At 46.9% G+C, this 69706-nt stretch overlaps 4 protein-coding genes and 1 non-coding gene across 5 annotated transcripts; 3 read left to right on the forward strand and 2 right to left on the reverse strand.

Annotated features, from left to right (window-relative positions):
- Positions 1–23137: 23137 nt before the first annotated feature.
- Positions 23138–28914, forward strand: PAX4 (paired box 4). The gene is made up of 10 exons (XM_032275763.1): positions 23138–23246; positions 23630–23760; positions 24066–24281; positions 24934–25009; positions 25624–25749; positions 25958–26040; positions 26405–26474; positions 27430–27485; positions 27755–27896; positions 28223–28914. The coding sequence occupies exons 1-10, from the start codon at positions 23234–23236 to the stop codon at positions 28351–28353; spliced, it is 1044 nt and encodes a 347-aa protein (XP_032131654.1). The 5' UTR covers positions 23138–23233; the 3' UTR covers positions 28354–28914.
- Positions 28915–35391: 6477 nt separating this feature from the next.
- Positions 35392–44476, reverse strand: FSCN3 (fascin actin-bundling protein 3). The gene is made up of 7 exons (XM_032276080.1): positions 44153–44476; positions 42400–43096; positions 41959–42077; positions 39161–39320; positions 38231–38401; positions 37688–37893; positions 35392–35925 (listed from the first exon to the last, which is right to left on the reverse strand). The coding sequence occupies exons 1-6, from the start codon at positions 44294–44296 to the stop codon at positions 37688–37690; spliced, it is 1497 nt and encodes a 498-aa protein (XP_032131971.1). The 5' UTR covers positions 44297–44476; the 3' UTR covers positions 35392–35925.
- Positions 44477–46068: 1592 nt separating this feature from the next.
- Positions 46069–49416, reverse strand: ARF5 (ADP ribosylation factor 5). The gene is made up of 6 exons (XM_032276078.1): positions 49205–49416; positions 48610–48690; positions 48168–48277; positions 47598–47669; positions 46677–46802; positions 46069–46552 (listed from the first exon to the last, which is right to left on the reverse strand). Exons 1-6 carry the CDS (start codon positions 49269–49271, stop codon positions 46466–46468), a joined length of 543 nt encoding a protein of 180 aa, XP_032131969.1. The 5' UTR covers positions 49272–49416; the 3' UTR covers positions 46069–46465.
- Positions 49417–52127: 2711 nt separating this feature from the next.
- Positions 52128–58948, forward strand: GCC1 (GRIP and coiled-coil domain containing 1). The gene is made up of 3 exons (XM_032276077.1): positions 52128–53599; positions 54452–55777; positions 58687–58948. Exons 1-2 carry the CDS (start codon positions 52568–52570, stop codon positions 55745–55747), a joined length of 2328 nt encoding a protein of 775 aa, XP_032131968.1. The 5' UTR covers positions 52128–52567; the 3' UTR covers positions 55748–55777; positions 58687–58948.
- A 7828-nt stretch (positions 58949–66776) lies between these two features.
- Positions 66777–66903, forward strand: LOC116550474. The gene has a single exon (XR_004268438.1).
- The last annotated feature ends 2803 nt before the right edge of the window (positions 66904–69706 follow it).

Consider the following 69706-nt stretch of genomic DNA (forward strand, 5'->3'; position numbering starts at 1 on the left):
TAAGAAACAGCAATCACTTTAAAGCAAAAACTCTGCTTAAAAATAAAAGGGTTAGCCAGTCGTGGTGGCTCACACCTGTAATCCCAGCATTTTGGGAGGCTGAGGCAGGCGGATCACAAGGTCAGGGGTTCGAGACCAGCCTAACCAACATGATGAAACCCTGCCTCTACTTAAAAATACAAAAATTAGCCAGGCTTGGTGGTGCATGCTTGTAGTCCCAGCTACTTGGGAGACTGAGGCGGGAGAATTGCTTGAACCCGGGAGGCGGAGGTTGCAGTGAGCCGAGAACTTGCCATTGCACTCCAGCCTGGGCAACAGAGTGAGACTCCATCTCAAAAAACATAAAAATAAAAATAAAATAATAAAATAATAAAAGGGTCAAGGCCAGGCACAGTGGCTCATGTCTGTAATCTCAGCACTTTGGGAGGCTGAAGTAGGAAATCCTGAGTTCAGGAGTTCCAGACCAGCCTGGCCAACATGGTAAAACCCCCTCTCTACTAAAAATACAGAAACTAGCTGGGCGTGGTGGCACATGCCTGTAATGCCAGCTACTTAGGAGACTGAGGCAGAATTGCTTAAACCTGGGAGGCAGAAGTTGCAATGAGCCATGCCACTGGACTCCAGCCTGGTCAACAGAGTGAGACTCCATTTCAAAAAAAATAAACAAAGGAGCCAAAATGTTTAATTTTCTCTTTCTAAGTACGTCAGTACTTACAAAACATGTAACAAAGGGAAAACAAAAATCTTCTGAAATATACTGAGAAGGTCAAGTGGAGAAGGTAATATTTAGGCATTCACCAGCACACACCATCTTAGTGAGGGAAGCTATATAGAGAGACCCTAAAATTGGGTTTCCTACACTTGACATGACCCTGAGCCTTCATATAAACATTCCTCATATCACTGTGAATTGGTTCAGAGTAGTTAGAAAATAAACTGGAATACGCATGAGAGTCTTCAAAAGACTTGTTCAAGTCTTTTGACCTGGCAGTTCCACTTTGGGAACTCTCAGAGGAAAAAAATTACCAGGGAAGATCAGAGGAGTTCAAAGCAAATGTTATGACATAGGGGTTGAGAGTATGGACAATGGAATGTGTTTGTCAGGGTAAGAATTGTTTGTGAAAGTTCTTTGTGAAACTTGCAAGTTACTTAACCTCTCCAAATCTCAGTTTCCTCATCTGTTTAATGGGAATAAAAATAATGTCTGGCTCAATGGGCTGTTGGGATAGTGGATGAAATAATGAATGAAAGGTTCTACTTAGAGTGCCTGGGATCTAGGGAGTTCTTAATGAGGTTAGTGATAAGATGATGATCTTGAGAATTTGAAACTACTCAAAGCCCCAAAGATATGAAAATAGCTAAGAAAACTTAAGATATATAAACACAATGAAATACTAGGTAGCGACTTAAAGGACATGTATGCAAGCTATATTTATGTAAATCAAGTGCAATATAAAAAGCCAGGACACAAAATAGTTTTGCATACTGATTGCAACACAGTGATAAGACATGTGTACATTAGAAATAACCTAACAATTTTTAGAGACAGAAACAGAGTTTAATGTTCTGTTGGTTTGCTGGGTAATTTTTCTAGGGTTCATAGTGAATTCTTATTCTTTCTTTCTTTTTGTTTCACTGCTCTTGTTGCCCAGGCTGGAGTGCAATGGTGTGATCTTGGCTCACTGCAACCTCCGCCTCCTGGGTTCAAGCGATTCTCCTGCCTCAGCCTCCCGAGTAGCTGGAATTACAGGCATGCACCACCATACCCATCTAATTTTGTATTTTTAGTAGGGTTGGGGTTTTTCCATGTTGGTCAGGCTGGTCTCAAACCCCTGACCTCAGATGATCTGCCTGCCTCTGCCTCCCAAAGTGCTGGAATTATAGGTGTGAGCTACCATGCCTGGCCAATAGTGAATTATTTTTCGAATAAACTTAGGTCTCAGTGTCAGGAAATTAATTTATTAAACTTTTTACTACGAAATAGAAAGTGCTCAAAATAAAAATGTACAGCTTAACGAATTATCAAAAGTGAATACCAGCTGGGAGCAGTGGCTCACATCTGTAAATCACAGCACTTTGGGAACTGAGGCAGGAGGATTACTTGAGCCTAGGAGTTTGAGACCAGCCTGATTAACATGGTGAGAGCCTATCTCTACAAAAAAAATTTCTTTAAATAGCAGGGCTTGGTGGCACATACCTGTAGTCCCAATTACTCAGGGGGCTGAGACACGTGGATTACTTGAGCCTAGCAGCTTGAGACTACAGTGAGCTATGATCATGCCACTGCACTCCAGCCTGGGAGACAGAGTGAAACCCTGTCTCAAAAACAAAATAAAACAACAACAACAAAAACCACATCAATGTAATTACCATGCAAGTTAAGAAAATGAATGGCCAGCATCCCCAGAAACTACCCTTCTAACTGCTGCCCTTTCTAAGCATGCATCTCAAAATACTGTAATTTTGCTTGTTTTAAAAATTTTATAATTGGCCTGTAAAATGGGAATAAGGCTAAAAAAATTATAACTGGAATTAACATGTATTACTTCATGTAGCTTCTTTTGCTCAGTGTTATGTTTGTGGGATATATCCACATCATTTCATGTAGCAGTTGTTTGTTCATCTTCATTGTTGTATAGTATTCCATCATAATTAATATATCATAATATATTTATCTTTTCTACTGTTAATGGACATTTGGCTTGTGGAAGATTGTATTTAATATTTTCCAAAGATGGCCACAGTAATATATCTCAAAACATGTTCTTCTTACAAAGTGACCTTGACATTCCTCCCATTAAGAGATGGGATCTGGCCAGACAGTGTGTCATGCCTGCAATCCCAGTACTTTGGGAGGCTAAGGCAGGAGAACCACTAGAGGCAAGGAGTTCAAGACCAGCCTGGGCAACATGGAGAGACCTCTTTTCTACAAAAAAATTAAAAAACTTAGCCAACTATGGAGGTGCATGTCTGTATTCCCAGCTACTTGGGTGATTGAGGTAGAAGATCTCTTGGGCCTGAGAGGTTGAAGTTGTAGTGAGCTGTGATCATACCACTGTATTCCAGCCTGGGTGACAGAGTGAGACTCCATCTCTTTTTAAAAAATATATTAAAAACTAGTAGGGTGTGGTGGCTCACACCTGTAATCCCAGCACTCTGGGAGGCCGAGGTGGCTGGATCACGAGGTCAGGCATTCAAGACCAGCCTGGCCAACATAGTGAAACCCCATCTCTACTAAAAATACAAAAAATTAGCTGGGTGTCATGGCACATGCCTGTAATCCCAGCTACTTGGGAGGCTGAGGCAAGAGAATCATTTGAACCTGAGAGGTAGAGGTTGCAGTGAGCCGAGATCAGGCCACTGCACTCCAGCCCAGGTGACAGTATGAGACTCCATCTCAAAAAAACAACAACAAAAAAAGAAGAAATTAAAAACAAAACAAAACAAAAAATTTCACTCAGTGAAATCTGAGTCCCCTCCCTCTTGAATCTGGATATGCCTTTGCTCTGCTTCTGCCAACAGAGTACAGCAAAAATGACTTCTAGATAGGTCATTAAAATGCCATGTACTTTTCTCTTGTTTTTTTGGGATGCTTGTGCCTGGAGCCCACCATCTTGCTTTGAGAAAGCCCAACCTAGAGCGTGGAGAGGCTACATGCAGATGTTTTGGCCAACAGGTCTAACAGAGTTCTTGGCCAACAGCTGGCATGAACAGCCAGATGTATCAATGAACAAGCCTTGAACTGATTCTAGCCCCTCACTATTGAGTCATAACCTTGGAGTCTTCCCAGCAGAAGCCATGGACATTGTGGAGCTGAGACAAGCAATCCCTCGTAGGTCCTTTCTGAACTGTTGACCCACAGAATCCATAAGCATAATAAAATGGTGATTGTTTTATGCCACTAAGTTTGAAGTGGTTTAATGTACAGCTATAGTAACTGGTACAAGGGTGTACCCAGTGTGTAGCTATTACAAATAAACATTGATGACATGCATTTTTGGGGAATATATAGGGGTCATATGTTATGAATATTTAACTTTGGTAGATAATGTCAAACTTTTTCCAAAATGATTATACTAATTTTGATTCCTACCAGCTGTATATGAGAATTCTAGTTCTGCATCCTCACCAACATTTGATAGTGTCAGTCTTTTTAAATTTCAGCAATCCTTGTGGATGTGTAGCAGTATCTCATTGTGGTCTTAATTTGCATTTCCCTTATTTCTCTCTCTTTCCTTTCTTTCCCTCTTTCTTTCTTTCTTTTCTTTCTTTCTCTTTCTTTCTTTCTTTCTTTCTTTTCTTTCTTTCTTTTCTTTCTTTCTTTTTCTTTCTTTCTTTCTCCTTCCTTCCTTCCTTCCTTCCTTCCTTCCTTCCTTCCTTCCTTCCCTTCCCTTCCCTTCCCTTCCCTTTCCTTCCTTCCTTCCTTCCTTCCTTCCTTCCTTCCTTCCTTCCTTCCTTCCTTCTTTCTTTCTTTTTCTGAGACAGAGTCTTGCTCTCTCACCCACATTGGGATACAATGGCATAATCCTGGCTCACTGCAACCTCCGCCTCCCAGGTTCAAGCAGTTTTCATGCCTCAGCCTCCTGAGTAGCTGGGATTACAGGCGTGTGCCATCACATCCAGCTAATTTCTGTATTTTTAGTGGAGACGGGGTTTCACCATGTTGGCCAGGCTGGTCTTGAACTCCTGACCTCAAGTAATCCACCCACCTCGGCCTCCCAAAATTAATCTCAGCTGGGATTACAGGCATGAGCCACCACATCTGGCCTGCATTACCCTGATTTCTAATCAGGGTTGAGCATTTGATAATATATGTAGCTGGTATATGGTCAAAAAGATATTCTCTTACATTATCTTCTAAGAGCTTTATTATTTTGCCTTTCACATGCATAGCAGTAATTCCAGGAGGTATTGTAATATCATTTTGTTTGTCTTCCCTTAATTCCCTTAATTCATCTTCTGGGACTAGCCATTTGTGTCCTATTCTAATCCAAAATGAGGTAGGAGAAAAAGTAAGCATCTGACCCTGGAATATTCTCCTGCTCCTAGAGCTTGGAAGTTCTTAATCACAAATCAAATGATAAAATCAAAATCCTGAGGCCCTAGAAGATTCAAACTCTATATTCTTCAAGCTGCCTAATTTAACTAAGTTATTTGGGACCCAACTTCTGCAGAAGAGGTCTGTACATCTTCTGTTGTCTACTCACTACAATCTCCCCAGCCCAGACCTCTCCTCCAGACCAAGCTCCACTTGAAGCTGTGGCTCTCCACCTCTTTCACCATGACAGCTAAAAAAGCATCATCTTTCCTCTCCCATCTGGCCCTTGTAGCCAGGACAAGGTGATTAAGAAGAATGTCCCTTCTGAACTCTGGATCCCTAGATTCAGGAGCAAACACAAGCATGTTCATTCATTTTAACTGTAATTTTAAACATTTCCATCTTGGTATTTGAATTCCCATGGAAGGATTAGAATGGATTATCTTCCTGGGGGTTGCTACTCATGGACTTTCAAGGGAGTTAGATTTTTAGCTTGCTGTTTCCTAAAATGTGAGACCAATTTCATCTTCCTAGCCAGGAAAGATAATGGGAAAATCTGTTCAATTGCCCTAATGTTTACAAGTACACAGATGCCACTAGTCAACCACTCCCCTTCTTTCTCTCTTCCTCCCATGCATCTTATTTCTTGCTTATGCCTTCTCCATGTTGTTAAATGGCTTTGTCTCTTTCCCCAAACTAAAAGTAAGCAAATTATAACTAAACAGCCCCAACAAAAACATATTCCACCTTCACAGATAATTTTTCTTAAAGATTTTCAGCCTGTATCTTATACCAGTATAAAAGCTTTCTGGGACCAGGAAATGCAAGAGAGAGAAAAGGAGTCAGAACGTAGTGGGAGCATAATAAATGTCACAGAAAAGGTTGTAATTGGTTAGAAAGTAGGTGGTATTGATGAACTTTTCCCCAACAAGGTGGCCCTGAACTGCTTGGGTGCTCACAGAAGTCCTCACCTCCCTCCCACCCCAAGTCGTCAAAGAGGGGGCTTTTCTCAGGGCCAATTCCACAGAGGGGAAGAAGGAGGGAGTGCTGGTTGTATAATGCTAGAGAAAAGCCCAGAAGCTCAGTTTTCATCACTCATTCGGGGATTAGTATTGCTGCTACACGGCAGGCGTTGCTCCCACCAGCCCTGTCTACTGGCCAACACAATCCACAGTGCACCCTGGAAGGACAGCAAATTGCTTCTCTTCAGTGACAGCATGATTGATAGTAATACTGTTCTAGCCTCCAGATAAAATTAACCTGGTGAGAAGGATGAATAGGAGTGAATTCCATGTGACCATAAAACAGCAGCCTAGAAAAATAGCAAAAGACTTTTTGCTACTTGAGTTTTTTGCTTAGCCTTGTTTTGCTGTGCATTATTTCAGCATACCTATATAAACCCTATGCTTGTGATTTTTGATAGCTAAGATTTCTCTTGTTGCCTTCTATTGTGCTCAAGTAAATTATAAAAACTACCATTTATTCAATCTCTACAATGGGGCAGGCACATTACTAGATATTTTATATATATTATCATATTATCTCATGAAATTACTATAATAATCCCATAGAAGACACGTTTCCATTGCAACGACAATAAAACTGAGGCTCAGGAGGACAGGATTCCAACCCACTTGATTTGCCTCCTGAATTCAAGCTCATAGTCCTTCTACCAGTTAAACTGTTACATAAGTCATTATTTTTGGAAGTCTCTTAGAGACCATCCCACCCCACATAGAGGCCAGGGGCATTGACAAAGACCTCTTCGTTTCATAACATTCACCACATACGCCCATTTTTTCTTATCCCACAAGGCTTCTTGCCCACCCATCTTTGTTTTCTCCGTCAGGCTGGATGAGTCATTCCTTCAAGTCACTCTGGCAATTCTCTACGTTCCTCCTACGGAAACTTTTATTCAGCACCTTGGGTAATGTTTTCCCTTTTATCTAACTTGTTTGTCCTTTATCTTCCAAGAAAATTTCTGCTCCTACAAGTTAAAGATTAGAAGGAGTCCAGTCTACTCTAACCTCCTTCTTGGGTTAAGACAGAGCTGACAATATCTGAGAACTTTCAGAAGTCCTATTAGGACTTCTATAGGGAATCCTATAGGGACTATTATTCTAATAGGGAGCGCTATTTAAGAGGAGGATTTGCTTCCATAGTCCTTGATCGTCTCAACCCTATCCTCATTATTAGAGCCTGTCTATATTTAGAGGAAGAAACATTTAGAGGTTTCTTCCCTCTCAGTCAAATGCTAGAGGCCAAATGATACCCTTGGGCTGCCCAGCAGAGGCCTTGCTGGCATGCATGCCCAGTCTTCTGGCCTCTTCTTCCACCCCATACACCTTGATCCTATGGTTAGGTGTCTTCAGGAGGCAGCAAGTAACTTGAAGACGGTGTTTGTCAGATAGACTCTGAATAGCTCCTGGTCTTTTCCTCACCCTGAGGCCTAGAACTTTCAGGGAAAGAGAGGATGAATCTAAACTGAAATCTAAAAGCACCAGGAAGACCATGACAACCAGTAGAAAGTGGTGTTGACCCCATGTCTGCCCCATGGAGTGGTCCCCAAATAAGTGCTTGTGGTGAGGGTGAAAGGATAAATGGCATGTTGGTGAGAACCAGGAGAATTATTGCCTTGCTGGTCCCTCACTCTACAGTCCTTGCCCAGGAAGCAGAGTAGGACCTCATCTTTGGGGCCAGGCAGGAAAGCACAGAACAGACAATGCTTGGTTCTTGGGAACATGGCTTAGAAGGGGTCTGGCAGTCTCCCTCTGGACCTCGGTGCTAATTAAAACAATGGAATCATTTCTACTACGGGTTAAATTGTGTCTTCCCAAAATTCACATTTGAAGTCCTCACCCCTCAGTACTTCATAATGTGACTGTGTTTGGAGCTAGGGTCATTGCAGGTATAATTTGCTAGGACAAGGGCATACTGGCATAGGATGGGACCTAATCTGATATGACTGGTGATATGGTTTGGCTGTGTCCCCACCCAAATCTCATTTTGAATTGCAGCTCCCATAATTCCCACGTGCTTGTGTTAGGGACCCAGTGGGAGATAATTGAATCATGGGAGGGGGGCGGTTTTCCCCATACTATTATCCTTGCAGTGAATAAGTCTCACGAGATCTGATGGTTTCATAAGGGGAAACCGTTTTCACTTGGGTCTCATTCTCTCTTGTCTGCCAGCTTGTAAGACGTGCCTTCTGTCTTCTGCCATGATTGTGAAGCTTCCCCAGCCGTGTGGAACTGTGAGTCTGTTAAGCCTCCTTTTCTTTATAAATTACCCAGTCTCAGGTATGTCTTTATCAGCAGCATGAAAGGGACTAATACAATTGGTGTCCTTAGGAACAGAATGAGAATGCAGAGATGTAGTGAGGAGATACACACCACACACACACACACATGCACACATGCACACACACGCACACACACATGCGCACGCACACACACACACACGCAGAGGGAAAACACCACATGAGGATCTGAGTTATGCTGACACAAGCCAAGGAACCACCAGAAGCTAGCAGAAAGGTAGAAAGGCCTGGAGCAGATCCTTCCCTCGTGCTTTCAGAGGAAGCATGGCCCTGCCAACATCTGGATCTCAGGCTTCTAGCCCCCAGAACTGTGAGGCAATATAAATGTATGTAGTTTAAGTCACAGTTTGTAGCACTTTGTTAGGCAGTTATATAGCAAATGAATATAATTCCCTTTGATGAAAAGAGAAAGACGAACTAGTGTTAGTTTATTCATAGAAAGCTGAGGTTTCACAGCAAAAAGAAGTAGCAGAGTTTGGCCTAATCTCTGTTTTTCCAGGCAATGTCCTCCCCTCCACACACTTGACAATGGTGTCTTCCCACTGTCTCTGGATAGGCAGGACTGAAGCAGCCACAAGTCCTAAAGAGGGAGTTGCCCTGCCTTCTTTTTCTCCTTTCCCCTCCCACACGCTCCTTCCTCCTACCTCAAACTTTCTCCCTTTGTCTCCTACTCCATGAATTTTTAAGATTACAGCTTTAATGTGTTCTAAAAAACGAGACTGGATTGGGAGAGAAAGAACTGGGAGGCAGGACTTACCCTGGCACCTAATTCCTCTGTTTTGCCGCTCTTTATTGCCTCGCTAACCGGATCAGAGCTCAGGGAGTCTCACCCTTCAGTTCAGAGAAATTCAAGCATCTGAGGTGCTGGGTACCCTAGTTACCTCCACTTTCTTTCTGTGTCCAGACCAAAAATCACAGAGTATCTTGACTACTCTGTGATCCAACCAGCTATAGGTTTTCCCCAGCAGGCTTGAACCCAGCCTGGGGCCTTGAACTAACAAAGGGGCCAGGCACTAACAAAGGTATTGAGGTTGTTACTCAAAACACTGAAAGAAACTGGCCCCAGCCCTGAGCCAAATTCCTCAAATAGATTCCATGCCCTGTTGCCCTCGCTGTGGACGTACCCAGGTAGACCTTCCCTTTTCTCTCACTGTCCACCGCAAGCATTGCTGTAGGTCACTCTGTATCAAAGTTCCCCTAATAGATGTGTTGGACTCATCACCCTGGCGTTTAGTGCTTCTTTCTTTGGAATCCCAACCAGCCCCATCTCAGGGTGGCTTGGGCACTCGCTTGTGGGAATTCCCCTGCTGGGGTGTTTGGGGCAACTCCAGCCCAGGTTTGGCGAGAAGAAACATGGGGAGAGAGGCAAGCTGCCATTTCTTGTTTGAATTGCTTGGTATCTTTGTGGGCTGATGAATTTCTCTTGCCATGTCTTCTGTCTTATGTGGGGCTCTGCCAGATCTCAAGATATATAAACTCTGGCTGGATGTGGTGGCTCATGCCTGTAATCCCAGAACTTCAGGAGGCTGAGGTGGGAGAATCGCTTGAGCTCAGGAGTTTGAGGCCAACCTATGCAACATAGTTGAGACCCCATCTGTACCAAAAATCAAAATATTAGCCTGGTGTGGTGGTGTGAGCCTGTAGTCCCAGCTAAGTAGGCTAAGGATCGTTTGAGTCCAGGAGGTTGCGGCTGCAGTGAGCCAAGATCAGGCCATTGCACTCGAGACTGTGTGACAGAGCAAGACCCTGCCTCAAAGTAAAAAAAAAAAGAAAAAAAAAGGAGCCTGTTCTTCATAGACTGACACCTTTGCACACTTGCTTTACTTGATCCTTCATCTTCATAGACTGACATCTTCATTATTGCCTAAGGCTCTACCAAAAGCTCCAAAAGCAGCTTTCGTTTTTTACTGAGGCAAGGGTGATAAGGAGGAGGGAAGAGAAAGCATGCATATGAAATCTATTCTCAAGAACATCGTGTGAAGTGAAATATGCCTCACACAAAAGGACACATATTGTATGGTTTCATGCATATGGGGTACCTAGAATAGGCAAATTTACAGAGACAGAGAGTAGGATAGAGTTTAGGAAGGGCTGAGGGGAGGAAGGGTTGGGAGTTATTCAATGGGTACAGAGTGTCTGGAGATGGATGTTGGTGATGGTTGTACAACATCGTGAATGCACTTAATGGCAATGAATTGTACATGTAAAAATGATTAAAATGGCAAGTTTTATGTTATGTATATTTTACCACAACTAAAAAGAAAAGAGAAGAAAAGAAAATTCCAGAAATAAAATTATTATTGTTATTATTATTTTGAGACAGGTTGTCATTCTGTCATCCAGGCTGGAGTGCTGTGATGCCATTCCAGCTCACTGTAGCCTTGACCTCCCAGGCTGTGGTGATTCTCTTACCTCAGCCTCCCAAGGAGCTGGTACTAAGGTGTGCACCAACACTCTCAGCTAATTTTTGTGTTTGTTTTGTTTCTTTTCTTTTTTTTTTTTTTTGTCTAATTTTTTGTATTTTGTGTAGAGATGGGGTCTCCCTAGGTTGCCCAGGCTGGTCTCAAACTCCTGGGCTCAAGTGAAAATTAGCATTCTTTATTACTGATCCAACATAATTGTTATTCCTTCTGAGTTACTAAGATTAGCACCTTTGGGCAGGGCGCAGTGGCTCACGCCTGTAATCCCAACGCTTTGGGAGGCTGAGGCGGGTAGATCACTTGAGGTTAGGAGTTCAACCTAACTGGCCAGCCTGGCCAACATGGTGAAACCCCATCTCTACTACAACTACAAAACAATTAGCCAGGTCTGGTGGTGCATGCTTGTAGTCCCAGCTACTTGGGAGACTGAGGCAGGAGAATTGCTTGAACCCGGGAGGTGGAGGTTGCAGTGAGCTGAGATCGCACCATTGCACTTCAGCCTGGGCGACAGAGCGAGACTCCATCCCCACCCCCCCACCCAAAAAAAAGATGAGCACCTTTGGACAATTATGTTAGCTAATTTGATTGATCTTTTAATCAGTTGTTTTAAAATAAATTCCTCATTTTTTTCAAGAAAAAAAGAAGCATTCCATTCCCAGACCCAGCTTCCTCCCACACCCAGAGAATCGGACTCTGTTGGGTTACAGAGCCTGTTTTTTTTTTCAGTTCCATCCCTAAAGAAAGTCAGGTACCAGTGCAGGGCAGGGCAGGGCAGTCCGGAGATCCAGTGCTGGAGGGGAACTGGGACTTCAGAACACTGGCTGCAGCCATCTCTTTCCCAAGTCTCCACATCCTCCTGCCCTTTTGGTGCTGTCTCCTCTTCCAGTCACACTGCCGAGGCTTTCAGGGAGATGTGGCAATGAAGGGAGCCTGGGTTGTGGACAATTACTCTCAGCTGTCCTTACAAATGCAGAGCACTGGGCAGGCTGCAGGGGGAGCCCCGGTGCTGACCTGGCAGGGATCTGCCAGGACCCCAGGTGACTTACCCAGGTGTCTGAGATCAAGCAGCTCTATGGAGCTTTCTTTCCAAACACTGGTTAAGACAATTATAATTATGCATTCAGTTATAAAAATGGAATGCTGAAGAGAAACCAGCATAGAGGGTAAAGAAAAAGTTGCCATGAAAGGTCTAAATCCTGGAGAGTGGGAGAAGCCAGTAAAATCAGAGAGTAAAAAGAAGTTTCCTCTAAACATTAATATTGAGCTGTCTTCCGGAAAAAGAGAGAGAGAGAGAGAAATGTGGAGCAGGCCAGGGAGGGCTAACATCATCGATTTCGGGTAGCGGAGACTTCAGAGAGTAAGAGCTGTTTTGGTCCAGAACCAAGAAGTGGACCTGAGGACCAGGTCCACCTGAGTGAAGGGGAATTGGGAGAGTGAGGATTAGCAGTGGAGGAGATGCCAGCTGGACTGATAATGAAACCTGAGACAATGGTTCGTTTCAAGTCTGGTTATTGTATTTAATGATGCCAAGGCGAAGACAGTGATGAGAATTTATCATCACCTCTCTTTACACAGCTTGTTCTCTGGGTAGTGCAATGCTTTTGTTGGGCTGAGTAGGTGTTGCTTTGGGGGCCTTTGTGGGCACAGTAAAGGTGAAAGCCTCTGAATTCCTGGGACAGAGGTAGGACCTTTATCATCAGGGAGTGAATTTTCTTTCCTATTTACTCTGGGTCTTACTAAGCAGTGGAAAGTTACCCAAGCTGGAGTACTGAGTTTTCCATAGGTTGTCGGGCTTGACACAGCCTGATTTTCAGTGATGGCTGGAGAAAATATAGTGCCCCCCACCCCCAACTCTAACCTAGGCCAGGCCAAGGCTCCACAACCTTCAGACAGCACACAGGCAAAGACCTGGACTATTGGTGACTTATGCTCCTTATCCCCTTCCCTTTAAAAAATGCAAAAGTTTGGGTATTTTTCTTTTCTCTTTATTTTTTTAGAGACGGGATCTTGCTCTGTCATTCAGGCTAGAGTTCAGTGGTGCATTGCTCACTGTAACGTCGACTTCCCAGGCTCAAGCAATCCTCCCTCCTCAGCCTCCTTGGGAGGGGAGCTGGTACTACATGTATGTGCCACAAGTCCTAGCTAACTTTTGTAGAGATGGGGTCTCACTATGTTGCCCAGGCTGGTCTTGAACTCCTGGGCTCAATGATCCTCCTGCCTCGGCCTCCTAAAATGCTGGGATTACAGGCATGAGCCACTGTGCACAGCCATTTTTTAAAAAGCTTTGCTGCAAGTACACTGGCAAGGAGACAGGAGGCTAATGCTTAAATCTTTCTTTCTGATGGGTCAAGCTTCTATGGCATTTCTAACTAGTCCCAGGTGATGCTAATGCAGCCAGTCTGCCAGGCTGGTGTTACAATTATGAAGGGTTTTGTTAGTGGTGTTTTCTTTCTCTTCTTTTATTTTCTCTCTCTCTCCCCCCCGCCCCGCCTCTCTCTCTCTTCTTTCTTTCTTGGCAGAGATGGGGATCTCCACCAAGAAAACTGTGTTGCCCAGGCTGGTCTCTAACTCCTGCCCTCAAACAATCCTTCCGCCATAGACTCTTAAAATGCTGGGATTATGGGCATGAGCCACCACGCCTGGTCAATTTTTGGTATTTCTCAAAAGCAACAAAAAGATAGCCACTCAGCTATCTCCTAGGCAAAATAAATCTAGGTCAGAGAAGGAGTTTCTTATAATAGGCTAAAGATCAAGAAGGCCAACTGAAGAAGCAGAGAGGCAGAGGAGCACAGAGTTAGAGCAGGGAGGATGGCCTGGGAGTCTCCTAGACTGTAACTACTGAACTCAGTCAATAGATAATAACATCAACTGTTGGTGCACAATAATAGTATTAATAGTAATAATATCAAACACATATAGAATGTTCTACATATGTTAATTTACATAATATTCACAATTATATGATGTGGCTACCATTGTCATTTTCATTTTATAGATGCAGAAAAATGAAGCACAGAAAGTTTTAAAATGTAAGCTTAGGAAAAGGATGTAGGCTCCAAGAAGGCAGAGATTTCTGTCCTTTTTCTTCACTACTGTTATCCCAGTGTCTGGCACATGTTCAATAATTATTTGTTGAATTAACAGTTAACTGATCCAAGATCATGCAGATGGCATAGCAGGGCTAGCATAGGCACTGAGGTTTGATGGCTCTAGAATTCCCACTGTTAATTATTGAGCCATACTGTCCTAGATGCCGGTACAGGAGATGAACTTCGTGCGTCTCTCAGCCTGAGTTACATCTGCTTGGTAAATCCTCATCCTCAAAGTTGGCTAACTGAGGAAACACTTCCTCACTTATTTTATGAGGCCAGTATTACCCTAGTACCAAGAAATAAAGACATTGCAAGAAAGGAAAACACAGACTAATATTGCTCATGAACCTAGATGCAAAAATTCTCAACAAAATATTAGCACATCAAATCCAACACTGTATAAAAAGAATTATACATCATGACCAAGTGGGATTTATTTCAGGTTTGCAAAGCTGGTTCAACATTAAAAACCATTCAATGTAAGCCACCACATCAACAAGCTATAAGAAGAAAAAAAATCATGTAATCATATCAGCTGACGTAGAAAAAGCATTTAGTAAAATCCAATACCCACTTATGATAAAAATGCTCAACAAACTAGGAATAGAGGAGAACTTCCTCAATTTGATAAAGAAACCTACAAAAATCCCACAGCGTAGGTTCATCAGTTGTAACAAATGTGCCACTTTGGTTGGGAATGCTGATAACAGGGAGAGTTATACACGTGTGGGACAAAGGGTATGTGGGAAATCTCTGCACCTTGCACTCAATTTTGCTGTGAACCTAAAACTGCTCTAAAAACATGAAGTCTATTAAAAATACATATTGCCTTGGATAGGGAGACTAGATATTATGAATATGACAATTCTCTCTAAATTTTTATACAGCCCATTTTCTTTTCTTTTTTCTATTTTTTTTTTTGAGACAGAGTCTTATTCTGTCACCCAGGCTGGTGGCTCAAGTCTGTAATCCCAGCACTTTGGGAGGCTAAGGCAGGCAGATCACGAGGTCGGGAGATCGAGACCATCCTGGCTAACACAGTGAAACCCTGTCTCTATTAAAAATACAAAAAATTAGCTGGATGTGGTGGCAGGCACCTGTCATCCCAGCTACTCTGGAGGCTGAGGCAGGAGAATCGCTTGAATCCGGGAGATGGAGGTTGCAGTGGGCGGAGATCACTCCGCTGCACTCCAGCCTGGGTGACAGAGAGACTCCGCCTCAAAAAAAAAAAAAAAAAAAACAAGAACACCAAAAAACAAAAACACATATTGCTAAATGAAAGAAGCCAGTCTGGAAGTGCTATACACTCTCTAATTCCATTATATGACATTCTGGAAAAGAGAAACAAAATCGGCAATGGTAAAAAGATCAATGGCTACCAGGTGAAACACCAGGTTTTCTTAACAATGGTGAAACTATTCCGTATGATACTATAGTTGTGGATACATAACATTATGCATTTGTCAAAAACTATAGAACTTTACAGCAGAGTGAACCTTAATGTGTGCAAATTTTTAAAAGTCATGTCGAAGGTCAGAGGATCCTAAAATAGAATGTAGAATGTGAGAAAATAATCTAACTGTTTTACAAATATACAAAACCACCTAACCGAAGGGAGAGGGGGTAAAGCTACTGATTTAAGTAACTTTAAAATGAACAGAGTTTGTAAAATTAAAGGTAAAATAAATCGTGCAAAAGCATTGGATTACAGTGGATGAAGTTGTTTCATTTTTCTATATGGTCTGTGTTCGCAATTCAGATGCCACAATAATGTATACTGGGATTGGACAATGAAGTAAATAGATGGTGGATTGTGGGAGCCAGGTTTCTCACTGCTGCAGTGGGAGCTTACAGATAAGCAGGGTGGAAACCAGAATGACCCATGTAATAATGGATTAGAGTTGGAGACAGCAGTATGAACTCTAGTTTAATTTAGATACAAGTGGTTGCATATAGAAGTATTAAAGACATGTGTATATACATGGGTCAGTATACACATATACCCATTTATTTGCTCTGTCAGCCAAGAGAACAGTCACAACAAGCTACTGTTATTTATAATTGCCAGAACTTGGAAGCAACCAAGGTGTTCTTCAGTAGGTGAATGGATAAACTGTGATACATCCATACAATAAAACAAGAATACCCCAGTAGCCACAAGCATAACTGTGGTTGAAATCTTGGTTTCTCATTACCATTCTTCAATAAAAGGAACCAGGGCTCCTTGGAGAAATGGTTGATGCTAGGACTGGGGCAGGGAATATACAAGATAACCTGGAGCATCTTGCAGTTGCAGATAGTAAAGACATAAAAAAATCCCCCAAAACCCCAAAATTCAAGAAACAAACAACTCCAACCCTACAGTAATGAGGGTATGCCAAAGGACACAGGAGTCAATTGAAAGGGTTCCCAATGATCATAGCTGGAATAATTAGATCAACAAAATAAAGTAGTAGGTTGTATTATAACACCCAAAATAAAATACATTTCCTTATAATAAGTCTATACCAATATAAATAAATAAATGGGAGAAAAAAATTTCTCCCCAGCAGAAGAAATCCAAATGATTTATGCAGATACTCCACTCTGAAATAAGTGGAGTATAACTCCTCACTCCTTAAGTGTGAGTTGTGCACAATGACTTCCTTCAGCAAAGTACCATTAGAAAAAGAGAGCATAGAGCTGGTGCGGTGGCTCATGCCTGTAATCCCAGCACTTTGGGAGGCCCAGGCAGGTGGATCACGAGGTCAGGAGTTCAAGACCAGTCTGGCCAAGATGGTGAAACCTCGTCTCTACTAAAAATACAAAAATTAGCTGGGCGTGGTGGTGGGTGCCTGTAATCCCAGCTACTCGGGAGGCTGAGGCAGGGAATTGCTTGAACCCAGGAGGCAGAGGTTGCAGTGAGCTGAGATTGCACCACTGCACTCCAGCCTGGGCAACAGAGTGAGACTCTGTCTCCAAAAATGAAAAGAAAAAAAAAGAAAAGGGGAGCATAGTAATGTTAGTGGACAGATCTGAAAAACATCACCCTAGCCAGGTGCTCAAGGTCACCATTAACAGGAATAGATACATCATGTTGACAGTAGGTACCTTTCATATGATGTGATGAAAATGGTACTTTACCTCTTTAGTCTTCTTTTCCCAAGTCCATAACCCCAGCCAAATCATGAGAAAAGCATTAGATCCCCATCAAGGGACATTCCACAAAATACCTGACTCCTTAAAACTGCCCACTTCATCAAAAACAAGCAAAGTCCGAGAAACTGTCACAGCCAAGAGGAGTCCCAGACATGAGGGTTAATGGAAAGTGGGCTCCTGAATGGAATCCTGGAATAGAGAAAGAATATTCGGGTAAAACGGAGAAAATCTGAAGACAGTGTGGGCTTTAAATAACAACAACATATTTAACATTAGTTTATTATTTATAACAAATGTACCGTACCAATGTAAGACGTTAATAAAAAAGGGAATTCCGTGTGGGGCATATGGGAACTGTCTGTACTATCTTTGAAGTGTCTCTGTAAATCTAAACTGTCCTAAAAAATAAGCTTCATTGAAATAATGTTTACTTAAAAACAAACATCCCAGAATCAAACCATAGAGGTCTTAAAAACAAAAAAAGAAAGAAAAGAGAAAGAAAATGAAAGAAAAACCAACAACTGCCTCCCCAGATCTTCCACCCCATGCGAAGTGGGGCACAGCAGGGTGAGGGAAGCTTCTGGGAGTGCAGAGCTGGCAGATCCCAGAGAACAGACGACCTTCAGGTTTCCAGTTTCCAGTTACCAGTGTGCGTGTGGACACCGCAGCCCTGAAGCAGCACCTTCCCCACACTGGCAGGGTTGGTGCGCAGACAGACCCGAGGAGGCACTCTCCAAGGGCGGCCGAAGGCGCACGGTGGCCCAGGTCCCGGTAGCTCTGGGCTGGGCTCCGCGCAGTCTGCTCTCACATCCCCACAGGCTTCCTCCTGGCCTCCTTAGGTCCTTAGCTCTAGCCCCTGAACAACGCGGCTCCGTTGGGAGTTAGTCTGGGAAAGTGCAGACTCAACATCCCGCCACATCTACTCTAGTCCTGAGAGAAATATGAAGCAAAATTGAGCTCAGAGGTTAGAGGCTTATGGTGAAAAAGAGGGGAAAATGGAGGGCTCTTCTGTGCCCCCAGTTCAAAGTCACCGTAGGGAGGGTGTGCGCCTTCCTCCCTTCCTGGGGCGTTCAGAGGGAGGGTGCCGGGTGCCAGCCTCCCAGAAGCTGAGCTGGAGATTGCAGGGATTTGCAGAGAGAGAGTTCTGGTGTTAGAACAGGGGCTGGGCTGGGAGAGTAGGGTAACTGCCTAAAGCTTTGGGGGTGTGGCGCGACTTTAGCGTGAGGGTCTCAAGTTCAGAATTTTCAGGGAACTCGAAGAGCTCCCGTGTTTTTGTAGCAAGCAAATCACTTTGACTTTAAAGGGGGAGGCACAGGCCGCCGGAGCGGTTTTGGACAGTGGCGCGTGCGCTCTGGAAAGCTGAGGGCTGGCAGGAGATGGGGCTTTCCTGAGAAAGAGAAGAAGGGGCCCAGGATCCCATAGCCTACAAAAATGCACCAGAGGAATGGAAACAGCCTAGAGCTGGTGTCAACTCCCACAGCAGGTGCCAAGAGCCCGAGTCGAGGTGTCAGACCAGCGCCAGCGTGTCTCTGCGCTGGCCGCGCCCAGTCTTCTCCAGCTTTACGCACGGCCTTGGCTCGCCCTCTGGTCCCTTGGGGAAGTCAGGGGAACTCCAGCCGCCTCTCCTAAGGACAAGACTTTCCCTACAGACACGGGCCTTTTTACCAGGGAGTCCTAAGGGCGAAAGAAGCTAGCGATCAGGGCTCTACATCAGGGCGAGGGACAAGCTGGAATGGCCATGGCTGGCCTCGGAGAGGGGCGCACAGCCTGTTGGCGGGTGGCAAGACCTTTGAGTTAATGTATAATTGTGAGCAGATGGCGGGGGCTGGCGGCAGCCCGGGGCCTGGGCCCAGCTAATGAGGGACAATTAGCCCCAAACCTGGTGGGGGTGGTTGAGAGAGTCAGACAGTGAAGGCAGATATTTGCTCCTCAAACAGTCTAGTGCGCTGGGCAGAGGGCTGAGTGGCAGAGCCTTTGGGCTGGCTAGGCCCCCCTGCCAGGGCCCTTTACCACTTTTCCCTCCCCCATCACCTCTGGGTAGAAAGCCTCTGTTTGTTCAGACCCAAGAGGGCGTCATAAAGGCGGAGGGAGAGGGTAGTTTATGGGGTAAATCGTTGCCACCACCATCTGCCAGGGCTTGTCCCTGTTCCCCCTGATACCCCTATCTCCACCCTCATGCAGCTGTCTATAGGAATAGCTGGTCAGGACATGAGACTTGAGCCCCTACATGCAGGGGCACATCTAGCAGGGAGGAATGAGGCAGGGACGGGGGACTAAGAGGAGGGCTACCATAGGCCCTGCTGGGGACTTCCTCCCACCCAGGCATGGCTAAGCAGAGTGACCAGCAGTCCCCAGCTTCCCTGGGATGGAATGACTGTAAGGGCACTTGGGCAAATGCTGTCCTGCCTGAGGTCCTGAAATCACCCTCTGCAGTCAGTCTCCCCTGTACCCCAATATCAGCCGGAGGATGCTGGAGGAGGGTAGAAGAGGAAAAGAGTAAGTGTCAGGGTAAAGGGAAACCCCACTTATGTGAGACATTTGGCCTTTGAGAGCAAGATTTCCCAAGCCTAGGATCAAGCTGAACTGACAACAACCACTTTCACCCCAAAACCTCAAAGCATTTACAATGAAATGCAGTCTTCCATTCTCTGATTTCTGGGTCTAGTTTTATTGCCCTACACCCTGCCTGCTTCCAATCTGACTTTGGCAATGACTTCACAGACTCTGAGGTGTGGAATGGACCCAAAGAGTTTTCCATGTTAGCACCTTCACACCCCCAGGGATCTGCCCAAGACCCTGATGGCTGGCAATGAAGCTTCCATGCACTAGAGGCTGCGTCTCACTTCCAGCATCCCACTACCACCTGGCCAGCTACTGATGCCTCTCGCCTCACCAGGGACCCAGATAACCTGTAGTGTCTTGTGGTAACAACAGTGCCATTACTGACGTAGAGTCTAAAAGCATCAAATCCCTAACAGAATGGAGTCTGATAACATCTAAAGATGGAAGGAGGAAAATCCTGCTGCAAGCGTCCTTATAAACACCCACATGCATCTCTGACTATGCTGAGGCTCATTTCCACCACCACTCCCATTGTCAGTGTTCTGAAGTCCGAGATCCTCCCATTTCCAGGCAAGAATTCACGCTTGTTGTCACCTCAGTCAAGGAGTCAATTGGAGAATTGGTGAGGACACTCTCTGGGGACAGCTGGTGCTAGGGGACACACACTATTCTCCATTCACTCTCATTGTCTTAGAGTGCTAGGAGCCAATTCAGTCAGTATTAGGCAACAGTCTGTACATTCATTTCTCTTTTACAGTAACACGCACGACTCAGGAGTTGACTCCAAAGCCCAGGCATGTGCATTGTGGCTGGGAAGCTGTGTTGGTGGTTTGGGAAAGCATCTTTTTGCTTCCGTGCATTCAAAGCCTTAAGGGCACAGCCTGAAGTTCCCCATTTTCCATGCTCAGCGTATCCTTCAGGAGTACTGGTCCTTGTGTGGGTGCACTTTTTCCTGCATGAGAATGGCTCTGTCTCTGCTTCAGGGACACAAAGTGGGCTCTGAGGATTCCTCACGGAAGGACATAGTGGGTCATTGGCTGTGGTTTGCCCTGCCTCAGGGCTGGTGTCTGTCAGCCCATGCACACCTCCCTCCTCCTCTCTCCTCTGCTCATGGCCTGTGACATCATTGGCTACTCCCAGAAGGCTGCCCTCTGCTCTTGAGCTCGGGCTCTCTGTAGCACTGGACCCCCTGGCAGGGCTGAAGCAGGAGCAGAGTGGAGGCTGTTACTAAGACCAGACCATCATCACCCCTGGAGCCTGCAGGGGTCTCAGAAGCTGAGCCCTCCCACTGAAGCTCCCACCTCATCTCCTCCACACAGGTAGCTCACCCTCAGGCTCATTGTCTGCCCTGCCTCTCATGCTGTCTCCATGCCTCTGCGTGGCCAAACCCAACTTCTCTCCCATTCTGTCTTTGCAGCTACCACCCTCCTGCCCTTTCCACCCCTTTTCCTGTTTTTCCATCTTGCAAGCACCAGTTATTTTTTCAGACATTTTAATGTGAATGTTGGGAATGTGTGGTGTGGCTTTTGAGATGGGGTTTCTGTTTGTGAGTTGAGGCATAATGACTTAGGTTTGGAGATTATTTGGGTTTGGATACTGAACCTGCATCCCCACTGCTTCTTTGTATTCTGGTCACTTAGGAGAACTGAGTCCTGTCAGGGATTTAGGGTTTGGCTGATATTTTGAGCTCTTTCATCCTGTCTTGACGCAGTCCTTTGCATTCTCTGTTTGACTCTCCTCTTTCCATTGTTTTTGTGGCAATTATACAAACATGAAGCAGGGGTGGGAGCAGAGAAAGAGAGCCCAGGATTAGGAGCCAGAAGTTGTAGCTTCTGATGAGGAACTGACTTCTAAACCTTGAGTTTTACTCTCTGGACAGCCCCTGACTTGTGGCAATCCCAATCTGTGCCTCAGTTTTCTCTTTGGAAAACCTCTGCCTTCCTGCTTGACTTTTTGGAAAGATGAAGATTTGAAGGGCTGTGTGCCTCTACCTACCTAGAAAAAAGTGAGTAAAAGCCATTTTAGCTATTGAACTTAATAAGTAGACTCCGGATTCCAAACTCTTTTTTTTTTTTTTTTTTGAGACGGAGTTTCACTCATGTTACCCAGGCTGGAGTGCAATGGCACGATCTTGGCTCACCGCAACCTCCGCCTCCTGGGTTCAAGCAATTCTCCTGCCTCAGCCTCCTGAGTAGCTGGGATTACAGGCACGCACCACCATGCCCAGCTAATTTTTTGTATTTTTAGTAGAGACGGGGTTTCACCATGTTGACCGGGATGGTCTCGATCTCTTGACCTCGTGATCCACCCGCCTCGGCCTCCCAAAGTGCTGGGATTACAGGCTTGAGCCACCGCACCCGGCCTTCTTTGTAATTCTTTGTTTCACCGGTGCTAGTCTTCTTTCTCCAGTTGGTCTGTAATCCACTGGAGAGCAAAGACCTTACCCTTTTCTGTTTACTGCCTTCATTCTGAACAACCAGCAACGTGCTCATGCTTAATATCTTATTCCGCATATAACTGCAGATGAATTAACTGAGCCAAGATGGCATGCTTATTACAAGAAAGTTCTGTGCATAAGCTGTTCCTTGGGGTGACCTCCAGCTCTACCAGGGTTCCAGGCATGAAAGGAGGCATCTTCATCTCTCATTAACTACTGATGAAAGTAGGAGAGGTATGGTGGCCTGTGGACCTGTGTCCCTTTCTGCTCAGAGACTCTCTTGGGCTCATGATGGTTTCTGTGTTGGTCAGCAAACAGTTCTATCCTGCTTCTGATCTCCTCCCTTCAATATGCCTTTGATAAAGGGATTAGTTGAATAAATGAGTGTCTGATACCAGAAAGGTGGTCTCTGACATTGAAGCTTCACTGTGAGATCTAGAACTCTTCAGAGTTAATAGGAATGAACAACCGCAGCAGGTTAGAGATGCTAAGAATGTGCCTCTTAGGAGAAGCTGGCACTTCAGGTGTATTCATCTCTATGCCCAGTGTGTAGGACCAGGGCCTCAGTGCCTGGGGGGTAGAGCCAAACCCCAGTTTCCCCAGAGCTTCCTGGAGAGTATAAAAAACACAGGAGCAAGCCCTTTTGAAGTGCAGCATTTGGCTGGCAGTTTGGAGAGCCCAACTGAGATTGTCTAATAGTGAAGGCGGACCCCTGAACTTGGGGACCCCAGAATCTTTGGCTCAGGTGTGTCATCCAGGACTGAGAAGGCTTAGGAGCAGTTGGAGACAACAGCTGCCCATTTGAAAAAGGGAAAGCTTGAGCATTTGAAAGCATCATCGCTTTCTACCACCCCAACCTTTTGTAATGAATGTGCGGGAAATGAGAATCCTTCCAATCCTCCCAGCCCTTGTTAGGACTTCAAGAAAGATCCAGTCTCCAGCCAACCTGCAGTGTTTTAGTTTTTATCACATAAAGGTTTAAATAAAAGAAATTCAAATTTTCTAATTTTAGCCAACCCACAGGCAAATTTTAGAAACCTGATCTCTATCACAAGACGCTACCTCCCAAGACCATTTCAAGTGAAAGACCCCACCCAAGTAACCCCCAACCCGCCCCGTTATTGCAGACCTGGGTCCCAAGCTGGAAAAGGAGCTCCTAGAAGGAACTTCCCTTGCCAGGCTTCCCAGCGGTGGCTCATCCTTCTGTGAGGAGCGTCAGCCTGGAGCATGCAGCAGGACGGTGAGGAGCCTGGGGGAAGTGGGAAGACAGGGAGGACGACAGAGACAGGGGAATCCTCAGGGCTTTGTTTCCATCAGCCGTTTCATCTGCCATTGGTCAGTGTTCTAGGGAAGCTTTTTCCAGTCCCTCCCTTCCTGCCCTGTCCTGCTTTCCTTAGATCAGGAGAGTCTGCGGGTACAGGCAAGGAACAAAGACTCACCCGTGAGCCAGCTCCCTAAGAAAGTAACTTGTGTTGATTGCCTGGGGGCAGCAAGAACGCGGTCTCCCAGGAGAAGATGTTCTCTGTGGTGGGAAGCCAAGCTGGAGGGGCCTGAGTAATCCTTTCCACAGCGGGGCAGGGCAGTCGGAGAGGTGGTGTGTGGATACCTCTGTCTCACGCCCAGGGATCAGTAGCATGAACCAGCTCGGGGGGCTCTTTGTGAATGGCCGGCCCCTGCCTCTGGATACCCGGCAGCAGATTGTGCGGCTGGCAGTCAGTGGAATGCGACCCTGTGACATCTCACGGAGCCTGAAGGTAATGAGCCAGCACCTTCACACAGTGATAGGGACAGGAAGCAGGGAGAAGGGGCTCCTCTGAAAGCAAGAGCCTGGTGCTGTTGCAGGCTTGGAGGGCTTTTGGGACTTGGGTCACTTCCTGGGAGACCCTCTTGGAGGTTGAAAAGGGGAGCTTCGGGCCCTCAAAGGTGAGGCTGGACTCCCAACTTCATGGTCTGGTCCAGTAAGTCTTGGCTTTGTCTTGTAGCCTCCTCTTGTCCCAGGGACTCTCTCCCTCCTTCTGCCCATTATGCCTCACCTGTCCCTGCTTCTCATCTGCCTCAGGTATCTAACGGCTGTGTGAGCAAGATCCTAGGGCGTTACTACCGCACAGGTGTCTTGGAGCCCAAGGGCATTGGGGGAAGCAAGCCACGGCTGGCTACACCCCCAGTGGTGGCTCGAATTGCCCAGCTGAAGGGTGAGTGTCCGGCCCTCTTTGCCTGGGAGATCCAACGCCAGCTTTGTGCTGAAGGGCTTTGTACCCAGGACAAGACTCCCAGTGTAAGTATGCTTCCCTCCCCACATTGGGGCTGGAAAACAGGCTTTCTGGGGAGACAGAGAGCATTTCTTTTTTTTTTTTTTGTTTTTTGTTTTTTTGAGACAGAGTTTCGGTCTTGTTACCCAGGCTGGAGTGCAATGGCCCTATCTTGGCTCACCGCAACCTCCGCCTCCTGGGTTCAGGCAATTCTCCTGCCTCAGCCTCCTGAGTAGCTGGGATTACAGGCACGTGCCACCATGCCCAGCTAATTTTTTGTATTTTTAGTAGAGACGGGGTTTCACCATGTTGACCAGGATGGTCTCGATCTCTTGACCTCGTGATCCACCCGTCTCAGCCTCTCAAAGTGCTGGGATTACAGGCGTGAGCCACGGCGCCCAACCGACAAAGAGCATTTCTTATTTGGCAATGTGGGCATCCCAGGCTGGTGACAGGACTCCTGGGCTCTTCTGACCCTTAAGTTTTTCTTTTGAAAAGTGGTGGTAAGAAGAGAAGTGGAAGGAGAAAGCATAAGAAAGCATAGAGGGAGAGAGGAGGCTGCTCTTGAGAACAATGCGTGGGTGGAGACAGAAGGGGAGAAAGGATATTAAGAGGAATGTCCTCAGGGTGCAAACCCGGTCTGAGCACCATCTCTCCACAACACTCCAACACTCCTAGATCTCTTCCATCAATCGAGTCCTGCGGGCACTGCAGGAGGACCAGGGACTACCGTGGGCACAGCTCAGGTCACCAGGTGGGTCTTGGAGTTGTCCCCAGGGCTAACCAGAATCAAATCTCCAGCATTTTGTAGCCCTTTCTTAAAAGGGCTTTCCCAAGGCCCTTTCTCGTTCTTTCTTGGTTCACCCTCTCAACAACCCAATAAGGAGGACCAGGCAGGGAGTCTTATTCGCTCCTGGCAGAAGAAAATTGAGGTCCTGTGAAGTAACTTACTCAAGGACACCAGCTAGTTGATGGCAGTTCCTGGAACAGAACCCAGGTTCCCTAGCCCCTGGGTTCACAGGATCTACTGAAGAAGAGACAGGACTGGGTCTCATACCCTCCCTCTGCCCCATTCATAGCTTCTTAGAGCATCATTCATGTTCGTTGGGATCACACACACCTGGACCAAGCCTGCTGCTGATCCCCCTAAACTCCTGCACATTAAGTATGCACCCCACTGTGGTGTTGAGAACCCTTTCCACCAAGTGACCCTCCAGTGACCTCCAAGTAACTGTGAAAGCCCCAGCATCTTGGCTCTGCTCTTCCACCCATGGCGTCTCCTGGCTGCAGCCCCAGGGACTCAGGGACCCCATCTGACCAGAGGAATCACCATCACAAACCAGAACAAACTGTTGTCTTTTTTTTTAGTTGTTTCAGCTCCAGCTCTCCCCACTCCCCATAGTGGCTCTGAGACTCCCCGGGGTCCCCACCCAGGAACCAGCCACCGGAATCGGACTATCTTCTCCCCAGGCCAAGCAGAAGCATTGGAGAAAGGTGCTGGGCTGGGGGAGATGGAGGGTCAGAGAGTCCTCGGTGTGACACAGGGACAGTGGCCCTGAGGCCTGTGGGCAAAGGCTGAGAGGTGCAAGCTGTGAGTGGCCCTGCCTTGAGGAGGAAGGTAGTTTGGGGTTGTTGCCTGAGGGGAGACTCCTGCCTTGCTCCTCTCCTGGTGCCCTTACTCTGTGAGCCTCTATATCTGCAGAGTTCCAGCGTGGGCAGTATCCTGATTCAGTGGCCCGTGGAAAGCTGGCTGCTGCCACCTCTCTGCCTGAGGACACGGTGAGGGTGAGTGGGCTCTGCAACACTGTGCACAAACCACAAGGAGGAAGAGTCTATGCCGGCCAGGGTTTTGGATTCCAATGAGGTGGAGAGGGGAGGTGAGAAGGTGGATGCAAACTTGTTCGGAGCAAAAATCAGAGATGAGACCCTCCTTGTTCACATTCTGCTGACTGCTCTCCTCTCTTCCCCAACCAAAACTTTTGATTTGAGGAAGGGGCCAGAGAGCAAAAGCTAGGGCAGGGAGGGAGGATGTCAGGCCCAAGGAAGGGTCAACATTGTGAGTTCAGGCTAGGAAGGAACATGTGGTGAGATCAGCAGGTGCCACACAGCATAAAGGACAGCCAGCTGCATTGTCCCTGTCCTCGCTCAGGTCTGGTTTTCCAACAGAAGAGCCAAATGGCGCCGACAAGAGAAGCTCAAGTGGGAAATGCAGCTTCCAGGTGATTGCTCTGTACCATCATCCATTTGCCTGCCCATCCATCCATCCATCCATCCATCCTCCATTCATCCATCCATTTATCCATCTACCCATGTATCAATCCATCCATCCATCCATCTATCCAGTCACCCACCTACCCACCCACTTATGCTCCATCCATCCATTCATCCTCTATCCATCTATCCATTTATCTATCCATCCATCCATCTATCCATCCATCCAGCCAGCCAGCCAGCCCGCCAGTCATTCCTCCCTCCCTCCAGCCAGCCAGTCACCCACTCACCTAGCCATCCATCCATCCATCCATCCATCCATCCATCCATCCATCCATCTATCTGTCCATCTATGCATCCATTCATCCATCCACCCACCCACACAGCTACCCATTTATCCACCAGTCTATCCATGCATCCTTCCCTTCATCCATCCATCCACCCATGAATCCATTTATTCAACCCCCCAGTCACCCAGCCACCCACCTATCTACCTATCCATTTATCCATCCATTCACCCATTCATCCATGCATCTGCCCATGCATCCATTCATCCATCCATTCACCCATGCATCCACCCATGCATCCATCCACCCACCCATGCATCCATCATCCATTTTTCCATTCATCTATGCATCCACCCACCCATCCATCCAACATTTACTCAGCATCTCCCAAGTGCCAGACCCTGTGCTAGATGCTGGGCACACCCAGTCCCTGCTCTTAAGGCTGCACTGTCCCCAGTACCATCACTGGAATTTAATCATTCTTCTTCAGTTTCCCAAGGACCTGTCTTGGGGAAGAGGGCAGTTTTGGGTTAAAATATCCATCTCCTCCCACCCCAGCCAGAAGTTGCTGACTTTCCTAGAACCTCCTTGCATTTAACCTTCCTGCTTCTCACCATGCTCCTCCTGCGCCCAAACCCAATTCCTCCTTCTGAGTGGGTTCACTCTCATTTTATAGGTGCTTCTCAGGCGCTGACTGTGCCAAGGGTTGCCCCAGGAATCATCTCTGCACAGGTAATTGGGAGGAGAGAGGAGTCTGTGCCCTGGGAAGACTGAAGGGCTTACGACCTCTCCCATTTCTGGCCTGAGCCAGGATCTCTGGCTCCCCAGGGCCCCACAGGGTCCACATCAAGAAAGTACTATCCCCAAAGTCTACTAAGTGAATGGTTCTCTCTGGAGTTGAGCAGGATACAACCTGGGTGTCAGGCAGCCCTGGGGTCCCGGCATTCTAAACAGGAGGCATCACTGGCAGCTAAGGTTCTTCTCTTGCTTTTTTTTTTTAGCAGTCCCCTGGCAGTGTGCCCACAGCAGCCCTGCCTGCCCTGGAACCACTGGGTCCCTCCTGCTATCAGCTGTGCTGGGCAACAGCACCAGACAGGTGTCTGAGTGACACCCCACCTAAATCCTGTCTCAAGCCCTGCTGGGGTAAGAATTCAGGCCAGGCCTCAGTACTGTAGGACATGGGGAGAGCCAGCTGACTCAACCTCCAAGAGGGCATGGATCTCCAGTGGGGGTCATCAAAGGAAACTCGATACAGCTTTCCTCATTCTTTGCATAGCCCACAAAGTTAGGGAGACTAGTAACTCCTGAGTCTATGGTATCACTGACAGCCATAGCAGGTAAAGGGTGTGAGACTGGGATTCAAGTGTGTATATGCAGGGTGAGAAACTGATGTCTCAGCCTCTCTCCCTCAGTCACTTTGAGAGGTGGAGTGAGAGCAATAAACCTAAGTTTCCTCTCTGTCCCCGCAGGCCACTTGCCCTCACAGCCGAATTCCCTGGACTCGGGACTGCTTTGCCTTCCTTGTTCTTCCTCCCACTGGCCCCTGGCCAGTCTTGGTGGCTCTCAGGCCCTGCTCTGGCCTGGCTGCCCACTACTGTAAGCTTGGAATGAGGCAGGAGTGGGAAGGAGATGGCCTAGGGAGGATCTAATACCATCCTGCCCATTGTCCTTACCGTCCTGCCCATGCAGACTATGGCTCCTTCCTCCTTCCTGTGATCATTCCCTCCTGTGTGGACCTTGTCTGGCCCTGCCTTGCTGCCTCTCCAGCACGTCACCCGATTGGAGGGGCTGGTGAAGCGACACCCACCCACATCTCACACTGGCCTTAAGAGGCCTCCACTCAGCAGTAATAAAAACAGTTTTTATTAGCAGTAGTTCCATCATCCATCATGTTTCCCTTATGAGCACCCCTTGCCCACTCTTATATTTAACAATTATAGACAATTTGCCCTATCACCTATTTACATCTATGTATCTACCATCTAATCTATGCGTGTATGTATGTATGTAGCCAATATATGTATCTAAACAATGTATTTGTCTATGCATCAATGCATCAATTTATCTTATCTATGTATCTATATGTGTATTATACGTGTATCTATCTTGGTGTTTATGTGCTCATATGCCTACATGAATGCACATGTGCGTGCATACACACACACACACACACACACACACACACACACAGAGAGATATTACATCATGGCATGTTATTCCTAAGTCTTCTAGCATCCCCCAAAATAAGAAACTTGTCTTACATAATCGCAATATCATTTCTACATCTAAGAAAATTTAGTGTAATTCCTTAATCTAAGAAAATAGGCATTCATTCCCTAATTGCATATGTATTTTTGTCATGGCAGCAAACAGAGTGAAGTGCCATTTCTCATATTCTGCTTTCCATTTGTAAGTGCTTTATTTATACATGTTCCAGAGGCACGTTTACTTGGTTCTTTTGGCAGTAAGTTCTAAATATTCTCAATTCTGTCCCTTCAAATAAAGGTCTAGGCTTTTCCTGAGAAATCTTGGGATGTGGAGAAAGGGAAGAATATGGGAGAAAGGAGAAGAAGAAGGGGATATTCAGAAAGGAGGACAGGCTCATCCTTCCAAATTCTTTCCCTTTTCAAAGGCAGGGGATAGATGATGGTGGCAGGGTTTGTTTATGGCTATCTGGGATAGGTACTGATCCAGAAGATGTCCTTCAAGAGGTCTCTTTGTTATCAAATACTGTGCTGTGCTGTTTAATAAGTAGCCACCAACCGCATGTGGCTATTTAAATGTAATTCACATTAAAAAAAAAAGAAGAAGAAGAACAATGCAGTTTCTCACTCACACTAGCCACATTTCGAATGCCCAGTAGTTACATGTGACTTGTAAGGACTATAGAGCATTTCAGTCATTGCAGAACTATGGGACTGCACAGCTCTAGAATGAAATTTCAAGGGTAATAGAGCACATCCTGCCCCTGCCTTGCCTTCTCTACGTTCAAGCTGGAGGCCCTGCTGGGCAGAACGGTCCTGAGAAATAGGTGAGGTTTTATGGGGTGAATCTGCACAGTGAAGGTTAAGAACAAGCATTCACTTCAGTGACAGGACTGACATATGCCATGGAAGGAGCTGTCTCAGCTGAGCCTCATGGTTGTGATAGTTAGTGGCAGCCCATCTGGAGCAGCTGCTGTCGATGCTGGCTGCAGAAGGGGAGGCACAGTGGGGTTATGTGCTCCACAGGGACAGCAGGAGCTGGAACAGGCACGAGCCACGCTACCAATGGAGTTGGCAGGGTGGGAGCCCGGTGCTCTTGGACACAGCTGCAGCTACTAGCTGTGGCTCCAGACCTAGGCATCCCTGCACTCTCAGGGCCCCAGGAAGCCCCTGCCCTGCAGACTCAGAAGTGCCTGCTCTCACTCCCTGGCTTCTCCCCGCTCCTGGAGCCCACTGTGGTGTGAAGCAAAGTTGTGGCTGCACCAGGACGCTATGCAACCTGGCTACAGATGTGTGTGCTCTGGGTGGCACTGATACACCAGCCCTACTACCACCTTGGCCCCCTCCTGACTTTGGGTGCCAATGAGTGCAGGAGAAAGGCCATGGCGAGAGGGCATCTTGGTGTCAGCCTGCAGGCACCCCTCAGCACAAACAGCCTGGGTGCCATGGACAGCATGTTGATAGTGGGAGGCAGACAGGTTCCTGGGTGGGAAGGGGCAAGTTCCCAGTGAAACCCCACCTTTAAGCCAGGAACAGCCTGAAGCCTGGGGGCCAGGCTGCCAGTTCTGGGTGAAGGAAGACTTCCAGAGTGAGGACTTCATTGATGACTCTTTGGTCAGTTGGATGGTGCTTTTTCCAGGCCTGCCCATGGCCACCCATGGACCTGTCAGCACACACTCCTCCCTTCTGAGCCCATAAAAACCCCAGGACTCAGCCAGAGTCACAGAGATCATCGGGACTACGGGAAGGAGCTACCCACTTCAGGTTTCCTCAACTAGTTGGAATGGCCTGCCAGCAGAAAGGGGCTACCTACTGCCAGTCTTCTGAGAGCTGTTCTTTTGCTCAGTGAAGCTCCTCTCTGCCTTGCTCACCCCCAAGTTGTCCACATACCTCATTCTTCCTGAACATGGGGCAAAAACTCTAGATCCACCAAATGGCAGGACTGAAAGAGCTGTAACACAAACAGAATTGAAACAAACCCTCCACCCACCACGTTGTGGGTGATGAGAAAGAAAGAAGAGCTGTGACCCTTCAGGGAGCCCAGACCTAGGGGCTCCTTGAGCCATGGCAGTGACTTTCTCTTTGGGGCCCTGTGATTCCTGGCATCTCCAAGCTCCCAGGCACCACTGCATTCCCCAGTGCCTGCAGTGAAAGCCACTTGTGGTCCTGCTGAAGCCTTGCACAGAGCCGTGGCCTGTCAGCACCTGGAGTGCCTGCCCCGCCACAGCTGGCACACCTGATTGTGCACAGTGGCTAGACCCCCAGCTTGTTCACACACTTCTCCCCCCACTGCTCCACTCCTGGCTTGTTCTTGGCAGCCGTGGGATCCAGGCTAGTAGCACAAGCTGAGTGCAGCCTGCCTGGTCGAGTAGGTGGAATGAGCAAAACTCAGGCAAAGGCACCACCAGCCACAGAGGTTTCCAGATGGAAAAGTGACACCTCAAGGATCCCGTGACAGTTGGTCATGTGGGGAACATGGCATAAGATTGTGTGTGTGCGCGCGCACATGCATGCTCATGCATCTGAATGTGTGCAGTATTCCACCCCATCCACGGTTTTGTTTTTTGGGTTTCAGTTACTTGTCATTAACTGCAATCTGAAAATATTAAATGGAAAATTCCAGAAATAAGCAACTCATTGATTTTAAATTGCATGTCACTCTGAGTAGCTTGAGACATCTTGTATCTTCATGCTGTCTGTGTTTACCTGCTTATTAGCCAGTAGCAGTCTTGATTATCAGATAACTACCATGGCATTGTAGTGCTTGTGTTCACGTAACCCTTATTTTACTTATTAATAGCCCAAAGTGCAAAAGTAGTGATAATGGCATTTATCATAATTGTTCTATTTTATTATTATTATTGTTTACTTCTTACTGTGCTTAATTTTATAAATTAAACTTTATCCTAGATGTGTATGTATAGGAAAAAAGAGTATATGTATGATATGGTACTATCTGTGGGTTCAGGTATCTGCCCGGAGTCTTGAAACACATCTCCTGCAGGTAGCTGTGGGGATTAGAATGCTGAGGAAGAGATTCTGCATTAAATGACCTCCAAGGTCCTATCACTCTGAAGAGTGTATCCCACTGCACATATGTGGCCTATCCTTTTTTTTTTTTTTTTTTTAAACAGGTTATTTCTCTGTTGCCCAGGTTGGAGTGCAGTGGTACAAGCTCAGCTCACTGCAGCCTCAACCTCCGTGCACAAGCAATCCTCCTGCCTCAGCCTCCCAAGTAGCTAGAACTACAAGTGCACACCACCATGCCCAGTTAATTTTTTTGGATTTTCAGTAGAGATGAGGTCTCATTATGTTGCCCAGACTGGTCTCAAAGTCCTGGGCTCAAGTGATCCTCCTGCTTTGGTCTCCCAAGGATTACAGGCGTGAGCCACTGCATCCAGCAGGTGCATATTCTTAATACTTTCTAGGAAAGGAAATGCCCTGATCTCCAGTATTCTCACTTTTCATTTGACTGACCTATTACTGGACTGAAATTAAAAAAAAATCTTTTATATGTTTTGAGGGGTGATAAACTTACAAAAAATGAAGTCGTTTTCCTCTATCCAAACTGAATCTCTCTCACGTTCCAGTTTCGGCCTTCTCTTGTCAACAGATTTAAAAATCAGACATTTATTATGATACGGGGCAAATTTTCCAAAGTGGGAAATAGGCAGTACTGTTGGTATTGAAGAACACTTTAGGAGGCGTGTGGATGCTGATTCAAATAATACTGAGTCAGAAGTGAGAAGATTATTCCCTTTTCAACTCCCTTTCGATTCTGGTTGTAACAAGGAGAAAGTTTCATTTTGGTCCTAGTCTTTAGTGCCTCTTTATCAGCTGTTGGCCTGGTGTGGTGGCTCACACCTGTAATCCCGGCACCTTGGGAGGCCAAGGCGGGCAGATCACTTAGGTCAGGAGTTTGAGACCAGCCTGGCCAACATGGTGAAACCCCGTCTCTACTAAAAATACAAAAATTAGTTGGGCTTGGTGGCAGGTGCCTGTGGTCCCAGCTACTCGGGAGGCTGAGGCAGGAGAATTGCTTGAACCCAGGAAGCGAAGTTTGTAGCGAGCTCAGATTGTGCCACGGCAATCCAGCCTGGGTGGCAGAGGAAGACTTGTCTAAAAAAAAAAAAAAAAAGAAAGTTGTTCATCTCCTTTATTAGCAAAGGGACAGGAACTGCAGGCTCTGAGTCTTGGGCAGGGAAGAAAAGTTTAACTAGGATTTGATATTATCGTTTTATTTTCATTACAAAGGTGCACCTCTTTTTAGTGCCCTTTGACTTTGCTTTAATGCATTTCACAGATACTGCTTTTTTTAAAAAACAAATTGAAAGTTTGTGGCAAGTCTATAGCTACCATTTTTCTAACAGCACGTGCTCACTTTTTGTCTCCCCGTCACATTTTGGTAATTTGGTAATTCTTGCAATATTTCAAACTTTTTCATTGTTATTATCTGGTATGGTAATCTGTGATTAATGATCTTTGGTATTACTATTGTAATCATTTTGGGGTGCCACAACTCACGTCCATATAAGATAAATGAACTTGGCCGGGCTCAGTGGCTCACGTCTGTAATCCCAGCTCTTTGGGAGGCCGAGGCAGGTGGATCACTTGAGGTGAGGAGTTCGAGACCAACCTGGCCAACATGGTGAAACTCCAACTCTACTAAAAATACAAAAAAAAATTAGCTGGGTGTGGTGGTGTGTGCCTGTATCCCAGCTACTTGGGAGGTTGAGGCAGGAGAATCCCTTGAACCCAGGAGGCAGAGGTTGCAGCGAGCCGAGTTTGCACCACTGTACTCCAGTCTAGGTGACAGAGTGAGACTCTGCCTCAAACAAAATAAAATAAATAAAATAAAAAAAAAATAGTAAGATGGTGAACTTAATTGATAAATGTGATGTGTGTTCTGACTGCCTTACTGACTGGCCCTTCCCACTTCTCTCTCCCTTTCCTCAGGCTTCCCTATTCCCTGAGACACACAATATTGAAATTAGGCCAATGAACCCTACAATTCTCTCTTAGTATTCAAGAAAGGACAGCCACACATCTCTCACCTTGAAGCAAAAGCTAGAAATGATGAAACTTAGGGAGGAAGACTTGTTGAGAACTGAGATAGGTAGAAAGTGAAGCCTCTTGTGCCAAACAGTTATTAGCAAATTGTGGATGTAGAAGAAAAGTTCATGAAGGAAACCCACCAGCAAAGAGCATGACTCACTGCAAGTTCAAATGATCATTAGCATTTTTTTTGGAGATGGCATCTCGCTCTTTTGCCCAGGTTGGAGTGTGGTGGCACAATTTCAGCTCACTGCAACCTCTGTCTCCCGGTTCCAGTGATTCTCTTGTCTCAGCCTCCAGAGTAGTTGAAATTACAGGCATCTGCCACCACATCCAGTTAATTTTTTTGTATTTTTAGTAGGGAGGGGGTTTCAACCATGTTGGCCAGGCTGGTTTTGAGCTGCTGACCTGAAGTGATCCTCTGGTTTCGGCCTCCCAAAGTGCTGGGATTACATGTGTGAGCCACCATGGCTGGCCGATCATTAGCAAATTTTAGCACTAAAGTATTTTGAAATTAAGGTATGCATATTGTTTTAAAGGCAAAATGCTATTGTATACTTAATAGACTACAGTATTGTGTAAGAAAAATTTTTATATGTCTGGGGAAACCAAAAAATTTGTGTGACTTGTTTTATTGCCATATTTGCTTTATCACAGTGATCTGGAACTGAATCCACAATACCTGTGAAGTATACCTGTATTTATTTTTATAGTCATTTTCCACTTATGGTAAGTGATTCTGGTTTTCCATTTTATGATAGCGATAAAAATATTCCTTTCTAAATAAATGTATTTAAGAGTTTATGTCAATAAAAACATTAATAGGGCAGATGGTAGGTAGATAAAGGCCAAAATCACAACGGCAGTGCAAGAATGACAGACATTTTGGAAACTGCTTTGATTGAAAGAATGATGACATTAGAGTCAGATTTGAGTCAGAAGCCTAGCTGTGTTGTGATTATCATAAGACCTTGGGCAAATCACTTTCGCTGTCTGTAAAAGGTAAGAAATCGGCCAGGCGCAGTGGCTCATGCCTGTAATCCCAGCACTTTGGGAGGCTGAGGTGAGTGGATTACCTGAGGTCAGGAGTTCGAGACCAGGCTGGCCAACATGGCAAAACCCCATCTCTACTAAAAAAACAAAAAAAAAAAAAAAGGTAGCTGGGCGTGGTGGCAGGTGCCTGTAATTCCAGGTACTCAGGAGGCTGATGCAGGAGAATTGCTTGAACATGGGAGGCGGAGGTTGCAGTAGGTCTAGATCACACCACTGCACTCCAGCCTGAGTGACAGAGAGAGAGAGAGTCTGTCTCGGAAAAAAAAAAAAAAAAAAAAAAAAAAAAGATAAGAAATGGTGGAAGAAGTGCCCACTTCACTGGATCAAAGGTAATGATGGGTGGGAAAGTTGGATAAGTCGTGGTAGGAGGAGGTAAAGTGGCCTATATAGGCATAAGGTATTATTAACATTATCCTGTGCTCACAGGATTAACAATCTTTCCTTCTTTCTAAATTAAAAAGACAGTTAATGTTATAACTGGATTCTAAACCCTTCAGGGCAATGTTGGCTCCTAATAGGGTCACTGGAAAAAGTCTAGTGGTTCTGGGCGGGGATAGGGGAGGATCAGTGGAAGAACTGCTTGCCATTTGGTCTCTCCTGGATAGAACTTAGAGCAGCCTGGAGCCTCTATTTTCACCCTCATCCAGACCCCTACTCTATACTGAGTCAGACGCACACAAGGATGTTGGGGGTGGCCTGTTGTGATGTATTGTTGCATAAAACAGGTGTTTTGCTAAACTGGGTAGGAAAAGTTGTAACAGATATTATTCTCTTCGATCTTGACTCTGGGGTTCCTGTTCCGTTTAGTGTAGTCATTTTTTCTGGAGGATTTGGATTTTGGTAGGTGACATCCCATTGACCTGGAGAGGAAAGAGGAAATATAAATGGTCGGCAATCATGTCAGTCATTTGCTGATCTCTGGTTTTTAGAATACTTGGTAAGATCCTGTGGGAGGAAGGAGAATAAAGTGATTTATCTCATTCTTGATGAGAGATCCACCCTATACATATGTGAAGTTCTTTCTTTCTTTCTTTCTTTTTTTTAAAACAGAATCTCGCTTACTGTCACTAGGCTGGAGTGCAGTGGCGCGATCTTGGCTCACTACAACCTCCGCCCCCCAGGTTCAAGCGATTCTCCTGCCTCAGCCTCCACTTTGGGAGGCTGAGGCTGGCGGATCACGAGGTCGAGATATCAAGATCATCCTGGCCAACTTGGTGAAATCCCATCTCCACTAAAAATACAAAAATTAGCTGGACGTGGTGAAGTTAACTTACAGGAAGAATCTTAATAGCTCTTGATTCCAGTTCTGTGTGATGAAAGTGCTCTGCACAATAAGCCAGGAAAGCCAGGTCCACTAGGAAGGGACAGGACTAAGAGCAATGAGGTGCCCTGAAGAGTGTGAACAAGGAATGATGGGTACATGTTACAAAAGCAAACAGTGTGGAGATGAGATTGGACGTTGAGATGAGATTGGATGGATGGATCTGGCAGCAGGAAATGCTTTAGGGGAGCCCTGGAAGCAGTGCTTCTGGATAAAAGCCTGGAGCCAAGTAGGGGGCAATGATAATTAAGAAGGAGCAAGCAGGCAAGAGGCACTGTTAAAGAAGAGCCCAAGAATTTGCAGGGTTTGATGAAGAAAGTGAAAGAAAGGGTGGAGAGATGGTGCTGAGGTCTTGAGCCTGGGCATTTTGGAGGAAGGAATGCCCAAGACGGCCTTGGGGAAGGCAGGAAAACAGGATGGCCTCAGGAAGGGAAGGTGAGCAGGCTGATATCAGCTATGCTAATTTTGAGGAACTGGCAAGTCGACTGTCTATCAGGAGGTTGGAGAGATGTGACATTGGAGGTCAGGAGAGGTATCAGGGCTGGAAACAAATATTCAGGAGCCCCAGGGGTCCAAGAGGTAGGGATAGAAAGTGGATAGGATAGAAAGCACATCTTTTTCTTCACCTACGCACATCATCAAAGTCATTCGTTTTCCTTAAAAATAGGGTGAAATGGCCAGGCATGGTGGCTCACGCCTGTAATCCGAGCACTTTGGGAGGCCAAGGCAGGCGGATCACTTGAGGTCAGGAGGTCAAGACCACCCTGGCCAAAATGGTGAAACCCCATTTCTACTAAAAATACAAAAAATTAGCCAGGCATCGTGGCACATGCCTGTAACCCAAGCTACTCTGGAGACTGAGGCAGGACAATTGCTTGAACCTGGGAGGCAGAGGTTGCAGTGAGCCAAGATCATGCCACAGCACTCCAGCCTGGGTGATAGAGTGAGACTCTGTCTGAAAAATAGAAAAAGAAAAAAGGGTGAAATTCTGCATCTTAATGGAGAGAGAGAGATGTACAATAACACCTCACCCTGTCCCCTCCAGGCTTGCTTGCAAGCCCACGTGTCAGTGTGGCATAGCAGTGGAAAACCATCTCCCCTCTCTAGCAAGCCCAGGCTTATAAGCTGTCAAGGAATGGCACAGATTTGGAATAAATGTCTGGAGTTGATCAAATCATGGGACAGAGGTCAGCCTGGGAGTGCATTCTGGTCTTCCATCATATGCCCCCCCACCCACCTCCCTTCTCCTCTTGCCCCTTGGCTTCTGCTCCCCTAGCCCCTTACCTCTTTCTCTCCCTTACCTAAAATTCCCAGATACACTCTTTGGTAATGTCTTCGCTGTCTGCCAACAGGGTGCCGCTTTGGTCAGCTCGCATGTAGAAACCATTGGGGGCCAGTACAGTGAGTAAGTTGCTCCCCTGAAGCTCTATACAGAAGTTGAGGGCAAACTTGCCCCAAGGACGAAAGGTGCCAAAGGGTGTTATTGACCAGAAGGATCCCCCATGTGCTGGAGAGGGAAGAGCTCAGGTTGGTAGGCCATTCACAGGGGAGTCCTCCAGCAACCTGGCCTCAGAGGGGCTTCCTGGAGGCATGCCGCCCTCCCCTGGCTGCCCCATCCTGCCTGCATTGGCAGGTCCTTCTATGGAAATGCAGGAGGGCCAGTAGGATTCCACTGGTTTCTGTTCTTCCAACCCACTCTGGGGCTTTGACGTGTGAAAACAGACAGAGTTCCTGTTTCTCCTTTTATAATGAGCAAGCCCCGAGTGGCAGGCCCTGAAGTCTGAGCTGGTACTAAGGCAGGGGCTAGACTGTGAACCCCCAGGTGGGGAAGAGGAGCCACTCACCCTGGAAGTGGTAGATACCCTGTCGGCAGGGTAGTAGGTGAATGCGGTCGGGCTGATCCTGGTTGCACTGTATGAGGTCACGGCCCGATGAGGAGCCCACGTAACCATAACGACCGCGCAATACAAGAAAGGGGCGGTTGGCAAATAAAATCCCAAATTCCTCATTTGGGCCTGAAAGAAATGGAAAGGAGTTATCTGGATGGGCTGCCTCTGTTTTCCCAGGTGAAGTAGGAGCAGGGGACACTAACTGCAGAAAGATGTGGTCAATATTTTAACATTGGATGAACACCTACATGTCAGGTCTTACGCTAGATGCTTGTGAAATGTTTGTGAGAGTACCTAGCACATGCGAAACCCAAGAACCTTTAATATTCTTCCCTCCTTTGAGGTGTGTTGATGTGTTTCATCCTCATGGCAACTCTGTGAGATCGCAGAGTTATAGACAATGAAATGTCCATGGAGATGCTTTGCTTAAGAGATGACAAAAATTCAGTGACTGAGTGAGTACAGACCCAAATCTTCTGACCCCGACCCCAGTGCTCTTTGTTGTTGTTGTTGTTGAGATGGAGTCTCGCTCTGTCTTACCCAGGCTGGAGTGCAGTGGTGCGGTCACTGCTCACTGCAACCTCCGCCTCCCAGGTTCAAGTGATTCTCCTGCCTCAGCCTCCTGAGTAGCTGGGATTACAGGTGCACACCTCCATCCCTGGCTAAATTTTGTATTTTTAGTAGAGACGTGGTTTCACCATGTTGATTAGGCTGGTCTAGAACTCCTGACCTCATGATCCACCTGCCTTGCCCTCCCAAATGCTGGTATTACAGGAGTGAGCCACTGCGCCCGGCCTCCAGTGCTCTTTTTAACAATCATATTCCACCTCCCTCTAAAAGTCTCCCTGACTTGGAATCATCTGGCAGGAAGGCTGCTCCACCCACCTGGAAGGGTGGCATTGGCCATCAGCAGGCCGTTGGCTGCAATGCCCAGGAAGCGCCCACTGCAGGACTGCAGGATGATCCTGCCACAGTTCCAGTGCATTTGGAAGAAGGTGTTAGACTCCAGGGGGTGCCCATCAGCCATCACTGCCCTGTGGCGCCTCTGGAAAGCACGTCAGGAAGAGAGATGAAGAGTAAGGACCGACAATCTCAGTTTTCTTCCCACCAGTTTTATTCCTAGAGCCTCTTCCCACATCCCACCTACCAGCCTTTTTCATGCTCCCAGAGTTGATGCCTTCAGAACCTTTTTGGAAAATGTTCTGTGGCCTCAGCTCTCCTCTTTCCCCCAGTCTGTGCTGTATCCCAGGGCACAGCATAAAAACTAGGCTAGAATATCATAGAGAGAGAAATAAACCTCAGCCTTGACTTCAAAATCATTTTGAAGTAGATCACAGACATAAAAGTGAAAGCTAAACTATGAAAGATGTAGAAGAAAATATAAGAGAAGTTCTTTGCAACTTTGGAGTAGGCAATGATTTATTGGGACAAGAAAAGCAGTAACCATTTTTAAAATGGACAAACTGAACTTCACTGAAATTAAACACTTTCTTCTCAAAAGACCCATTCAACAAATAAAAAGATAAGCCCCAGGTTGGGAGAAAAATTTTGCAATACATATGTTTGGCAAAGGATGTGAATTTAGAACACATAAAGAACTTTTACAACGCATTAATAAGACAAACAACCCAGTAACAAATGGCAAACGATCTGAACAGAGATGTACAAACGGCGAATGAGCACATGAAAATGGTCACAATGGCTCACACCTGTAATCCCAGGACTTTGGGAGGCTTAGGCGGGTAGATCACAAGGTCAGGAGTTCAAGACCAGCCTGGCCAACATAGTGAAACCCTGTCTCTACTAAAAATACAAAAAATTAGCCAGGCATGGTGGCCCATGCTTGTAGTCTCAGCTACTCGGGAGGCTGAGGCAAGAGAATTGCTTGAACCTGGGAGGCGGAGGTTGTGGTAAATCAAAATTACCCCACTTTACCCCACCCCGGGAAAAAAGGAGAAACCCAAAAAAAAAAAAAAAAAAAAAAAAAAAAAAAACAAGATTCTAAACATTACTAAGTATAAGGTAAATGTGAATTAAATCCATAAATTACACAGCCAATAGAGTGGCTAAAATACAAAAGTTAGATAATCCAAAAGCCAGCTTTACCGTTGGTGAGAATATGGAATTCTTAGAACCCTCATACATTATTGACATGAATGTAAAATAGTACAGTGACTTTAGAAAACTGACATTTTCTTATAAAGTTAAGCACATATCTATCATACAACCTAGTAATTCCACTCCTACGTATTTACCTAAGATAAATGAAAATGTAAGTTCACAAAAAGACTTGTACATGAATGCTTATAGCAACTTTATTCCTAACAGCCCAGACTGGAAACAACCCAAGTGTTCATCAACAAGTGAATAAACAAGTCATGTTTATGAGCAGCATTATAGAATACTACTTGGCAATAAAAAGGAATGAACTCCTGATACATGAACATTATGGATGAATCTTAAAAACATTGTGCCAAGCAAAAGAAACATATATACCATACATATTATATGCTTCCATTTATCAGACATGCTAAGGTAGGTAGGCAAATCTAATTCACAGAGACAGACGACAGATCAGTGGTAGCCAGGAGAGGGAGCGCAAGGGTGGAGGGGAACTGACAGCAAAGAAGCAAGAGGGAATTTTTCAGTGTTGGAAATATTCTCTCACTTGTGATACGCTTATGGGATGGTTGCATGGATGATACATTTGTCAAAACTTACTGAATTTTATACTTAATGGGTGCATTTTGTTTATAAAATATACATAATATACATATTAGAATATAATATACATAATTTACACATATGTGTATTATATAATTTACATACATTCAAATTATATCTTAATAAAGTTGCTTTTTATTTTTTTTAAAAAAGAGACCCCACGGCTGGGCGCAGTGGCTCACACCTGTAATCCCAGAACTTTGGGAGGCTGATGCGGGCAGATCACAGGGTCAGGAGTTGGAGACCAGCCTGGCCAATATGGTGAAACCTCGTCTCTACTAAAAATACAAAAATTAGCTGGGTGGTGGGCGCTGGCAGTCCCAGCTACTCAGGAGGCCGAGGCAGGAGAATCGCTCGAACCTGGGAGGCAGAGGTTGCAGCGAGCTGAGATCGCACCACTGTACTCCAGCCTGGGTGACAGAGTGAGACTCCAACTCAAAAAAAAAAAAAAAAAAACAAGCAAAAAAGAGGCCCCATTGGGCAAAAATGAATGTTTATCGATAAGTGCCTCCACAGCCCACGTCATCCTCTGGTCATTTGCCTTGGAAAAGGAGAAGGGCTGGGTGCAGTGGTTCATGCCTATAATCCCAGTACTTTGGGAGGCCAAGTCGGGCGGATCACCAGGTCAGGAGTTTGAGACCAGCCTGGCCAATATGGTGAAACCCCATCTCTACTAAAAATACAAAAATTAGCTGGGCATGGTAGTGCCCCCCTGTAGTCCCAGCTGCTGAGGAGGCAGAGGCAGGAGAATCACTTGAACCTGGGAGGTGGAGGTTGCAGTGGGCCAAGATCGTAGCACTGCACTCCACGCTGGCAACAGAGTGAGACTCCGTCTCAAAATAAATAAATAAATAAATAAATAAATAAATAAAATAAGTAAGAAGAAAAAGGAGGAGGAAGTATCGGGAGGGAAAGCTCAGAGCTTAAGGTTTCTTTTTCTCAGAAAGCCAAGGTCTTACCTGGGCTAGGTAGTAGCCATTGGCTGAACGAAGCTGCACAGTGGGGCTCTCACTGTCACATTCAAACTGGAACAAGGACATTGAGGTTAAGCGCTCAGAAGCAGCACATACCTCATCATCTGCAGAGGAAGCGCATGTCAGTAAAAGCCTCACCCTCAGTCTCAGCCCCTCATCCATGCTTTATGGCCGGGGTTCTTTCCCTCCTCAACCTTCATCACTTTCTGTTGGACCATGGCAGGTCTAAAGAAGACACAGGGAACTTTCTCCTAAATCCCATACCCACCCTTTTCTGTCCTACTCGATGGCACAAAAGATCCACTTGGGACCCCAGGATCTTCCTTATTATTAGATTCAAAAATCCTTGCTGATCCCAAACACATTTTTCTCTTCTCAACAGCCACCCCTTCCTCCCTCCATCGCTGTGTTGGGCCCAGCACTTGCCGTAGACGACTGAGACAAACCGCCGAGTCTTTGACCTGAGGCTGACCCAGACTGGGCAGTGCTGTAGGATGAACCACTCCTCACCCCTCACAGGGTTGCAGCCCAGGCCCAAGAGCAGATGTGTGCCCTGTGGATATAACATGCCTCCTTCTCCATCGCACAGTGCCACAAATCCTCCAGGCCGCACTTGCATGTGAAAAGCTGTCTGTGATGAGGGTTGGGAGAACAGCCGGTCTACATGGGACAAGAAGTGGTGTGTAGAGGTCTCCAGGTGGTAGCATCCATCTCGGAAATGCAACAGGAAGCCACATTCCTCCAGGCAGGGAACTACTGCGTCCACCCAGATGCGGCCCATAGTGGGGTCGGCCCGGGCATAGCAGCGGTGGATGGGGCTGTAGAGGATCACGTGGACATGGAGGGCTGGTCGGGGGGTCCACATGTGGTAAGCTGAGAGGACCCGGGAAGTGCAAAACACATCCTTGCCATTGGACTCCAGATAACGACCAGAGATGAGGCACTGGAGAGTCCACTTGCTGTTCCGGTGGAAACGCAGTAGGAAGCACCCATGGTGGCTGGTCCTTGGGCGGCCATAACACACAGTGCCATCACACTCACACAGCAGGTAGAGGCCCTGCACACTCTTCAGTCGTACCACGGCCTGTGTCTCATGCTCATTGCTCACCAGGATCTCCCAGGTCTGGACGCATCAGGAGGGAGAAGAGGGAAATCAGTATCACCAAAATACCAGACCCAGGAGCTCTGCAACAGTCACGGCTGGCATCACCCCAGCACCTTCATCAGCACCACCCACCTCCCCTTCCACATCAGCCCTGGTGTCTCTTTGCTGTCAGCTCTTCCATTTTCCCACTCTCTCCTGACCAAAAGATCTCTGAGCCCTTCCACCCCTGCAGCCAGAGGGCAAGATCCAAAGAGAAGTTCTAGATGTCCACTTCCTTCAGCCAATGGAAGATACACCTCCCTCCCTTCTTAATCCCACTGTTTAATACCTGATTTTTAAAGAAATGCTTTGGTTTAAGGCTTCTTTTTTCTTCCTCACCGTTGTCCACAGAGAGCACACTTAGCCAATATTTCCATCCCCAAAGATTGCCTCCCTAGCATGGCAAGACAGGAGCAAAAGCTCTTATAGGCAGGCCATGGCTCCAGGGATGAAGATGGGAGCACGAACAGTTCAGATGCTATTGTCTGGTTCAGCTGTGATCAACTTTGTTATAACAGGAAGAGCTTTGCCCCTGCCTCACTCTGGCACCCATCCCAGAGGTGCCTACATTCCTCTCTAAAATGAAGACTGACACTGCTAGGGCTTCTGGAATTCCTCATTCTCAAACCACAACCAGAACAGAAACACAGGCTTTGCAGTAGCTCCACTGGTCCACCTTCCCCTGGATGCCCACAATTTTGCTTTCCAACCTGGGCTCTCCACTTCTCCTCTTTATGACACAACTACCCTGTGCTGAGATAGGGAACAGGGGACAGTAAGAGCAGGACAAGGCGGCAAGGCCAGGGCTGCTTCAACTCGTGGAATAAGTTGAGAGGTGGGAGATGGGGCAGTGGGGTCTGTGAGCAAAAGCCTGGAGCAGAAAAGTCTCAGGCTTGGCAATGGCAGAGCCTAGGAAAGTGATTAGGTTGAGAGTACAACTTGCTTTCATATACAAGCAGGTGCACACACACACACACACACACACACACACACACCACTCAGAAAACTGGTTCCAGTACATGTTTGCTTTGTCACCTGTCTTCTGCCCAAACTCTTCGCAGTTGCAGTGACTGTATTCTTGCATGCCTCAAAGGTGAGGTAGGTTCCTGCCCAGCTGATGAGCCCAACCCTTAGGTCCTCAGCCTTGGGATGTCTGTGTATCCACTCCACTTCATCCATGGGGCCGACACCACAGGTGATGACTCCGTCCGGCCCAGCCTTCCCCCCTGAAGTGAGGTTCCACAGGCCATAGGGCCTGTAGTACCCACCAGATGTTCCCAGAGGGAACTTCCCAGGCAGAGGCTGGCCTGGGGCCCAACACCTCTGTGACCCGGGAGCATTGTGACTGTGAGGGCAGCCTCTTATCCCACTGCAGTGGGGAAAGGACCCTGGCTCAGCAGCATTAATCCATGGCCTAGACAAGACGGGTCCAGAGCCTATGGTGTTTGCCTATTCCCCTCCGGGCACCAAGCTAGGCTGAGCTGAGACCAGGATCTGGAACTTCAACCTGTGAATTTAGGCAAGTCCCTCCCTTTCTTTACCTGTTTCTTATTCTGGTAACAGGATAGAAATCAACCTCTTTCTTCCCAAGGAAGTGGACTCTGGCTGGCTCCCTTGCAGCTCAAGTATTTTATTAAGTTCAAGATATCTAAGAAAAATTTATCAGCTTTTATGGCCCTTAGGAGGATGAGGCCAAAATGTTCCAGATGTTGCTTTGCAGGGAGTATGAGGAAACCCTAATCAGCAGACATCAAATTATTCATATTCATCAGGAAGGCTGGCTCAGGACCTGGGTAAGAAGGGCCTAGGTGGAGAGAGCACCAAGCACCCCTCCTCAACCCCAGCTGCACTGCTGGTGGGTAGCACAGCTGGCTGAGCAGTCAGAGCTCCTGCAAGGATATCCTTCCCCTCCAAAGAGTCTCTGAGTGATAATCTCTGGGACTCGCTTCCTGCAAAGCTTGAGGAGAAAACCCAGCTCAGAACCTGGAAAATATGACATGAAAGAAACAGAAAGGCAAAGAGAAGTGATAATGAGTTCTGCCTAAGCATGGCTAGGATCCAAGGGAAAATGGGCAGTCAATCACACTTGGAGAATAAGCCATCTTTTTGAGACAGGGTCTTGCTCTGCTAGCCAGGTTGGAGTGCATCTCAGTTGACTGCAGCCTCGATCTCCTAAACTCAAGTGAACCTCTCGCCTCAGCCTCCTGAGCTGCTGGGACCGCAGGTGTGCACCACCGTGCCTGGCTAATTTATTTTTTGTACAGACGGGGTCTTGCCATGTTGCCCAGGCTGATCTTGAACTCCTCCTGCCTCAGCCTCCCAAAGTGCTAGAATTACAGGCATGAGCCACGGTGCCCAGCCACCCCTGGTTCCTTACACCTGCTTTCCTACTCCCCATGGGTGGGGTCTTCCCAAGTAGCAAGAGTCTCAGTGGTGTGCAGCAAGGAACTATAAGCCCCAGACCCCACCCACGTTTTGCAAAATAACGGTAATAGACTATTAGTAGCAGAATCCTCTGGGTAATTTTAAAGGTGCATATTGTTGGGCATAAGACTAGTCCTGATGAATCACATTTTCTGAAATGTACCTCGAGATTCTTATTACTGTACATTCTCTCCCCCTCAAATTTTAATGTGGAAGGCAAACATTAAGAATTGCTCTAAGTAGCTATGAGAATGATGGGAAGTGGAGTTATGAGGTTCATGGAACTATGCGGGTAGATCCTGCAATCTTTAGCAAAGGCTCCTTGGAGCTAGGGAAGGAATGAGATTTTCACCACTGAAAATCCTACGGTATTTCCAGCCCAAGAATAAGGAAGGAGAAGCTGAGCTGCACGAGGGTGTGTGTGGGTGGGGTCGCCCTGCAGCCTTAGCTGCTTTGATCCTCTCCCACGTTGTCTTTTTGTACCCAGTAACCCAACCTCCCATTTGCAGGCTATAGACAACACCGGGTACAAACCACAGCAAATTTATTACTCAATATCCAGTGCCACATTATAGCACCACCCAGAGCCCTCACCTTCCCCCCCAACCTGGCCCCAAGGGTACACCCAAAACAGAAAAAAAAGGAAACCCAGATCCCTGCTCCTCCTCTGGAAGAGGGGGCCTTGGCCAGGAAGCCCCTTCCATAGGTCCCAGCAGGCAGGAGAGTGGACCCCTCTGTGCCCAGAGAGCAAGGCTCCAGGCTCCAACAACAGAGAGAACATGCAGGCAGGAGCAGGAGCAGAGGCCTGTGGCTGTGGGGGAGGAAGAGTGGGAGGAAAGGGCACTGCCTGAGGAGTCTGGGAGTCTGGTCATCCTGGGGATGCACGCAGGAGCTTCTGGGCATCAGGGGCCTGCCCCTGGCTGGTTAGCGCTTTGACAGCTCGTGGGACAGCCAATCCAGACCATCGTACAGACCTGTGCCTTGGGTGGCACAGGTGGCCTGGACATACCACTGTGGGGAGAAAAAAAAGAAAGAGATCAGCAACAAGGAACAAAAGAGATGCCTTTACATTCTTGCCCCAGTCTGTGGCTTCCCTAAAGAGGCAGGATTCAGACCAGGTGGGCAGGACCCTTACTGTGCGGCTGCGCAAGTGCTGTAGCCCCAACTTGTCAGTCAGTTCGCTCACGGGCATGGCATTGGGCATGTCCTGCTTATTGGCAAACACCAGCAGCACCGCATCCCGCAGCTCATCCTCCTGCAGCTGAGAGGGGAGAAGAGAAGGTGGGACCCAGACTCCCGCTTCCCTACTGTGTTGGGGAATTCCCTTTCTACCTCCTAGCATCTTTACTGGAAAAAAAGTATTGTGTAATCTGCCGCTGAAAACAAGACATAATTGTAAATGAGCTTGACGTCACCTGGGACGTAAGTCCTGAAAAGAAAGACCTTTTCCTAATTTGAGTACTTGCCTAGGCAAAATGACAACATTTCCAAATAGAAAAGGCAAGAATATAAGATGTTTCTCTTTACCACATATAAGTCCCAGCTCCCCCACAACTTCTCAAACTCAGATGTAGTGACACTGAGAATGTGGCCGGGAGTGGTGGCTCATGCCTATAATCCCAACGATTTGGGAGGCCAGGATCACCGGTGGTTGGGAGTTCAAGACCAGCCTGGCCAACATGGTGAAACTCCATCTCTGCTAAAAATACAAAAATTATCTGAGCATGTTGGCAGGGGCCTGTTATCCCAGCTACTTGGGAGGCTGAGGCAGGAGAATCGCCTGAACCTGGGAGGCAGAGGTTGCAGTGAGCTGAGACTGTGTCACTGCGCTCGGACCTGGGCAACAAGAGCAAAACTCCGCCTCAAAAAAAAAAAAAAAAAAAAAAAAAAAGACATAAGAATGCACACAGAAAAAGTCAGTCCCATCCAAAACATGGTGAGGTACTCATATTCCTGGTCTTCAATGTCTGTGGGGGGCTCCCTGACTTCTACACAACTACAGAGATCACTCTATCCCCAAGCTGAGGGCTCAGTTCCCAGGGCTCTGGGTACTCACCATCTTCTGCAGTTCATCAGCAGATTCTTGGACCCGCTCCCGGTCATTACTGTCCACCACAAAGATGAGGCCCTGGGCAGGAAGGAAGGAAGGAAGGAGAAGCAATCACTCCTGCCTGGGACACACGGTGGAGTGGCCCTTTCTCTTTTCTTCCCATCTGTAATTTTGTCAATCCTTCTCAACTAGTCAACTCTACAGAAGTTTACAGAACTCCACAGAAGCTCTACAGGAGTCCTGGCACAAACTAGAGACCCCACTGCAAAGAATACAGCCTTTGTCCCTGAGGAGGAAGTAGTTTATCTAAAGATGTGCAAGAAAATAAAGATATGTGATGAGGGCTAAATCAGGCAGCTGGATCCCAGACTCCTGCTTCTAATGAGAAGTCCAAGGTGAGGAAGACTAAGGCGAGGTCTGAAGGGTGAGCAGATGAGCAGAGGTTAACCAGAGAGGGGTAGAAGGGGGGAAGGGTTTTTTCCTTGGTCTGGGGGCCCAGCCTAGGCCAACAACTCTGTTCTCCCAGCCCTAACACCATTTCTCCTGGGGTTAGGGAGTCCCCTCCCAACACTCCACCTGAGTGTTCTGGAAGTAGTGCCGCCACAGAGGCCGAATCTTGTCCTGGCCTCCCACGTCCCAGACTGTGAAACAGATGTTCTTATATTCCACTGTTTCTACATTGAAGCCTGCAGATAATTGGAAAAAATATATTTATGAGAAAAACTCCTGAAGGAAAGGGACTAAAACTATTTGGATCTCAGCAGGAGCACCAAACCAGAAGGCAATGGAAGGCAATGATCAAGGCCCAGGGGAAGGGAACCCCAGAACTGGCGGTCAACAAGGCGGGCCTAGGTCACATCCACCCCGCCTCCGGTATCCACGTAGAGATACCCTGACCCACTTCTCAAATAGCTGTATCTGATGTCAGGGTCAGCTCCAGACAAGTGGCAGAACTGGGAGCAGACCCCGAGAGGGCCCGGCAAGGCGCTCCCACTCTCTGCTTCGTCCCCGGGCTCACCTATGGTTGGGATGGTGGTGACAATCTCCCCCAACTTCAGTTTGTACAGGATTGTGGTCTTGCCAGCCGCATCCAAGCCAACTGCAACGGAGAGGGGCACAGGGATGGAGATGGGAGCGAGGGAGCCCCCTAGAGACCAGGAAAAGGGAGAGGCCACAACAGCTGATGGTGACGGTGGCGGAGAGCGGGAGCACCTCCAGGTGCGCGTCGTTAGCTACCTTTGGGGCCTGGAGGGCAGTCGGGTGGTGTGAGCCAACTCCAAAGAGGGAGCGGAGCGGGAGAAAGCTGGGAGGCAAGGGGTACGGGAGGAAGGCCGAGTTCCTTTTAAAAGTCGTCTCCTAGGGCGGAATCCTCCCTTACCAGCGGGGCTGGGGCGGAGGGAGCTTCACCCCTCCCAGGCCCGCAGCTCCGGGTGTCAGGCCCTGGGGTCGGGGCTGCACACCGGGACCCGCTCGAGAGCAGAGGCCCCGGGGCGTTAGGAGGTGGGTGACCCGGGGCCAGAGGCCCAGGTGAGCGGGGCTGGAGGGACGCGGGGGCGGAAGGGCTGCGCCGAGGCCGGCGCCCCGCTCCGGGCCGCGCGCTTGGTCTGCCTCACCCATGAGAATCCGCATCTGCTTCTTTCCGAAGATCCGCGAAAAGAGCGCGGACACGGTGAGGCCCATGGCGGGGCCCGGGGAGGGGGTGAGGGCACCAACGCGGGGTGCGGGCTGGAACTGGCCGGCCGCGGGGGGATGGGGCGCAGCACCAGCAGCAGGAGGAGGCTCCGCCGCCGCCTCCGCGCGTCGCTGCCCGCCCGACGTCACCGTGGGCCCGCCCCCGCCCGGGCCCCGCCCCCGCCCCTCGGCCCCGCCCCCCCCCGCTCTGGCTCCGCGGGAATCCGAAACTCCGCGAGTTGCCGCGGCTGGCCTGGGTCCCGCGTGGCCCTTACTTGGGAAAGGGACTGGGTCTCTAGCGCGCCTGCCAAGCCTGTGGCCGCCAAACCGGCAGCCGGAGCGCGGCTGAGGAAAAGGCTTCATCGCTCCGCAGCGGCCCCTGCCCCTATCTTCAGTGGCCGGCGCTGGACTTTGGTTTCTTGGGTCCAGGCCCCTGGCGGCTCCAGTTTTAGCTCTTGGGAACCAGTAGCACTGAACGTAGGGAGCGGAAGCTGCGCCTAGGGGTCTTAGACCTCCCTTTACCCCCTCATCTTCCACTGAGGCTCTTGCGCGTAGTGGGTGGTCTTGTGAGAGTTGCGCCGGAGGTAGAGGAAGGTGCCCGAGTGCTAGCTAGCTTCCGTGAGTCCTTAAAACGCCTACTTCATAGATTCCGAATCAACAGAATTGGAAATCGTGGTGTCGTGGTCGCAGACCCACTTCTGGGCTGTTGGAGAAGTCCACCTTCGCCTGGATGGCCCTGCGGGCCCCGCCTTTCAGCCCAGGCGCAGGCCGCTTTGCTGAAGTTCCTCACTATGCCACAGACTTGTGGACCTGGCTTATTCTTGTACATCCATTCAGGATTTTGTGAGGATCTTGATTCCCTAGACCCAAAGAGCTTCACATGTCATTTCCCTGCCTCATTTTAGCATCTGAGGGGAGAATAGCAAAATAGGAACGAAATTCTTCTGTGAGAGACTAGCTTAACGCCAGACATTTAATGTAGGCCTAACAAATGCTTGTTCAGTTGAACCGGACTGTTAGATTCCAGTGGAGCAAGCGCAGGGGCCTACTCTGGATTCCCCGTGGGCTTCTAGGATCAGATGTTTATGGACTCGAGGTAAACTGAGCTGGGAATTAAAAAAAAAAACCTTCACTCATTCATTTACTTTTTTAGCAAATATTTACTGAGCACCCACCATGTGCCAGTACTGTTTCAGGCTTTAGTTCCAATCTTAATGCTGCCATTTCTTGAGGATTCGGCTTCAACACTCTTCATAACTCTTCTGTTATTTCATCATCTATAAAAGGAGACTTGTTCTAACTTAAGGGGTTATGGTAAATATTAAAATGATGAGATAATGTGACCGAATGTTATGTATAATACAGCTAGATGTTATTTAGGCCACTGAGAAACGGGGTCTGAACAGACCGCCAGGGCCTGCCCCATCCCTACCTGCAAAGTCTGTTACAAGGACAGACTTTGGGAAACAGGAATGAGTGAGCACATGACTTTCCTCTTCTCTTCAGTCATAGACTTGCATCCCTAAGAAAGCTTTTACAAGGCTGAAGAGTACATGTTAGAGAGTCCCAACATAATAACAGAACTAGTGGTCATCAAGTTAAGTCAAGTCTACGTTTAGCTCTTTTATCAGCCTCTTTGTCTCCATCTCTGTTGTCACTATATTCTCTTCCCCATGACTGAAAGAGTCTCTTCACAGGTCTCCTGCCCCTTGTTCCCTCCACCATGTCATACAAGGCTTGATGACATTCCACTTTTCAGATTAAAATCCATTAGGGCCTTGCTATCACCCAAGATAAAATTTAAATGCCATAAGTTGGGTCCCTGTCTCTTATGCCAGCCCCTCTGTTGTCCCCTCCTTCACATACCCTAAGCTACTGAATGCATTCTGGGTGAGTCAAACTCTGATACCCTAGAGGTCTTTGCATCTTTTCCACCTGCTTGGAATGCTGGTTTCCCTGATCTCTGGTTAGGTGGACAATCAGGGCTCATACTTCAAATCCCAAAGTATTATTCCCAAGAGCCTTCCATGCCTCACCTAGCCAGGCCTCTTTCCTCTTAACTTTCCTACCACTTTGAATATACCCATACATACTGGTATTATAGCAGGACATGTTTGTATGTCTAGTTCCTCACTAGGTTGTGAGTTCCCTGAAAGCAAGGTCATATCTGTTAATGGTGTTATCGTCTGGTACAACACGTAATATGTTGAGAATCAGACTGATTCAGATAGAACTAAACTTCCTAGCTGTGTGACCTTGGTCATGTTACGTATAACCTTTTTGCCTCATGTTCCCCTATCTGTAAAATAGTGCTAATGAGTATAGTGCTTATAATAATTATTGTAAAGACTAAATAGCAAAACTCTTGTGAGCTCCTGGTACATAGCTGGCACTCAGGATAGACATGGCTTTAGAGTGCCCTCCATAAATATTTGTTGAATCAACTCAGCAGAACTAAGGAAGCGTACTAACGATTACGCTGTATACCTACTAGGTGCCAAGCACTGTGCTAGAGAGGACTCCAGTTTTCGCGGTCTAAATGCGAGTCTTTAATTGTTGCCTTTTAGGAACATGGGACCTAAGCCCCCAAATCCTTGAATGCGTCGTTCACCTAGGTGCTTGTTAAGAACGCAGTGCGACGTCGCCCTCTGTCGCTCGCGGATCGTAGCCCGAGGTCAAGCTTAGGCGCTCTCACAAAACCAATACCACTCTGGTGTCTTCGACTTTGCTTGCTTCTCTCTTCCCAAGCCTGTTTGCCGCTCGCTGCCGTACTGCGTTTTCAACAGGCCGCGCCCACCCACCGGCGGATTGGGCTCCGCCTAACTCCCGCCCACTGGGGGCGGGGCCCGCGGCGCCTAGCTGACGTCACTTCCAGCGGACACGGAAGCGCGGTAGTGGGCAGGCAGTTGTAGTTAGGAAATCGTGATGGGACTCCGCTCAGCGTGAGCACCTGACCTACGTGGGCCGAGGGGGCCGGCCAGGGCTCCTGTGGCCTGGACAGAGCGGAGAGTGTGGAGCGGCTTCTGGGCCAGCGCGGACGAGCCCTGGCCGAGCACGCCTCTGGTGCCAGCGTCGCCCCGCCTCCCGGGTATTACCCGCCCCCACCCTCGGGCCTGGGACCAGGAGGGCACTTTTGCCTGTCGGTTCTGCCTATCCGCCTTAGGTCCGGGATAACTGGGTGCAGCAGGTGTGCGGCCCGCCGCCGGACAGCCCACTGGCTGTTTCTTTAAGCCCCTGTCTGCCTCTTCGCGGCCTTCTCTCGAGCTGCTGGAAAGCTGAAGTGGAGCAATCCGTTCAGAACCTCCATGGAGAAGTTTGCGATGAATTTCGGTGGCGGCCCGAGCAAGAAAGACTTGCTGGAGACTATAGAGACGCAGAAGAAGCAGCTTCTCCAGTACCAGGTACGGCTCAAGGATGTGGTCCGTGCTTATAAAAGCCTGCTGAAGGAGAAAGAGGCGCTGGAGGCCAGCATCAAGGTGCTGTCGGTATCCCACGAGGCAGATGTGGGCCTCGCAGGTGTCCAGCTTCCAGGCCTCGCCTTTCCTGACTCTGTGGATGACCGGTGCTCCACTCACAGCGAGGATAGCACTGGGACCGCCACTAGTGTGGATACGGCCGCTAGTCTCACCAGCACCAAGGGTGAGTTTGGGATAGAAGATGACAGACCAGCCCGTGGACCACCACCTCCGAAGTCCGAAGAGGCCAGTGGGTCAGAGAGTGGTGTTAGCAGTAGCAGTGGGGATGGGCCGTTTGCGGGTGGGGAGGTGGACAAAAGACTGCACCAGCTGAAGACTCAGTTGGCTACTTTGACCAGTTCTTTGGCCACAGTCACTCAGGAGAAGTCCCGCATGGAGGCTTCTTACCTGGCTGACAAGAAGAAGATGAAACAGGACTTAGAGGATGCCAATAACAAGGCAGAAGAGGAGAGGTTCCGCCTGGAGGGAGAATTGAAGGGGCTGCAGGAGCAAATAGCAGAAACCAAAGCCCGACTTATCACGCAGCAGCATGATCGGGCCCAAGAGCAGAGTGACCATGCCTTGATGCTGCGTGAGCTCCAGAAGCTGCTGCAGGAGGAGAGGACCCAGCGCCAGGACTTGGAGCTTAGGTTAGAAGAGACTCGAGAAGCCCTGGCAGGACGAGCATATGCAGCTGAACAGATGGAAGGATTTGAACTGCAGACCAAGCAGCTGACCCGTGAGGTGGAGGAGCTGAAAAGTGAACTGCAGGCCATTCGAGATGAGAAGACTCAGCCAGACCCCCGGCTGCAAGAACTTCAGGAAGAGGCCGCCCGCCTTAAGAGCCATTTCCAGGCCCAGTTACAGCAGGAAATGAGAAAGGTAATTATCCACATCTCTTTCAAACATTAGTCATTGATCTTAAGTGGGAAATACTAGGGTTTTTTACCTCCTTTGTTAGTGAGAGCTAAGTGTCTACACTGTCATTTTTGATGCTACCTGAAAAGTTCCACTAGTGAGTCCCGGGAAGTGCTGTTCTATGTGGTGTTGATGTAGGTGCTTCCAGGAGAATGTGGAACTTCTCAGTGTGGGCTGGGTTGGAGCCAGTCAGCCCTGCCCTTCTGGGCATTGGCATCTTACCAGCTGTGTTCTATGAAGCAGTATAGTGGCAGCTGTACAGTAAAAGGTAGTGTATCTTCTATTGGTATGTCCCGCTAGGGAGGGTGGCTGAAGGCTAAGGGGGGTTTTCTCAGAAGTAACCTCTTGTCATTGCCTTTACTTAAGATTTGCCTGTTCTGGAGAAATGCTGTTTTCCAGAATAGGCCTCCTTTCCGGTGGAGAAAGGTTGCTTCCTTTCAATGTGGAGTGGGAGATCCAGCTCAGTTTTGAACTACTAGGAATATTAGATAAGGAAAAATGTTGTATGATTTCTTAATAAGATTTGAGGAAGCACCAGAAAAACAACAGTAACACACATTATATGTGAGTTAGGTGGAAAGCAGAATGGAATGGCAGATATAACAAGGTGCTTAATACTGTTTAGTATATGTGTCTTGCAGAACCCAGGCAGGTAATAGGAACTTTTGTTAGCTCCTGAATCAACCGAAAAATTCCTAGTTCCCATTCTTGTCAGGCCATTCCAATCCTGTGACCCTTTTGCTCCCCCTTCCCGCTTTCTCAAAGTTTGCTGTGGAGCTTTTGTGGATGCATTATTTCTCTTCCCTTGTTTTGCAGACAGCTGTTGCAGAAGATCGACTCCGTCAACAATCTCAGGTGGAAGAACAGAGGGTGGCAGCCCTGGAGAATCAAATATCTGAGGTGTCGGAGCTGTTGGGCACCTACGAGAAAGCCAAGCAGAAGGACCAGCTGGCCATCCAGAAGCTGAAGGAGCGTATTCTGCAGCTGGACCTGGAGAACAAGACACTGGCTCTAGCAGCCTCCAGCAGGTCCCCTCTGGACAGCCATGGAGAGGAGTCTAGTCTGGATGTCAATGTCCTGAAGGATAAAATGGAGAAGCTGAAGAAACTGCTGCAGGTTGCAGCCAGGAAAAGCCAGGTGACCCTGGATGTGGAGAAGCTCTGTGACCTGGAGATAATGACCAGCTCGGAGACTGCTGATGGGGAGAAAGCTACTGCACTCTATTACCAACAGGAGCTGAAACAGCTGAAGGAAGAGTTTGAGAGGTACAAGATGAGGGCCCAGGTGGTCCTCAAAAGCAAGAATACCAAAGATGGTAATCTGGGGAAGGAGCTGGAGGCAGCCCAGGAACAGCTCGCAGAGCTGAAGGAGAAGTATGTCTCCCTGCGGTTGTCCTGCGAGGAGCTTGAGCACCAACACCAGCAGGAGGCTGAGGACTGGAAGCAGGAGCTGGCCCGGCTGCAGCAGCTGCACCGGCAGGAGCTGGAGCGGTGCCAGCTGGACTTCAGGGACCGCACACTGAAACTGGAGGAGGAGCTGCACAAGCAGCGGGATCGTGCCCTGGCTGTGCTCGCTGAGAAGGACTTGGAACTGGAACAACTGCGTTCTGTGGCCTTGGCCTCTGGGCTGCCAGGACGCAGAAGTCCTGTGGGCGGTGGGGGTCCTGGGGACGTGGTTGACACATCATCCTCAGATAGCCTGACCCAAGCATTACAACTTGCAGCGGCCAGTGAGCCCACTTTCTTTCTGTACGCTGAGCAGCTGGCCCGCAAGGAGGTGGAGATCACATCGCTGAGGAAGCAGAAGCACAGGCTGGAGGTCGAGGTGCATCAGCTGCAGGATCGGCTGCTGGAGGAGGGCGAACGGCATCGTGAAGAGGTTGCAGCCCTGCAAAGCCACATCGAAAAGAACATCAGGGACCAGAGCAGGGAGGGAGCCAACCTGGAGTACCTCAAAAACATCATCTACCGCTTCTTGACCTTACCTGACTCCCTGGGCCGCCAGCAGACTCTCACAGCTATATTGACTATCTTGCACTTCAGTCCAGAGGAAAAGAAAGTGATAATGCGACTCCCAACTAGTGCTAGCTGGTGGCCTTCTGGCAAGAGATGATGCCATTTTCACTTGCTCCTGGAATCTCTGTGCCTCTTTGCTGTGGGAAAGGGCAGGCTCTGGTTTCTGCTTCTTCTCTTACATTGTCATTTATTTCTTCACTGTATTGAGCTGGGAGGAGTCTTCAATGTGGGATGGGATTTTCTGCCAAATGCCATTAATGCTGCTTTATCCTTGGGTCCTAGAGATACTGAAAGTCCTGAGGCAGTATCTTCTGATGGCGTGTATGTGAGGAGAAGGTGAGGTGAGGACTGACAGGTGCAAAAATTGGGACAGTGGTAAGGCTCTTTTAAAATAAGATGTTTTGTTTTAATAATATCCTCCTGGCACAGAGCTAGGAGTAAATGTGACTCCAAAGGGAGTGCAGTTAATCTCTGAAGTGTACAAAAACCAGCTATTTTCTCCATCTCGTCACAGTCCAAGTCTGGTCCATTGCTGCCCCAATTCTCTGGGGACATAAAGCCAGGCTGGAAAGGGACCAGGAAGTTTGAAATAGTGGCACATCATCCACTAGACCCAAGGACCAAGGAATAGTGAGTTTATTCTGGAAGGAACTGGGAAGCTTAATTAGTGTCTGGGGATGACTTACGCAATCTAGATGAAACAGCAGTTATGACCATCCTAGAGAGGGTCCTGAGCACCAGCTTGATCTTAGGGATTTCCTGAGTAACCTGCTTTTGGCCTGGATAGGGTTAAAATAGACCTCTGTTGCTTATCCCTGCTTTAACCTGTCTGCCTGAGGTTGGCCTGAGATTGTGAGTAAATAACTTTGCTGTGTTCTCCTCAGTGTTGAACTTTCATTAAGAAATAAAGTCCTAGCATCTTACAGAGGGGGGTCCAAACGGTGAACGCTCATCCTGCCTGGATACAAGGAATTAGCTCAGAGATTGGCCCCTAGCTTTTCTGCCTTTGTAGGGACAGCAAAAGAGGAAAATTTGCTGCAGAAAATTCTGAAAGATTGCTGTAGCTGTCACAAAGAAGTGGTAAAGATAGCTAAAGCTGGATTGGGGTGCTTTCTGCCCAGTGGATCTTGGCATAAGTAGATTAATCTTGCTCTTTTAAGGAAAGGCAACTTATTCAGGCAGTCTGGAAAAGAGTTTCTCAGAAAACTCAGTTCCTCTGTTCCTTCTTTTCTCCCATCTACTCTTACCCACTCTTAGTGGTTATAGAGGTCTTTGGACTCTAAAGACTAGTGTTTGGCCACTAACTGGACTAATATGTATCTTTCTGTGATTTCATTTAGAGGTCTGTTTTGTGAGGGTTTTGGGGTACAGGAAACTTTGATTAAATCTTCTAAATGGGAGGCTGGGTGACCTGGATTATCTACAGTAAGTAGACTTAAATGGAACAGAAGTTATGTGTCCAAATGATGACGATATAAACCATGGAATCATTAAACCTGAGTGATTTGACCTGTCTGGTTCCTTAATAAAAATAGAATGTGAATGTAAATGGTGAATGAAAAGGATAGAAATAATGTTTTTATATGTTCATCCATGAACTTGAATCCAGGGAGGAATATCTCAGTGCTTTAACCACCTTAGTTTCAACACACATTTCTTAGCCTGGAATTGCGTGTATATGTGTTTGTGTGTGGCCACATACACTGGAAAATGCTTTCTTACAGGTTTAGTGGACAGGCTTAAAACTTCAGTAATTACTACTTCAAATTCTATAAGTAATCTGTTTATGCTTTATTATCCTTAAAATCGGGATTCATGGTACCCTGAAAAAGTGTCTCTGGACATCAAACTAAACTAAAAAATAATAGACATGCTTAATTTTCTTGTTCTCTCTAAATGTAGGATGTCTTGTAATTGTTATTTCTAGGTAGCTGTGGACAGAGTAGAAAGATGCATAGTCACAGTTGCTTTCCTAGAACTAATAATTCCTGTGCTTTTTACTTTTGAGAAGATAGCAAACAGGAAAAGAAGCAAGTCAATTTCTGATTAATAATTTTAAGAATCTGGAGATAAATAAAACTGTGAGGGCTTCCAGCCGAAACTAAAAGACTTATTCCCTTACTACCTTTGACACAGAGCCTAGAAAGAGACAAAATTAATGCAGATATGCTAAATTCAAAATTTCTTGTCTTCTCACACCCTTCCCTGAAACAAGTTTTCCAGTTATTTGGCTGGTTTGCCTGTGACAGATACTCTAAGGAAAGAAAGGGAGATGGAGGGTAAAATAATTGAGATTAGAATTAGAGATAAATACATTTTCCTCTGGCCCTTGTCCCAGAATATCAGACAGTATATGAGATGTGTCAGGTAATGAGACTGAGCCTTATGTGATTAGCCATTATCACACAAGTCAGAGGAGGATTGCTGTGAAGAAGAGATGGAGGGAGAAAGTGGAGGGAAGGTAGTCTGACCCCCTCTTGGATACCTTGCATCTGGGAAATAAACATGTCCCTATATCCTGCCCTTGATGTTGTTAAATCCCTGTCTGTTACCTAGAACTCAGGCTCCCAACCTCGTTTTGTGAAGCTGCTACTAAAGATTATTTTTGCTCATTTTTTGTAGAGTGTGCTGGTGTCATGTTGAGCCATTTACACCATTTACACCCATTTTTATCATTTATTCCTCACAGGGGCTATTCCCCCGCCACCCTTACAAATGTTAAATTTGTGGAAAGATCATGTAACAAGTGAGTCAGGTCTGATTAGTCCCAAAGCCCCCTTAATCTGGGTATGCTCCTGCCTCCTCAGCCCTTGGGAGGGTCAGAGCCTCTCTCCCTAGATTTCTAGGGATGAGGAGACTGCTCTCTAGGCTGAACTGGGCTGGCTCAAATGGATAGAACATCTCCAGCTATAAATTGCAGCCAAGCAAAGTTGCTATGCTATAGGGTTGAACAGGCAACAGTGGTTCTTTGTAAGAGCCCTAAAGCTGCTCTGTCCCCAGTTTCTAGATCGTTGCTAACTTTACAACTTGTATAATTCTAACACAATAAAAGAGGACTGGGTACTAGCTGTTGTTACAGTGTGTTCCAACTATCACCTCTGGAAAAACTGGGGAAACAGTTTTGGGGATTGGAAATAGAATCCTGATGAATGAATCACTTTACTCCCTCTCCTCTCCGCTCAACCCTCTTCTCCCCCAGGCAGTCTGGTGACCTCGGATGGATGGTTTTTGGAGCAAAAAACCCCCTAAGTACATAGAAAGCCAGCATAGTATCTGAAACAAGGTAGGTGCCAAAACACTTATCTCTACCAAGAATGTTAAGTAGCAGAATTAGAAATCAGACGGAGGCCTTCTGGATTTAAATCTGGTGTTTCTTAGTCACAAGTGTTGCTGTAAACAAAAGGAAAAATGACTGTCCTTTATCAAGTGCCTGCTATGAGGGAGACTACTAACATTTCCCCTACCTTATTTAAATCACACAACAATCTGAAGCATATCTGTTTTGCAGATGAGTAAGTGGAGACTTGGCAAGATGGGATGAATTGGCCAAGGCGCAGAGCCAGTCATAGCAGAATCAGGAATCAGACATGTTCATATGGACCAGAAGGCCCAGGCCCTTTCTGATGTCTGTGCTGTCTCCCAGGAGAGGGTAACGTGGAATCCTGAAGAAGTGTTGCTCACTGAGAAATTTAGGGTGCCGAGTTGCTGGCATGGGCTAAGGAAGAAGGGGTTCTTGTCCAGGTGGTCCAATCTTCAGTGCCAAATGACTGCCTCCTAATTTCTCAGAAACCTACTTTCCTAGTAGCAGAGCTATTTCACAGTGAAATTTATGAAATGGACTCTTATTACAAGTCAGTTTTATGGGAGTTTGAGTAGTGACAGACTGTTTTTCCTGGGACCCAGATCTCCTGGATAACCTAAATATTGAAGGTGCTGACAAACTCACACTGCAGGGAGCTCATAAAAGCAAAGGATGCCTGGAGGAAATGATCCTCCTAAGAAGAAAAGCCCTGTCCATCCCTTGACTTAGCAAGGAGAGCATCTCTGGTTCAGTATAAATTCATCCATTGCTATGGTCTACTTCCATATCTCACAGAAGGAATCTCAGTCCTGATAACACTTTACATGAATGAGTTTTTAAATGTAGGCTTACACATACATTTAATACTTTTTTTTTTTTTTTGAGACAGAGTCTTGCTCTGTCGCCCAAGCTGGTGTACAGTGGTGCGATCTCAGCTCTCAGCTCACTGCAATCTCTGCCGCCTGTGTTCAAGTGAATCTCCTGTGTCCTGCCTCAATCTCCTGAGTAGCTGGGATTATAGGCGTATACCACCATGCCCAGGTAATTTCTGTGTTTTAAGTAGAGACGGGGTTTCACCATGATGGCCAGGCTGTTCTCGAACTCCTGCCTTCAAATGATCCACCGGTCTTGGCCTCCCAAAATGTAGGGATTACAGGCATGAACCGTCACACCTGTTCCATACATTTTATATTAACTGAGGAGGCTGTGCTGTCCACAGTCAAAATCTATGAAGGGCTAGTATTTAGAGTCCATTGTCTTTCCCTTTATTCAACAGCTACCAGGCTTTTGAGCATGAGGGAAGCCTCAGTCTAGGCAATTTCACAGGCCCTTTGGGGGCATTCTGCCCTGGTGTCCTGTTTACTTCATTCCACTGGAATAAGCTGTCCAAAATGGAGCCTGGAGCCAGCTGAGATGAGATTTGAGATAAGTCTGGAGGCCAAGCTTCTTTGGTTTGGTGTCTTTGAGTGCCTGCATTATATTACCTGGCAAGTTTAAATTTTTCTCATCTGGAATACTCAGGCACACCGCTCTCTCTGCCTCCAAAGTCCTTCCCCACCCGCATCCCAAACCTCTATAGTATGATCTTATCCTTTAAGACTCACCAGAAATGTCACTTTCTCCATCCTGACTTTTCTAATACCCAGGGACTTCATCCTCTGAGATTCTCCAGTACTTTGCTCACATTGAGCCGGGACACAGAAGTGATGTCTTATACTTTCATGTTTCAAGTTACTTCTCTGTTTCCTTGACTGCCCTATAAATTCCTCAAGGTCACTCCCATGCCCCATTCATCTTTATGCTCTCAGGACTTTTCATATCCTGGCACATAGTAAGTGCTCAATAAATAGCTGAACAAATCAACAAGAGACTGGAAATACTAATTTGTAACTTCAGAATGAGAGATTTGATTTTTGCTAGTATACTGCTTTCTCCCACTGGGCTGCTTTCCTGCTAGTTTTGTCTTTAGCCATATTAGTGAATGTGCTTTGTTAATGTAGGTCTCTGGGACTATGACTAGAATTGATATTAAGTAAAAAACTTCCTTTAGTTATTAGAAGACTTGGGGAGCTAGTCCTGTTCCCATCAGGGAATTTTCTTCAGCGCTAATTGGAAGATCGCTGAGAAAGGGAGAAAATAAGTTGTGGCAAGGACTCCAGGCTCAGGCACATAGCGAAATTTTGGGTCTCAGGTCTTACTCTTTTTAATTTTTATTTTTTACCTCCATATCTAGAGGACAGTTTTTTTTTTTTTTTCCTGAGGCAGAGTCTTGCTCTGTTGCCCAGACTGGAGTGTGGTGGCATGACCATAGCTCACTGCAGCCTTGAACTCGTGGGTTCATGTGATCCTCCTGCCTCAGCCTCCTAGGTAACTGGGACTTCAGGTGTGCACCACCTTGTGTGGCTATTTTTTTTGTTTTTTTTTGAGACAGTCTCCTCTGTCCCCTAGGCTAGCGTGCAGTGGTGCTATCTCAGCTCACTGTAACTTCTGCTTCTTGGGTTCAAGCGATTCTCCTGCCTTAGCCTCCTGAGGAACTGGGATTACCAATTTTTGAATTTTTTTGAGACAAGGTTTCACCATGTTAAACAGACTGGTCTCGAACTCCTGACCTCAAGTGATCCACTCGACTCAGCCTCCCACAGTGCTGGAATTACAGGTGTGAGCCACTATGCCTGGCCTTTGCCTGGCTAATTTTATTTTTAGAAATGGCGTCTTGCTATTTTGCCCAGGCTAGTCTAGAACTTCTAGGCTCAAGCAATCTTCCTGCCTTGGCCTCCCAAAGTGCTGGCATTACAGGTGTGAGCCATTGTGCCTGGCCTCTCGGGTGTTACCCTTGATGAAGACTCCAACAGTAAGCTTCTCTGATGGCGAACCTGTATATCAGAGGCACCTGGACTTGAGGGCTGCATAGAATAGGCACCTCCATTACCTGATCTCTCAAGGGGATTAGGGATTGTCCTTCCCTGTCTTCCTATGGCTGTGGCAAACTTCTTGACAATCGGAATTTTGTTCTTTCTCTGATGCCTAGGCTCAATCATAAACAAAAAGAGTTGATGTTTTTCTCTGAGCTGACACTTGCCCCTTCAGACCAGCACCCGACTTCTGGAGAGGCACTAAGTGAGATATGCTTGCCTGGCATGAGGTAAGAGTTGATCATGGCATGTTCTTTCTCTTCGAAGTCTTTCCAAGGGCACTTGCTGGGAGCCCTTCTAGTGCCTTGTTCAGTATTTGTGAATGGTCGGTGGTCAGTGAGTCCCCTGGGTACAGAAGGAAACAGCATTTTCAGTGGTTAGTGAACCATATTTTTGGGACACCTGGGGCCCAAATCACTCAAGTCAGCAGCCCCTGGTCGTTCAGCCCTGAGGATGACTTTGGTTGTATCTGGATGTATCTTTCAAGTTTTGGTGGCCAACAGGGCCAGGGAATCAGAGCCTGATTTTGAACCAGAGGGAATTCGCTAACCCAGTATGAATGATGCTGCTGCACCTGTCTCTCCTCCTCTCTCCATTTCAACCCTGTTGCTTCTCCAATATAAATCACAATTCCTGCCCTGAAGTTGTTTATAGTCTGTCGAGGTTCACACAACATGTACATCTAGACTGCAATCCCCGGAGGACTCTGTATGCTGAGAGTGGTTGATCAGTGGATCATATGAGGGCAAGGAGGAAGCCAGTGATCCAGGGCAATGAAGAAAGGCTTTGGGATATGAACTAGGCTGCGAGTGATGATCTGACCTGCATAAAGTGCCTGAGATGGGGAAACGTATCCACCACAGCGGAAAAGCATGGACCAAAGGCCCAGACTGGGCAAGCCCATTGTATTAATAGATTGGATGTTGAGGGAGAATAACATGGAATCGCAGGATGCTAGAGCTGAAAGGGATATTAGCTCATATTTGATCACGCCCCTCTCTTAAGAAAAGAGGAAACCAAGACCCACAGAGGACAAATCAGCTCTATCACCAATCTGGCTTAGGAGTGGAGTAGAAGCTCTTGTCCAGAGTGATGGGTCATGACTGGATGGCTAGCAGAGAAGGATGCCAGGTTCATGGGGGGTTTGTGCACTGTCAGCCTGGGCAAGCAGAGCAGCAGTAGGCACAAAGGGAGGGGGACAGCAAGGTAGCAGCTCCATTGATGGGCCAGCCTTCATTTTCCTCCTGTACCACTGCTCCTGGGACTCTGAAAGAGTTACAAGAAGAGAGGCCAGGTGCAGTGGTACGCCTGTAAACCCAGCACTTTGGGAGGTGGAGGTGGGCAGATCACTTGAGGTCAGGCATTCGAAACCAACCTGGCCAACATGGTGAAACCCCATCTCTACTAAAAATACGAAAATTAGCTGGGCTAAGGTGGCTTGGGTGGCTGAGGCAGGAGAATCACTTGAACCAGGGAACCAGAGTGAGCCAAGATTGTGCCACTGCACTCCAGCCTGCCTGGGTGACAGAACAAGACCCCTTAAAAAAAAAAAAAAAAAAAAAAGGCCGGGCACAGTGGCTCATGCCTATAATCCCAGCACTTTGGGAACCTGAGGTGGGCAGATCACCTGAGGTTGGGAGTTCAAGAACAGCCTGACCAATATGGGGAATCCCCATCTCTACTAAAAATACAAAAATTAGCCAGGCATGGTGGCACATGCCTGTAATCCCAGCTACTTGGGAGGTTGAGGCAGGAGAATAGCTGCTTGAACCCAGGGGGCGGAGGTTGTGGTGAGCCAAGATCATGCCATTGCACTCCAGCCTGGGCAACAGGAGCGAAACTCCGTCTCAAAAAAAAAAAAAAAAAAAAAAAAAGAGAAATGGGAGTGACCAGAAGGATGATGCTATTGATTTGGGCAGCTAAGGGTAACCTACCCAGGAACTCCCACCTGCGAGGGCTAGTGTTTGTGGGCCAAAATGTTAACCCTATAGATAGAGCCTGGAACATTTAGGTTATACAGTCATGTGTCGCTGAATGACAGATGTTTTCTGAAAAATGTGTTGTTAGGCGATGTTGTCATTGTGTGAACAGCGTACAGTGTACTTACACAAGCCTAGGTGGTATAGCCTGCTGCACACCTAGACCATATGGAAACCTGTTGCTCCTAGGCTGCAAGCCTGCATGGCATGTTTCTATACTGGATACTGTAGGAAAATGTAACACAATTCTAAGTATTTGTGTATCTAAACATAAAAAGGTACAGTAAAAAATACAGCACTAAAGGAAACAAATTTTTATAAGATAAAAATGGTACATGTGTACTGGACGGTTACCATGACTGGAGCTAGTAGGACTGGAAGTTGCTCTGGGTGAGTGAATGAGTGAGTCAATATGAAGGCCTAGGAATTACTGTACACTACTGTAGACTTTATAAACACTGTATACTTCGGCTACTCAATTTATAAAAATGATTATTATTATATATATTTTTTGAGATGGAGTCTGCATTTGTTGCCCAGGCTGGAGTGCAGTGACATGATCTCTGCTCACTGCAACCTCTGCCTCCTGGGTTCAAGAGACTGTCCTGCCTCAGCCTCCCGAGTAGCTGGGATTACAGGTGTGTGCCATCACACCAAGCTAATTTTTGTATTTTTAGTAGAGATGGGGTTTCACCATGTTGGCCAGGATGGTCTTGGTCTCTTGACGTTGTGATCCGTGTGCCTCAGTCTCCCAAAGTGCTGGGATTACAGGCGTGAGCCACCGTGGCCAGCCTAGTTTTTGTATTTTTAGTAGAGACAGGATTTCACCACGTTGGCCAGGCTAGTCTTGAACTCCTGACTTCAAGTGATCGCCTGCCTCAGCCTCCCAAAGTGCTGGGATCACAGGCATGAGCCACCACGCCTAGCCTATTCTTTCTTAAGAATAAATTAACCTTAGTTTACTATAACTTTTTTATTTTATGAACTTTTACATTTTAAAAACCTTTTGACTCTTATATAATAATAATTAGCTTAAAACACAAACCCATTGTAGAGCTGTACAAAAGTATTTTATTTATCTTTAGAGACAGACTCTTGCCATGTTGCGCAGGGTGTACTCAAATTCCTGGGCTCAAGCAATCCTTCCAAGTAGCTAGGACTACAGGTGTGTATCACTACACCTGGTCTTTTTTTCTTTATATTCTTTTTTGAGAGCTTATTTCTATTTTTAAAATTATTTATTTTTTTACTTTTTAAACGTTCTTGTTTAAAACTAAGACTCAGACTGGGTGCAGTGGCTCACATCTGTAATCCCAGCACTTTGGGAGGCTGAGGTGGGCAGATCACTTGAGGTCAGGAGTTCGAGACCAGCCTGGTCAACATGGTGAAACCCCATCTCCACTAAAAACACAAAAATTAGCCAGATGCGGTAGTGTATGCGTTTAATCCCAGCTACCCAGAAGGCTGAGGCAGGAGAATCGCAGGACTCTGAGAGGCAGAGCCTGCAGTGAGCTGAGATCGTGCACTCCAGCCTCTGCAACAGAACAAGACTCCATCTTAAACAAAACAAAACAAAACAAAGGCTCAAACACACACATTAGCTTAGGTCTATACAGGGTCAGGATCATCATCATCACTGTCTCCCACCTCTGCATTTTTTCCCACTAGAAAGTCTTTGGAGCAATAACACCCATGGAGCTGTCACCTATGATAACAATGCCTTCTTCTGGAATACCCCTTAAAGAATTGCTGGAGGGTGTTTTATAGTTAACTTTAAAAATGTATATAAGTAGAAGGGGTATGCCCTAAAATAATGATAAAAAGTGTAGCATAGTGAGTACTTAAACCAGCGACATAGTCATTTATTGTTATTCAGTGCTTTGTACAGTACATAATTGTGTGTGCTGTACTTTCATATGACTGGCAGCACAGTGAGTTTGTTTATACCAGCATCACCACAAACATACATGGTGCTTTGGCACTGCAACGGCTGCAACATCATTGGGCAACAGGAAATTTTCAGCTCTGTTGTAATCTTATGGGACTGCTGTTGTATAAGTGGTCTGTGGTTGACTGAAACGTCCTTGTGTGGCACATGACCGTGTTACTGCTTATCCATCCTATTCTACCCCAGGCACTATTCTAGGTACTAGAAATGCATCCTATCAATGCTTAGCCCAGGATATAGGCTCAAAGAGCAATGATTATAATTCAACTTGGCAAGTGCTATAATGGAGGAATACAAAGAAGGTACAGGACCTGAAATTCAGTCAGCAAGGAATCAGGAAACTCAAGTGAAGGTGACACTCCACTTTGCAAGCTTTGTAAGATGAGGGCCAATTGGCATTAGTTACATGGACAGGCATAGGTGGTGACTATGGGCAGGGGGGAATATAGCAGGTGGAGTAGATTAGCGTTTCCATTTGTTCCAATCTCCTTGGGATTCCATTTTTCTGAATTGCAGAGACTAGCACATCAAAAACAATGTCAGTTACTCTTGCAACTAGGATTCCTGAGGTAATTGAAGCTGCATTGGAGATTAGAATGAGGAACCAATTTAAGTGGGAGACAGTAGGTTGCAAGTGAGGCTTCCATTTTTCTAGTGTGGCTCCAGTGTCTTCCTGTTTCCCAGATTGTGGCAAAGGGAGTGTGACTGTCTTTAAGGAACCCAAGCAGCTGGGAGAAGAATAGTGCCCATTTCAGAGAAGAAAGAAGATGCCTTTAGGATGGGGATATGTTACACCCAGGGCACATTTGGGTGGAGATGTCTAGAAGTGAGTTGAAAATAGAGTTGGGGAATTCAAGAGCACAGGCTGGAGTAGAGATAAAGATTATCATAGTGTGGATGTAGGCATTAGTGTGGGTGAGGAATGTCTAGCATCTGGAGACAAGAGGGTCAACAGTGGCATCTGCCCCTTCAAGAAAAACTTTTTGCTGGAGACTAAGAAAATAGAATCCTTGAAGTCAAGCTGACTCTGCTGTTAGCCTCCTAAATGAAAAGGTAGATAGAACAAGTCTTGTTTGCAAAATAAATTCAAGACCTACTTATCTACCAACAGCAGAAAAAAAAGAAAAGAAAACAACAGAAATTCATCTCACACAGTTCTGGAGGTTAGAAATCCAAGATCAAGAAGTTGGCAGGGCCATGCTTCCTCCCTCCCTCCCTCCCTCCCTCCCTCCCTCCCTCCCTCCCTTCCTTTCTCTCCTCTTCCCCTTCCCTTTCCTCTTTTCTTTTCTTTTCTTTTCTTTTCTTTTCTTTTCTTTTCTTTTCTTTTCTTTTCTTTCTTGGGTCTTGCTCCCTGTCACCCAGGCTGGAGTGTAGTGGCACGATCACAGCTCACTGAAGCCTCCATTTCCTGGGTTCAAGACATCCTCCCATCTCAGCCTCCCAAGTAGCTGAGACTTCAGACACAAGCCACCACACCTGGCTAATTTTTAGGTTTTTTGTAAAGACAGAGTCTCACTATGTTGCCCAGCCTGGTTTTAAACTCCAGCCTGGAACAGGAACAGGCCTCAAGTAATCCTCCTGTCTTGGCCTTCCAAAGGGCTAGGATTATAGGCATGAGCCACTGTTGCCAGCCTTTGTTCCTTCATTGGACAAATATTTATTAAACATTCACTCTGAAGGTGCTGTGCTGGACCTTGGTGACATGTCAAGTGGTAAATAAGGCAAAGACACTGGCTGTCATGGAGTTAATCTATTGCAAGGGATGGTGGTGGGACGGGCAGGGAAACAGACTGTAAACGTATAAGTAAATGTGTGAGCTATAACTTCAGATAGTGGCACTTACTGTGAAGAAAATAAAAAAGAACCTTTAGTGAGGGATAAATGGGAAGACTGAGTGTTTACTTAGCTTGGTTATGGAGAAATTGTTTTTGAAAATTTTTTTTATTTTGTGCTGCTTTGTGTCCTGCCGTGTGTGTGTGTGTGTGTGTGTGTGTGTGTGTGTGTGTGTTATTACCATAGCTACTGAAAAAAATATTGGCCAGGCTTGGTGGCTTATGCCTGTAATCCCAGCACTTTGGGAGACCAAGGCGGGCAGATCACAAGGTCAGGATATCAAGACCATCCTGGCCAACATGGGGAAACCCTGCCTCTACTAAAAATACAAAAATTGGCTGGGGTGGTGGCATGTGCCTATAATCCCAGCTACTCAGGAGGCTGAGGCAGGAGAATTGCTTGAACTAGGGAGTCGGAGGTTGCAGTGAGCTGAGATTGTGCCACTGCATTCCAGCCTGGTGACATAGTGAGACTCTGTCTCAAAAAACAAACAAACAAACACACACAAGAAAAAAAAATATACTGAGTATCTACCCTGTGCCAAAACTGTACTCGGCCCTGGGCATAGAACAGTAAAAAAAAGGAGACAGAGTCTTTCTCAAGGTGACCGTACATGTTATGGGAGACACATATATTAAACAAATTATATACATAAATGTATAATTATTGTAGTGCTATTAAAGGGAAGGACAAGTTGCTGTGCAAACATTTAGCTAAGAAAGTCCTGGTGGACATTTGTTGTTTGCTTCTCCAGATTCCTTCCTCAGACTTCCTGTAATTCTGGTTGGGGTTTGCAACTGACCCCACATATTATCAATCAGTGTCAGGGAAGATGCAGTCCTGTTTGGTCAATCAGATCATTGCTTTTCCACAGTACCAATGGTTGGTTCTAAAACAGGAATATGTCCAGAGTCAACTCACCCAAGCTAGTAAGAATAAGCTATGGGGCTTTTTTTTGGAACCCTTCTGGAGAAATTAACTCCACTCTTCATGTTTGATTTGAGTGTGAAGGAGAAAGCTGGAGACATGGCAGCCATCTTACCACTATGGAGGGTGAGATTCTCTGAGGATAGAGCCAATATGGAGAAAATGGGGCCAGGAGATGGAGAGGTAAGTTGTTAACACTTTTTGAGGCCTGGATCAAGCCAGAAGCTAACTCTGACTTTGCACTTACCTGAATCAGTTTGAGCTCTCACTTGTGAATAACATAATTTGGAACATAAATTAGTGAGGGAAGGTTTCCCTAGGGAAGGTATGTATAATCCGAGACCTGAGAGTAGGAATTAGGCTGGTCTGGAGGAGGAGGTGAGCTGAGGGATGAGTAGAAATTAAGCTGGTCTGGAGCAGGAAGTGAGCAGAGAATCCAAGCAGAGGAAACAGCATCACATGCCCAACAGGCATGAGCAGGTGAAGCAGCAGAAAGTAAGAGAAGTAAAGAGAGAAGGCTTTTTATACAGAAAACTTCAAGTGTATTTAAAATAAAGAGAACAGAATAATGAACATCCACATATCCATCATCCAGCATCAACCATTATTAACTCAGGGCCGATGTTTCATTTACACCTGTATCTCTTACCCCTCCCTGATTCTGGATGGATTATTTTTAAGTAAAATGAAATGTGTTTTTGAGAAAATGACAACTGAGTTAAAACATAAATATTTGATGAGAAGGAAGCAGCCCTTTGAAGATTTTCAGGAAGGAAAGATTTCCAGGCAGAAGAAAAAGTAGGTATAAAACCCCTGCTATTGGAACAGATTTCTTTTTTTTTCTCCGTTTTTTGAGACAGATCTTGCTTTGTCATCCAGGCTGGAGTGAAGTGGTATGAACGTAGCTCACTGCAGCCTCAACCTCGTGGGCTCAAGTGATCCTCTCACCTCAGCTTCCTGAGTAGTTTGGATTACAGGTACGTGCCACCACACCAGGCTAATTTTTGTATTTTTAGTAGAAATGGGGTTTCACTATGTTGCCTATGCTGGTTTGGAGCTTCTGAGCTCAAGGGATGCATCCACCTCGGCCTCCCAAAGTGCCAGGATTACCAGTGTGAGCCACCATGTCTGGCCGAGCTTTTTGAGAGATACAAAA

This window comes from Sapajus apella, unplaced genomic scaffold, assembly GCF_009761245.1.
Source record: "Sapajus apella isolate SASKATOON/1434 unplaced genomic scaffold, GSC_monkey_1.0 scaffold7, whole genome shotgun sequence".
Classification (NCBI taxonomy): Eukaryota; Metazoa; Chordata; class Mammalia; order Primates; family Cebidae; genus Sapajus; species Sapajus apella.

What these genes read in the sequence shown, in the direction of transcription:
- PAX4 (XM_032275763.1), top strand. An exon ending in ACATCTCACGGAGCCTGAAG is followed by an intron (nt 23,761 to 24,065) that starts GTAATGAGCCAG and finishes CATCTGCCTCAG; the next exon opens with GTATCTAACGGCTGTGTGAG. An exon ending in TGCCTGAGGACACGGTGAGG is followed by an intron (nt 26,041 to 26,404) that starts GTGAGTGGGCTC and finishes GTCCTCGCTCAG; the next exon opens with GTCTGGTTTTCCAACAGAAG.
- FSCN3 (XM_032276080.1), bottom strand. Translation starts at nt 44,296, where the DNA reads ATGGATGAAGTGGAGTGGATACACAGACATCCCAAGGCTGAGGACCTA. An exon ending in ATGGCTACTACCTAGCCCAG is followed by an intron (nt 39,321 to 41,958) that starts GTAAGACCTTGG and finishes CGTGCTTTCCAG; the next exon opens with AGGCGCCACAGGGCAGTGAT. An exon ending in GGCCAATGCCACCCTTCCAG is followed by an intron (nt 38,402 to 39,160) that starts GTGGGTGGAGCA and finishes CATTTCTTTCAG; the next exon opens with GCCCAAATGAGGAATTTGGG.
- ARF5 (XM_032276078.1), bottom strand. Translation starts at nt 49,271, where the DNA reads ATGGGCCTCACCGTGTCCGCGCTCTTTTCGCGGATCTTCGGAAAGAAG. An exon ending in CACCACCATCCCAACCATAG is followed by an intron (nt 48,278 to 48,609) that starts GTGAGCCCGGGG and finishes AATTATCTGCAG; the next exon opens with GCTTCAATGTAGAAACAGTG. An exon ending in AGCACTTGCGCAGCCGCACA is followed by an intron (nt 46,553 to 46,676) that starts GTAAGGGTCCTG and finishes TTCTCCCCACAG; the next exon opens with TGGTATGTCCAGGCCACCTG.
- GCC1 (XM_032276077.1), top strand. Translation starts at nt 52,568, where the DNA reads ATGGAGAAGTTTGCGATGAATTTCGGTGGCGGCCCGAGCAAGAAAGAC. An exon ending in TACAGCAGGAAATGAGAAAG is followed by an intron (nt 53,600 to 54,451) that starts GTAATTATCCAC and finishes CTTGTTTTGCAG; the next exon opens with ACAGCTGTTGCAGAAGATCG.